Source organism: Arachis hypogaea, chromosome 8 (assembly GCF_003086295.3).
Source record: "Arachis hypogaea cultivar Tifrunner chromosome 8, arahy.Tifrunner.gnm2.J5K5, whole genome shotgun sequence".
In the NCBI taxonomy this organism is placed as follows: domain Eukaryota; kingdom Viridiplantae; phylum Streptophyta; class Magnoliopsida; order Fabales; family Fabaceae; genus Arachis; species Arachis hypogaea.
Window position 1 is genome coordinate 31,634,502 of NC_092043.1, and position 72,089 is coordinate 31,706,590.

Sequence of the window (72,089 nt, forward strand, 5' to 3'; positions counted from 1 at the left end):
ATAATAACATATAATTTAAAATTTAATTTTTTATATTTCATATTTTGAAACCTTGATAATATAATTAAAATGTCTTTTTTTTGTATATGTCGTCAAACAATTATTTAAAACTCAACTTTCATACAATTAGCTCTTGATGATATTCATAGTTAAAAAAGTTCATTCAATTAGAGTAGTTATTATGAAAAAAAACTAAAGCTAATTTTAAAAGAAGAGACACAGATGGATAGATAATATTCTTTCGAGTCGATTTCTAAAAAAGAACACCAATCTTATTTAAATTTAAAAATTGATCATTATAATGGACATCTAATATGAAGTTCTCAAATTGGCTATCAAGTATCGAAAGTTGAATAAAAAATTATTATGGGGTCAAATTTAATAATTTAGTGGGGACAAATAAATATTATTATTATATACTACTCAATAAAATTCCAAATTGCAGTGGGAACGTTTGCCCCCACACCCACATGAGTGGATCCGTCCCTTATCATACTAGGTATATATTAGAATCAACTATTAAAATTAGTTATTAGTATAAAATACAAATTAAAATATAAAATATATATTAAAAATAAGTTAAATAATATATATTTATATACAAATACGTAATAGTTAATTTAGTGACTAATTTTATTTTTATTTTTAAATGATGTCTTAAACTAAAAATGTAGTATTGATCATACAAAATTTTCAGATTTTTATATATTTAATACATATAAAATATAAAATATTCTTTTTAACAATTTTTTGCAATATTTTTTATATTATCTTTAAAATGTGGTCGTAGGACTCATTTTAGCAAGACTTAAAGATAAAGATAAATTATTATATACTATTATAATTATTATGAGCTATTGCATTATTAATTAATTTTGACCACGATCATAATCGTCGATTATTGAACATTGTAAAGAAATATTAAATGTATTTGATTAGATTTTAAAATAGGTCGTGAATAAATATATTAAATTATGTTATCATTTCTAAAAGAAAAATATTATTTTTGCACTTCAAGTGATCATCATTATAGAAAGTTGAGAATTTTATTATATGAATTTACTTGTGAGTACACATTTTTATACATACTTCTACACATGCACATAATAATAATAATAATAATAATAATAATAATGACCGAAATCTGTCTCTTTCTGCTAGGGCTTGTGGTGCCACCGTCATTGGGGTTCTGTCTCACTGTCGTTGTTGGGTTTCAGCCGTTTCGTCGCTAATGGGCCAGTCCTTTGTTGCTCTTCCATCATCTTTGTGCATCTACGGGTTTTCTCTCTGTCGTCGCAAGGCCTGAGCTCTAGTTCCTCTAATCTCCCGTCATCTTCAGAAAAGGATTTCATTGCTCCCCTATCATTGTTGTACACTTGCTCTGTCGCTGTTGTCGCAGGTCCAAGGCGCTGGTGTCTCTCCCACCATGCTGTGCCCTGCTGCACCATCATCGTTGGAGGTTCAGCCACCTCTGGCACTTGCTCTGCCTTCCTTCTGCTATTATGGGTCCTAGGCTTGGTTCTCTCCTCATGCTTCTTCTTTGTTTTCTATTTAGAAAGAAAGAATGGGAAGCAATCCGGCAACTACATCGGAGAAGCACTCACCCCAGGAAAATCTGCTACTGCAAAACATCAAGAAAGCCAAATCGAATGGAGATGAATCTTTGCCAGATGTAGAAATTGAATTTATAGAGGCTGGGGATAAGGTGAACATGCAAGTGGAGAAAATAACCTCTAAGAAAGTTATGATGGATATGGTCACTGAAAAGAATACGCCAACTACAATTGTGAACGAAACAGGTGCCCGTACTGGGGCATACTCGTATAAGGATATCTTACTGTAGGATGGTATTGGAATGGTGCTATCATAGGAAGATATCTATCAACTAGTGGCTGAAGACTATAACCAATGTGAGACTAAGGATATGCCCTATGAGGCTCAGGCTCCCTTCGATCCAAAACCTATAGTGAGGTGTCATTAGAAGAGTAAGAGGATTGGTGTAAACCATGGAAGTGTTCATTAATTGTTAAATTACTCAGACAAAGCTTTAGTTATCAGAAAATGGAGTCATGGATGAAGCAAGTTTGGTCTCGGAATGGGGAGGCGAAGATCATTGATCTCACATGGAATTTCTTTCTGGTTTGGTTTATGGATGGAGGAAATTATCAACTTGCACCTTTTGAAGGACTTTGGCAACTAATAGATCAATATCTTTTAGTGCAGTGTCAGAGACCCCTATTTCAACCGTCTGGGGAAGCAATGCAAAAATTAGCAGTATGGGTAAGAATCTCAGAACTTCTGGTAGAATTATATACTGAAAAATTTCTCTGGAGAGTAGGATAAAAATTTGGTACAATGTTAAAAGTAGACCAAAACACTTTCATCCATTCTAGGGTAAAGTTTGCGCGCTTGTGCGTCAAAATTGATCTCGGGTAAAAGTTGGTGCTAGCAATTTAGGTGTTGGGACAAGATTTTAGAGTTGAATATGAAGGATTGCACTTGATATGCTTTGGCTGTGGCAAGTATGGCCATATATTAGAAGCTTGTTAGGAAGGAAATCAGGGGAAGGATATTGAGTTGTCACCGGAGTTGACTGAGAAAGCCCCAATTGTTTCTCCTCAATTGGAGGGAGTGGATAATTCTGGTTTGGTTCTAAACTCCTCAAACTCAGATGCCCTATCAGCAAAGACTGCGGATGCAAACTCCAAAAAATCAGGAGCATGAGATAATAAAAAGACAGAGAAAACTTCTAGTATGTTTGAGCCGTGGATGTTAGTGAAAAAATTTCAACGAAGTCCGACTCATAATAAGGATGCTATTGACCTAGAGAAAAAAAGACGCATAGCTCTGGATTGCACTTTCAGATTTTAGAGAATGAGGAGGCTCATGTCTCAGATTATGTTCAAGCACAAAAAATGGACGGAGGGGTCAAACAACTTCAAGTCAATGTCCCAAATAGATAAAAAAATAGTCCACCCAAAAAATAGGCCCATTTAGTAAAAGCCAACCTCAGGTCGGTTAGAAGGAGAGTAAGACTGTAATGAATGATAGCGTAGGTATGAGGAAAGGAAGCACTCAAATTTTAGAGACCGCAAGAAAGAAAGGCAAGGAAGTAATCACATCCAATCAAATAGAGGAATTGATGAAAAAATAAGAAGACTATTGGGCGACGCTGAAAATGCTTAAACATGTAAGAAATTTGGTGGGAGACGATGCGTTAGCTTTGGGAGGTATCCTATATGTTCGAACACATTTTGTCATCCTAGGAAGATCTCATAGCGGTTGAAGCAATTTGCTATAGGAATGGGTCGAAGCTCACGACGGCAAACCTACCAGACCCAAGTGCACATGGGGTAGGGATAACTGCATCGTCAATGAGCATTCCAACCCCTGTTTGGGATAATTCGTCGAGTATAGTGGTAGAGCAACCCACCAAAGCTCTCAGTCTTGGTCAAAATTGATTATGTCTCATATTTCTTTCTCTCTAAGTGAGTTTTTATTAATATTATAGCATAGGACTGCAGAGGGGTTGGAAGCAAGGGTTTTTCCAATTCGGTGCGAGAGGTGTGTTGTAGATACCATACTAACCTCGTTCGCTTGCTTGAAACGCATGTCTCTAGTGCGAAAGGAGGTAATATTACTAGAAAGTTTGGGTTTTCAACCTGGCATCTTGAAGAAGGAGTTGGTTTTTCTGGAGGCATCTGGATACTGTGGAACTCTAATAGCTTGTTGATGTTATTGAGTCTCATAGATAGTTTGTACACTTGAAGGTAGCGTATGGTACAGATCAGGTTTGGCACTTGATGGTGGTTTATGGTTTCTCTCATTTTAGGCTTAGGTCTGCTCTGTGGGAAGGCTTATTGAGAATTGATGATTCCTTACAAGGTGAGTGGTGTGTGTCTGGTGACTTTAATAGTGTGTTATCAATGGCAGACACAAGGGGTAACTCTCAACTATCAAGAGACCAATAGCACTTTGTGGATTGTCTCTTAGGATGTCAGTTGCAAGATATGCGGTTTCAAGGCCAACCTTTCACTTGACAAAGATGATTAATTAGAAGAAGACTAGATAGATATATTACTAATGATGCATGGTCCCAAAGATTTAATCAAGAGTTGTGAAACATCTTCCGAAATTAAAGTCTGATCATGCTCCTATTCTTCTTCATCTTGGTGAGTTAAGTGGCGGATCTTCTTCTCGGCTTTTTAGATTTATTGCAGCTTGAAAAACGTGGAATTTAAGAAATTCCTAGAGAGTAACTGGCAGAAAAATGGGCTCTTAAATGAAAATATTTCAAAGTTTATGGAGGCACCAAGCATTGGAACAGTGACGTATTTGGGAACTTGTTCAAAAGGAAAGCCCAACTGTTTGCAAGATTGGATGGCATTTCTGTTGCTCTTCGGTTTGAAGTAAACTCTTTCTTAGATAATTTGCAATTCTCTCTATGGAAGTAGCTAGAGGCAGTGCTGATTCAGGAAGAGATTTACTGGAAGCGGTGCTCAAGATGTAAGTGGATTAACTTTGGAGACAAAATAACTCCGACTTTCATAACATTGCCACTTCTAGAAGGAAGAGGAATAAAGTGACCATGTTAAAGAATAATGAAGGAGTTTGGATAGATGATTCCCAATAACTTAAAGATCTTGGGATACAACACTTTTGTAATTTATACATAGAGGAAATGCCTTATGAGAAGTTGGAGGCACCTGATTTGTTTCCTCCACTGACTAACGAGGAGAGAAGTCGACTAGACAATATGGTAACCAATGAAGAGATTTCTTTTTCCTCTTTGCTATGGGTGCTTGGAAAGTTCTAGGACCTGATGGCCTACCTCCGATATTTTACCAGAGTAACTGGGATCGGTTAAATGGCCTTTGGCAGAGTGGGTGAAGAAAGTATTCGTAGATCATGAGGAAATCAAGGAAGTCAATAACACCTTCATCTCCCTTGTTCCAAAAAAAGACAACCCAGAATCTTGTAGTCAGTTCAAGCCGATTGGATTATGCAACATCACATATAACCTGATCACTAAAATTATTTTTCACAAGCTTAAAGTAATTATGCCGAAACTTATTAGTCTATCTCAGTGCAATTTTGTTCTAGGGAGGCAGAGCGTGGATAATATTCTAATTACTTAGGAAGTTATTCATACAATAAGGACAAAAAAAGGATAGGTTGGATATATGGAGATCAAGATCGACTTAGAGAAAACAGATGATAGATTAAACTGGCAATTTATCCAAGATACTCTCATCGAAGCTGGTCTACCAGAGAGTTTGATTAATTTGATTGTGCAATGCTACACGTCAGCAGATATGAAAGTCCTTTAGAATAGTGTCCCATCTAGTTCCTTCTTTCCAACCAGAGGTATTAAATAGGGAGATCCCATGTCGTTCTACCTATTTATATTATGTGTGGAGATATTATCTCATATCATCTCGGTGGCAGTAAAGTACAAACCTTAGAAATCAATTGTCCTCAATAGAAGTGGTCCAGATCTATCCCACCTTTGCATTGCAGATGATGTATTATTGTTTGGAAAAGTATTCCTAGATCAGGTTAAGATAGTGAGGGGCATTTTGGACTTATTCTGTCGAAGTTCAGGTCAAAAGGTAAATTATGAGAAATCAAGTGTCTTTTTCTCTGACAATGTGTGTTTAGTTTGGCAAGGAAGCTAGAATTAAGTAGATCTTTAGGGATGAGGCTAACATCCAATTTGGATAAATATTTGGGAGTCCCCTTGCCTCATGAATGTACTAAAAAGTAAGATTTTCAGTTCATCCTTGATAGAATGACATATCGGCTTAGCACTTAGAAGGCACAAAATTTCTTTCTTGCGGGCAGGGTTACTTTGGCCCAATCAACATTAATAACTATCCATTTCTATCTCATGCAAACAATGAGACTGCCACTGAATTTGTGTGATAAGATTGATCAAGTTTGCAGGAAATTTGTGTGGGGAAGCAGTAGTGCTGGTAGGAAGGTCCATTTAGTTAGTTGGGAGAAAGTGTGTTTTTCAAAAAAATTTGGCGGCTTGGGTTTTAAACCAGCCAGAGTAGTAAACGATGCTAATATCATGAAATTAGCATGGAATTTGGTGTAAAACAGGAATGCTCTTTAGGTCAAGGTAATTAGAAGAAAATATAAATGTGGGGAGAATACCATGCCCATTGTCAAGAAGTTCCAATCTTGTTCAAATGCTTGGAAGGGTATTGCTCAAGTATGGCCTAAATTTGAAAGGAAATTGGTATGGTGGATCGGTGATGGTGATAGCACTCGATTTTGGAGAGATCATTGGATTCCAGGCGTGAATAAACTTAAAACTTTGCTCAACCAGATATATTAGAGGAAATGTTGAACAACATAGTCAGTGAATATACAACAAATGACAAATGAGATTTAGGTAAAATTGAGAAGGTTTTAGGAGAGGACTAGATCACTGTTTTCTCTTCCTTGAAAGCTCCAGAAGTAAACTTGGGGGATGATTAGGTAGCGTGACTTCTTAATTCCAACGGTAAATTTAGCATTAAGTCAGTCTGCTCTATCTACTTGAATGCCCTTGAGGATTCTAGGGCTGATTTATTTTTTAGAATTTGGAAAATTGAATCCCCAAAGGATGCACACCTTTCTTTGGCTAGTTGTTAATGAAGTCCTTTTGACCTAGTGTTATGGTAAATTATCTCTCAACAAATCTCCCTTCGGCAAGTGTACCGAATTTGTTGTCAAGTAAAAACTCACAATAGAGTGAGGTCGAATCCCACAGGGATTGATTGATCAAGCAATGTTAATTAGAGGAATGTTCTAGTTGAGCGAATCCATGAATAGAGTTGATACTTGCAGAAAATAAAATGGCAGGAAAGTAAATGACTGAAAGTAAATTGCAGAATTGTAATTGGGAATGGGAGAATTGCTCATAAAAGTAAATTGCAGAAATTAAAGAGAATGGTAAAGATCAGAAATGGGGAATTTATTGGGCTCAGAAGATGTTGCATTCTCCGGATCAATTTTATTCTCATCTTTCCTCAATCAATGCACTCATTGATCTCCTTGGCAATCTTAAGTGATTGAACAACAATTTCTTGTGGTTCAATCTCTCAAATCTTGATCAATAGCCAATTCCTTGGTCAATTGCTCATGAGAAGAGATGAAGTATGGTCACTGATTATACCACATGCATTTCCCAAATCAAGTGTTGAGAGGGTTATAGCCACATACCCATCCACACCCAATTTGGTCCAGCATGAGAAAGCATTTCTAGCTGATCTCTTCATTCCTCTTTCAAGGTTCCGAAGAGATCCAAGTTTGAATAGCTTCTTTTCCAAGATAACTATCCAATTGGATGAAGATCGAAAGCTTTCAAGTAAAATCAAGAGGAAAGAGAGAAGAAGAATAATGAAAACTAGTATTGATCCATCAAATTACAACAGAGCTCCCTAACCCAATGAAATGGGTTTAGTTGTTCATAGCTCTAGAAATCAAAATCAAAGATGGAGAATACATGATAAAGCTAGAAGTGCAGAGAAAAAAATAAAATACAAAGAGTAGTTCTATTTCCTCGCTCTCCTTCCGTCCCCTCCGTCCCCTCAACAATTCAAAGCTACTCCTATATATACTACTCTTCTCAGCTTCTAGTTGGCTCTTCAAGTCTTGGGCCTTTGAATCTTGAGTTTGAAGCAGTTCCTTTCTTCATTTGGGCTTGGCTTTACTTGCAGAGAGAAAATGTGAAGTGGGTAGAGACTTTAGCTCAAGATGTTAGGGGTGTTTAACATTTAGTGAAAGTATAAGTTTGAGAACGTTAGTGACACTTAACATTGTCACTAACGTTCCAATGCACCCCTTAGCCTCATGTTAAAGCCCATGTTAACTAGGTTAACGTGGCTTCTAACGTGGCTTTTACCAACCTTCGAGAACGTTAGTGACACTCAACATTGTCACTAACGTTCCAATGTGCCCATAGGTCACACGTTAGAGTCCACGTTAACTAGGTTAACGTGGCTTCTAACGTGGCCACTCTTAGCCATCCCAACGTTAGTGACAATGTTGAGTGTCACTAACGTTGGTCATCCTTCATTCCTCATCGTTAACTTCCACGTTAACCAAGTTAACAGGGAAGTTAACGTGGCTCTTGGGGTTTGTGTGGTTGCTTCAACGTTAGTGACAATGTTGAGTGTCACTAATGTTGTCGAACACTCTTCATCTCTTACGTTAGCTCCTACGTTAACCAAGTTAACGTGGGAGTTAACGTGGTACTTTGCTCCTTAGGCCAACGTTAGTGACAATGTTGAGTGTCACTAACGTTGGCTTCTCTTCCCCTTTAACGTTAGAGGCCACGTTAACTAGGTTAACGTGGCTCCTAACATGGCCATTTGTGAGCAATTGCCAACGTTAGTGACAATGTTAAGTGTCACTAACGTTAGCTCAACTTCTCTTCTCCACGTTAGAGTTCACGTTAACTTAGTTAACGTGACTCCTTAACGTGGCATTGATGGCTTTTGAGTGTTATTGGCAATCACTTTTCTCCTTAGCCTTGCAAGTTACTCCCATTCTTTGCTTCCTTTGTTCCTGAAATCAAGCAATAAAGTGCATCAAAGTTCTAATCCAAGTCATGGGGGATGCAATATCAATTTTGTCATTAAAATCATGCAAAATCCTCATGAAATCATGTAAAATGCACAATGCATGCTTGAATCAGGATGTAAATGATTTTCTACCCAAAACTAGCTTATTTCCTAAGAAAATGCAAAGAAACTACCTAAAAATAGTAAAGAAAAGGTCAGTGAAACTGGCCAAAATGCCCTGGCATCACAACACCAAACTTAAAGCTTGCTTGTCCCTAAGCAAGTACTGGAACAAGAGAATGATGAATGTAATCTCCAGAGAAACGAGTCATTCTTGTGGAAGTCATATTACTGATTTTATGGTGGTTTCATGCATAGCAACTTAGGTTCATTCCGCTGCTGGCTTTCAGACCTTTATCATCTCCTAAAATATTCACTTTGTTATATCCCATGAGACCTTTATTTATTGATCCTTTTATTGTTATTTCAAGGGTTGTTTGCGTTCTTCAGGCTAAGTGCTCTGTAAGGGGGCAACTCTTTAAGATAAGCTTTCAGCCAACACTCTCGAACCAATTGGTTCAAGGTGCTAGGTATTGAAACACCCCTTAGGACTTACTCCCTCAAGTCTCTCCCCCATACATACACACCACAGGCATCTGGTTCATTTATTTTCTTCCTTGAGACCTTGGTGTCCAGCACCTCTTTGGGTTACTAAGTGTTCTGTAGTGAGGCTTACTCTTGATAGTGGATTTTCAGCTGATAATCCCGGGTTAGTTAACCCAAGTTACCAAGTGATAAAGCACCCCTAAGAGCTTATTCATCCAAGTAGATCCCCCACACAGGAGCACCACAGACACATGTCTTAAGGTAAACCATTGGTGCCTAGCCTTATTGCTTATTCTTTGTCTTTTGTTTTTCACTTCCATTGTTCTTTCCCTTTTCTCTTATTAGGATCTTGCTGTTATCTTAGTCTCATGGGTATATCAAAAGTAAAGTGTTCAGGATAGATAGTTGTCATCCTAACCTTGTGGTTGAACCAACTTAGCTAACTTATGATTACCCCCCAAAGATTCATGAATACACTTCCACATTATGGGCTCCACTCTGGTCTTTTGTAAACACTCATTCTCTTTTTCATTTGATTCTAAGGGAACAAACATACAAATAAGTAAATGAAAGAGGCAGTGACACTCCAACCAGAATCATAAACCATTTTCAATCAAAAGCTTAAAAGACAAAATTGAAAAGTGCTTAAGCTAATATGGAAGCATGTTCTATTTCATACAAGATCTTCCTTATTCAAGCATAGAGAAAAGATGGAGTAAAGAAGGAACTCCACCACCTTTTACTTTTGTGGCTGTCCATGCTCTTTTTCTTGTTCTCCTTGCGTGCTCGAACTTCCATTTCCTTTGCTTCTTCCAATCAATTTCTTCCAAAACCCACCATCTTCCATCTTCTTCTTGAGTGTTTCCTTTTGCTGTTTCACCTTCCTTTCTTCTTGATCTACAAAATCTTTTTGGACTTCATCATATGTGGGGATGGCATAGTGTAGATGATGCAAATTACTAGACATGTAGTTCAACCTGGCTTGAGTATTTACGTTGAACTCATCCCTATGCAATTGCCTCCCTTCATTAAGCACATTGAACTCATTGAATGCTTTCATCTAAGCCACTGTTCTTTGATTGAGTTCTTGCAAGTGCTTCTCTTGACGTCCTTGCCTCTCAGTGACTTGGTGGATGGCTTGAGTGAGCTGTGAGTACTGCTCCTGTTGTTGCTCCATGTGCTGTTTCTGCCATTGTTCTTGTTGTCTCATCCAGTTGGACTGAATGTTCAGTATTTGCTCTTGTCCCTCCATCTGTCTCATCCCCAGATCTTCAATGGCTCTTAGAAGATGATTCATATTCAAGTTGGTTGGATCATGCTGTTCTTCTTGTTGATCTTCTTCCTGATGAGCTTCTTCTTGAGGAGTTCTTTCTCTTGGTCTTCGTCCTCCTATGTGAGGTCTTCTCTGTTGTTGAGCTGCCGTGGTATATACCAGTCGCTGAACTGTCATTGGCCTCCCAGGGTTTACCCAATCCGGATTACCATCCTCGAAAACTACCTTGGCCTTTTTGCACAATCGGAGAATGGTGCTAGGATACCACAGTCTGGCCCCTGATTCAAGCTTCTCAGCTGAATCTAAAATCCCCTCAGCGATGAGTTCATGCACATTGATTTCTCCACCTTGCACTAGGCAATGTACCATAGTTGCTCTGTTAATATTTACTTCTGAATTATTCGCAGCTGGGAGAATGGACCTTCTCACAAGTTCAAACCACCCTTTTGCTTCTGGGCTAAGATCTCCCCTCTTGATGAACCGTGGTCTCCCATCTCCATACCTTTCCCAATCAGCTGCTATAACACAGATGTCAGTAGCGATCTCAGTGAGCTCATCATTGTCTTGGCTTCTACTTATCCTTGCATGATAGTTGGGCTCATCAAAGTGTGGTGATTTCAGCTTGAGAGCCCTTGTTATGGCTCTGGGGCTGAAGTCCACCTCCTTTCCTCGTACATAGCTCGTGAAGGTGGAGGCCTTAGTTTTATCCTCTCGGACCACATTTGCATAAAATTCTTTGATGAGGTTAGCATTGATCTTTCCCTTTGGATTAGTGAGCCTTTCCCATCCTCTTTGTTCGATCTTTTCCCGAATCTGTGGGCATTCGTCTTCATTGAATTGGAAGGTTAATTCGGGCAGTATCTTTTTGAGTTTTATCCGCTCAAATTCTAGTTCATGAAAGGCAGAATTGAATCTCCTCTCATCGAAGGGAACACTCTCCATTGGTTCCTTCCTCTTTTGCCTTTTAGAACTTAAGGCCGCCATCAGTGAATTTAAATGTGAAGAGGGTGTGGCGAAAAGAAAAATGTAGGATTTAGAGAATGGGAAGTTGGAGACTGATTTTCGGACAGGGAAGTGGAAGGGTAGCAACTTTGAGTGTGGAAGTGGTGTGGACTAAATCTACTTATATAGAGAATTGGTGAGTGGATGGAAGGTGTGGATTGTTGGAGTTGTTGCTTGATGGACGGCTGGGGTAGTGCATGGATAAGGGACAAGGATCACCACTTTATGATGGAGATTGCTCGGTCTTCAATGGTCTTCTCTCTTCAATGTTGCATGGCAACATTTTCCAATGCATTCCTCCTTGAGTCACGTGTGTGTGTCTCTCTTCATAAAGTGCTGAACCGTTTCTATTCACTTGTCCTATCAATCCCCTCAATGCTCCTTTCTTTTCCCTATAAAATAAGAAAAGTAAGAAGGAATATCTGAACCAAATTGAATTCTACGGCTAGCATAATAAAAGCAAGAAAAGAAAAAAAATTTGTTTATTCATGAACTCCGACTAACTAACTAACTGTGTATCCTTATATGCACATTGGTGGCACCATAAGGTGACACCAAACTTAGTTTGGAGCACTGTGATGAAAGTTGTGTTCAAAGCCTTAAGAATAATGCTTTGAACACCAAACTTGTTCTTCACTATATTCTGCATATTAAGAATTTCACATGTGTTTGTCAAGTTTCGGTTGGAATTCATGAATATTGATTTATTCACTATTTTCTCAAAGCATATAAAACATGGGTTGCCTCCCATGAAGCGCTTCTTTAGCGTCACTAGCTTGACGTTTTGCTTTCATCAAGAAGGTTGGTAGTGCTTGAAGTCTTCTCCTCTGGCAGTGGACTTATATCCATTGGTTGGATCAATTATCTCAACATGCTCCAATGAGAGAACTCTGTTGATGGTGAAAACCTTAGGTAATTGAGATGGCATAGTAGGGAGATTGGGGTGGATGTCTATGAAGTAGGCTGAGATTACTTTATCCCCTAGAGAGAAATCTTCTGTAGGGATCTTCTTGTTCCGCCACCCCCTTGGTACTTTCTTCTTTGCCCCTGGTGCTGTTTTCTTATTCTTGGTGACCTCCTTTTTTGATGAGCTTTTGTTGATGTCCTCACAAGCCTCTGGTGGCTTAGGTTCTTCCAATTTTTCCTTGACCTGTGGCACTTGCTGTTTGCCTTGTCCATCAACCCAGTGAATCTCAGGATGAGCTGGCTGTGCTTCAGTGCTTGCTTCTTCCTTTAACAGCTCATCATGATGTTTGCTTGATTCCTTGTACTCTTGGTCTTCTTCTTTGAAGACATTAAAGCTAAGCTGCTCATCATGGATTCTCAGTATTAGCTCCCCTTTCTCCACATCTATGAGTGCTCTAGCAGTAGCGAGAAATGGTCTCCCCAGTATGATTGGGTGCAGGTGACTCTCTTCCATGTCCAGGATGACAAAGTCTGTTGGGAGAAAGTATTTTCCAACTTTGAGCAACACATTTTCCACCACTCCTATTGCTTGCTTTTGAGTCTTGTCAGCCAACCTTATGACTACATCTGTGGGTAGTATCTCATTGATCTGCATCCTTTTCACCAGGGATAGGGGCATTAAGTTGATGCTTGCTCCTAAATCACAAAGTGCTCTATCAAAAAGTGTTTCCCCTATGGCACAAGGGATGTGAAAACTCCCTGGGTCTCTTCTTTTTGTAGGTAGCTCAGGTTGAATTAGAGCACTACATTCTTTGTTCATCACTATAGTCTGACCCCCCTTGAGTGAACTCTTCCTGGGAAGAAGTTCCTTCATATATTTGATGAATGCTGGCATTTGCTGAATGGCCTTGATGAATGGTATGTTCACATTCAAGGATGCAAACAAGTTCAAGAACCTTGAGTATATTCTCTTTCCCACAGCACCCTTAAGCAGTTGGGAAAATGGTGCATATAGTCTCAGTAGCTCCTGTTGTGAGATTTCTGGTCCTTGATGGTCTTTCTTCTCCTTCTCTACTAAGGTATCTTCAGGTTGTTCTGACAGATTGCTTGGCTTGTCTTCAGTCTCCTTATCATTTGTAGTGACCATGTTGCAATCCTCCCATCTTACTTTCTTCGTTTCACCTCTCGGATTCTTCTCCATATCACTTGGGAAGCTATCCGTGGGTCTGGGAATCTTCTCAGATAAATATCCCACTTGGAATTCCAGCTTCTTGATTGCTTCTCCCCGATTCTTCATACTGGCTCGCACCTCCTCTTTGAACACCTTATTGTCTTGAATGTCTTTGCATATACTTTCAAGGAGGGTTTCTATCTTTGAGATTCTGTCATCAAATGATGGTAGGTTGGGATTAGGGGTAGATGGATGAGATGTGTTGATGTGGAGGTGTTGATATGTCCTCTGTGTGAATTGTTGATGAGCTGCATTGTTGTTGGAGTTGTAACGTCTCTGGTCTTGGCTTTGCTCTTGCTGATTCCCCCACCCAAAGTTTGGGTGGTTCCTCCATCCAGAGTTGTATGTCTTGGAGTATGGATCATGGTTCTGTCTAGGTGAATTTCCAATGTAGTTGGCTTGCTCAAGGTCCTTTTCTTCAACTTCTTCTTGGGTTGTTGATGAGGTGGTGATTTTTGCCCTTTGGTTCCTCTCCATCTTCTTGGTGAGGTCAGCTAACTGCTTGATAATGAGCTTGTTCTGAGCTAGCAGAGCATCTACATTGTTTAGCTCCATTACCCCTCTAGTGTTCCCTCTTTTGGAAGCATAGAAGTAGTCATTCTCAGCTACAGTTTCAATGACATCTATGGCTTCCTCAGTGGTCTTCTTCTTGTTCAAAGAACCTCCAGATGAATGGTCTACGGCCTTCTTTGATTCATATGACAGTCCTTCATAGAAGATGTGCAGCTGCACCCATTCATTAAACATATTTGGTGGACATCTTCTTGTTAGGTCTTTGAACCTTTCCCAAGCTTCATAAAGTGTCTTCCCATCTTGCTGTCTGAACGTCTGTACTTTAGTTCTCAGCCTATTGATCCTTTGCGAGGGGTAAAACCTTGCCAAAAACTTATTCACTACCTCCTCCTAATTTGTCAGGCTTTCTTTTGGGAAGGATTCGAGCCATTTGGATGCCTTGTCCCTGAGTGAGAAAGGGAACAAGAGTAGCCTATAGACATCCTGGTGGACTCCATTGGACTTCACTGTGTCACAAATCCTCAAGAAGACGGTCAAGTGTTGATTCGGATCTTCTTGAGCACCTCCTCTAAATGAGCAATTATTCTGCACAAGAGTGATGAGCTGAGGTTTTAGCTCGAAATTGTTGGCATGGATGGTTGGCTTTTGGATGCTACTTCCGCAGTTCCCTGGGTTTGGGTTGATATAAGAGCCCAAGACTCTTCTATCCTCCCCACCAGGATTTGCTCTACCTCCTCCACCATGGTTGTGAACCTCTTCCTCACGATGGTCTTCCATGGTTGTTTCAAAGTATTCTTCAAAGTGTTTTTCCTCTTCTTCAGCACCAACCACACGTTTTTCTTTTGCCTCCCTTCTTAATCTCAAGAAGGTTCTCTCAGGTTCAGAATCAAAGGAAGTTGAAGCCCCGCCTCTTCTCCCTGTCATACAACCAACAGAGTACAAGCAAAGAAAAGAAATGCAGAGAGTATTTCGTTAGTATTACTGTTAGTGTCAGTGATGCATTATATCAAACAGTTAGTGGGGTTAGTGAACTGAATTGTAAATAACAAAGAAAAACTAAGAAACAGGGGAGGGACGAAATTAACTAAGACAGAAAGCAAATTACTCAAACAGAAAATTAAATAAAAAAATGCTCAATCTAGTGATCCTCTAATGTAATCATTGTCGATGCACAATCAATCCCCGGCAATGGCGCCATAAACTTGATGCACGTGGAAATTGTCTCTCAACAAATCTCCCTTCGGCAAGTGTACCGAATTTGTCGTCAAGTAAAAACTCACAATAGAGTGAGGTCGAATCCCACAGGGATTGATTGATCAAGCAACGTTAATTAGAGGAATGTTCTAGTTGAGCGAATCCATGAATAGAGTTGATACTTGCAGAAAATAAAACGGCAGGAAAGTAAATGACTGAAAGTAAATTGCAGAATTGTAATTGGGAATGGGGGAATTGCTCATAAAGGTAAATTGCAGAAATTAAAGAGAATGGTAAAGATCAGAAATGGGGAATTCATTGGGCTCAGGAGATGTTGCATTCTCCGGATCAATTTCATTCTCATCTCTTCCTCAATCAATGCACTCATTGATCTCCTTGGCAATCTTAAGTGATTGAACAACAATTTCTTGTGGTTCAATCTCTCAAATCTTGATCAATAGCCAATTCCTTGGTCAATTGCTCATGAGAAGAGATGAAGTATGGTCACTGATTATACCACATGCATTTCCCAAATCAAGTGTTGAGAGGGTTATAGCCACATACCCATCCACACCCAATTTGGTCCAGCATGAGAAAGCATTTCTAGCTGATCTCTTCATTCCTCTTTCAAGGTTCCGAAGAGATCCAAGTTTGAATAGCTTCTTTTCCAAGATAACTATCCAATTGGATGAAGATCGAAAGCTTTCAAGTAAAATCAAGAGGAAAGAGAGAAGAAGAATAATGAAAACTAGTATTGATCCATCAAATTACAACAGAGCTCCCTAACCCAATGAAATGGGTTTAGTTGTTCATAGCTCTAGAAATCAAAATCAAAGATGGAGAATACATGATAAAGCTAGAAGTGCAGAGAAAAAAATAAAATACAAAGAGTAGTTCTATTTCCTCGCTCTCCTTCCGTCCCCTCCGTCCCCTCAACAATTCAAAGCTACTCCTATATATACTACTCTTCTCAGCTTCTAGTTGGCTCTTCAAGTCTTGGGCCTTTGGATCTTGAGTTTGAAACAGTTCCTTTCTTCATTTGGGCTTGGCTTTACTTGCAGAGAGAAAATGTGAAGTGGGTAGAGACTTTAGCTCAAGACGTTAGGGGTGTTTAACATTTAGTGAAAGTATAAGTTTGAGAACGTTAGTGACACTTAACATTGTCACTAACGTTCCAATGCACCCCTTAGCCTCACGTTAAAGCCCACGTTAACTAGGTTAACGTGGCTTCTAACGTGGCTTTTGCCAACCTTCGAGAACGTTAGTGACACTCAACATTGTCACTAACGTTCCAATGTGCCCATAGGTCACACGTTAAAGTCCACGTTAACTAGGTTAACGTGGCTTCTAACGTGGCCACTCTTAGCCATCCCAACGTTAGTGACAATGTTGAGTGTCACTAACGTTGGTCATCCTTCATTCCTCATCGTTAACTTCCACGTTAACCAAGTTAACGTGGCTCTTGGGGTTTGTGTGGTTGCTTCAACGTTAGTGACAATGTTGAGTGTCACTAACGTTGTTGACAACTCTTCATCTCTTACGTTAGCTCCTACGTTAACCAAGTTAACGTGGGAGTTAACGTAGTACTTTGCTCCTTAGGCCAATGTTACTGACAATGTTGAGTGTCACTAACGTTGGCTTCTCTTCCCCTTTAACGTTAGAGGCCACGTTAACTAGGTTAACGTGGCTCCTAACGTGGCCATTTGTGAGCAATTGCCAACGTTAGTGACAATGTTAAGTGTCACTAATGTTGGCTCAACTTCTCTTCTCCACGTTAGAGTTCACGTTAACTTAGTTAACGTGACTCCTTAACGTGGCATTAATGGCTTTTGAGTGTTATTGGCAATCACTTTTCTCCTTAGACTTGCAAGTTACTCCCATTCTTTGCTTCCTTTGTTCCTGAAATTAAGTAATAAAGTGCATCAAAGTTCTAATCCAAGTCATGGGGGATGCAATATCAATTTTGTCATTAAAATCATGCAAAATTCTCATAAAATCATGTAAAATGCACGATGCATGCTTGAATCAGGATGTAAATTATTTTTTACCCAAAACTAGCTTATTTCCTAAGAAAATGCAAAGAAACTAACTAAAAACAATAAAAAGATGCATATTTCATACCATGACATTAATGGATACGTAAAGCATTAATTTCAAACTTTATCATTAATGAAGAAAGAGATAATATATGTTCAAATTCAAGATACTGGCGACCATAAGAATCAAAAATAATTTTATTATTAATTTTTACCCAAAATTAGCTTATTTCCTAAGAAAATGCAAAGAAACTAACTAAAAACAATAAAAAGATGCATATTTCATACCATGTCATTAATGGATACGTAAAGCATTAATTTCAAACTTTATCATTAATGAAGAAAGAGATAATATATGTTCAAATTCAAGATACTGGCGACCATAAGAATCAAAAATAATTTTATTATTAAAATAATAATTTAAGTTGCATATCTTAGTATTGCAAAAATAAAAAGTAGATTAAAGACTTGTTTAAATAAGTTTATAAGTAATTTTTTTAATTTTTAATTTATAAAAAGATATAATATTAATGGTTGATATAATTTTTAAAATTAATTATAATTTTAAAAAAATATTTAAGTATTTATAAAAAGATTAAAAAAATAATTTTTTATAATAATTTTTTATTATATTTTTTAAATAAATATTTTTAAAATAAAAAAATTAAATATAAAATAATTTATTTATAAATTATTTTAATATAAATATTTATTATTTAATTTATTTTTTAAAATAATTAATTAAATTATTTATCCAAATTAAAATATTAGAACTTTGCTTAATATAGATGGGTATCAAAGTGGCGGTGAGTGTTGGCTATTCTATCAAAAAGTCTGTTAAGATCGATTTGAAGTTATAGCTCCAATTTATTAAAATAAAATAAATTTAAAATATTAATTTATCTTCTTTTATAGTCTGTTGGTAGTTTTATGGGATTGTCACACGTTAGTCTAACCTTTTTTTCGTAAGAATTATAAAATTAATTAAAATTATTTTAATAGAAAATAATAAATTAAAATATAATTATTATTTAAATATAAATAAAAAATAATTAAATTACAACATAAATTTTTGTTATTTTTTAAATTATTATAAAGAATAAAATAAAATAGAATTTTGATTTAGTTTATAAATAAATAAAAAAAATTGAAAGGAGTGCATTTAGATATTTAATTTTCAAAATTTGTGTATATATTCTTATCACCGAAAAAAATCTTCTAGACAAATTAGTGAGTTGTACTCTACCAAAATTCGTGAATTAGACCAATTTTTTAGGTTAACATATTTAAAATTTCACTTTATTCCACCGTTTAGTAATTCAATCTGACATTTTATTGTTTTGATAATCTTATTACTTATTTAGTTTCAATTTACATGTATATTTCAATGATTTAATTACAAATATTTTATATTATTATTTAATCAATTTTTTCTATACAATTATTTAAATGGCGGCATATAAAGCAAATGATATTAATGACTAATTTTACATTATTAGTATATTTTTTTCTAATAAACAAAAGTGGTAGATGTGTGGTTTATTTAAAAAAAAATTATTAAATAAAGAGTGCTGTATTCTTTAATTAATTTAAATTTAATTCTTTTATTTATTATATTTTATATTAAGAACTCAAATTTAAATTTTAAAATTTAAAATGTACGATATATAATTTAAAATCTAAAATATAGAATTTAACGTATACTATTTAAAATTTAGATTTTAAAATTCAAATATGTGACTATACAATATTATATATATACTACTTAGGATTTAGATTTTAAAATTCAAATATATTGCTATACAGTATTTTATATATATATATAATGAAAAAAATAAATTTTGTATAATGAGATGTTACCAAATTAAATAAGTATAATTTTAGAGAATTATATTATTAATTGTGTATTAAATAATTTTAATTTATGTAATATTAAATTTTATATATGAATTAAATTATTATTATTATTATTATTATTATTATTATTATTATTATTATTATTATTATTATTATTATTATTATTATTATTATTATTATTATTATTATTATGCAATTTTCAATGTAAACAATTAATTAAGTACTGCAAGTGTTCAATCATGCAGTGTATTACATTAGCAAAAGTATTACATTCATCTTAGTGTTATCTTACTTAAAAGTTTTCCCAAAAAATAGTACTTGATTCATTTATATTATCAACACATTACAATTAAATTTTTAATAATAGTGTGTATAATAATTAAGTTGGAGAATATATAAAAATTATAAATATATAAACACGCCTGTAAGACCATACATCAATATAAAAAAATTATGTAGGCAGTTCTCTCTTAATATTGTCATCATCATGTTTGTTTTTAATTATTACAACCTCAAACATAAGAGTTTAAATTTTGTTTCTTTTTCTTTTACTGAGGCATTATGAAATTAAAAGATTAAGATAGCTTAAAATTATAATAAGATTAAGAGTTTACATGAGTGTTATTAAGTTATTAAAAAAAATAAAAAAAATTTATTTTTTAATATATTTGATAAATTTTTAATAATAAAAATAAAAATACTAAAAAATAATTTTTTTTAAAATTATAATGTATATTGTTTTTAAAAAGATTTTTTTATTTAAAAAATATTTTTTACATAATAAATAAATAAAAAATATTTTTATATTATTATATTAAATATAATTGATAAATAAATTTTTTTAAAAATATTTTTAAAAACACACCCAAATAATGTAAGACATAGGTCATCCATTTATTCCAACCTTTCTTGTGTGGAACTTAATTTTTTTCTTCTTTGATCACATAAATTAACCTCTATTTATATGTGTTTTTCCCTTGTTACACCAAAAAAATTATGAAATTAATCTCTATTTATATGTTTTTCTCTTGTTACACCAAAAATATATTTGATTAATAGGCCAATTTCTAAAAGAAATTTTTAATAATAAATTATTCTCTAAAATATTTTTATTAATACTAAGTAAATAATTAGAAATTATTAAAAGAAAACTAAAAATAAGTGTAACTAATAAAATATTTTTAATTTTGTGGACATATTTATAAATACTTTATAGTTTTTAAAAAAATTAATTTTATGCACGTTATTTATTTTGTCAATGAAAAATAATTTTACACGTATATCTAATATGTAATTAAATTCGGATGTAGTTAGACGACTGTGTAAAATATTTTGTACCATTAATTAATGTATCAAAATTAAACTTTTTTAAAAAATATAAATTACAAAAAAATAAATTATAAAAAAAATTAAATTAATAAAATTATTTTTTTAAGTCCCTGAATTCGTGCCGGTGCTGCTATATATAACTCGGAAGTATTATGAAGTGTTAGCTCTCATACCTCACTTTTCTTCTGTCTCTCTAAAACACTAAACACCGAAACAAAACAAAACAAAACCCCACATCTTTCTCTAACTTCATTTCTTTCTTGTTTCATCGATCAAATTCTTAGTCCTTACATACCCATATCAAAACAAATATAGATTGGTGCAATTAAGAAGCAGCAGCAGCCATATATATATAAGGTCAAAATGATCTCCAATAATAACAAGAACAATGAGGATGGTGAGGAGTCTTGGAGAGATGATTTGAGAAAGGGGCCTTGGACGCCGAGAGAGGACGCCATACTTATCGAGCAGGTAGAGAAGTGTGGCAAAGGTAATTGGAGTTTAATTCGAAAGAATTCTGAGTTGAGGAGAAGTGGCAAAAGTTGTAGGCTTAGATGGTCGCCATCTAAATCCTGACTTGAAGAAGGGTCCTTTCTCTGAAGAAGAGGAGAAAACCATTTATGATCTTCATGCTAAGTATGGAAACAAATGGGCTCTAATGGCTACCAAGGTATCGCTTAGCTATATATATAGAGTTTATATTGCGATATATACTAAAAATTTTATTTGTTTATTTATTTATTCTAAATGCATGTTTGGGGTCTATATTCATGTGACCGACTCTTTTCGTGCGTCTATTGTCTTTTGGTGCAATAATCATCTTGTTCCATAAGTCACTTTTGTTGATGTATATATATACACAATTTTTTTAATATATAAAATCGACATTTGTATTACGTCTACATTTTCCATAATAAATATCATTTTGACATTAATATTTTTTAATAATCAAACATGTATTCTTTTTATTTTATTAATTAAAATATAATTTAAATACATAATTAATTCGTAATAATGTATTTTATGCAAATATTAAAAGTGTTTGATGCAAATATTTTTCTAAAATTGAAGCATTTTTTTTGTAATGATTTATAATCACTATTTTAACTAAGGATGTACATGGATCGAGTGAATCTAAGTTCGTCTTAGCTCAAATCCAACTCTAAATATATATACTGGTCTATTTTTTAGACCATAATCCGATCTTAAATCCGATGAAACTTATACATATTCAATCCACATTTATATTGGATAAAAATTGGGTGATCTATCAAAACTAATTAATTTTTTTAGCAAAATTTTTTTTTTTCAGATTCAGCAATAATCAACAATAGATATTTTCAGATTCTAATTTAGATTAGAATCAGCAATACATTAGATTCAACTAAAAAAAAAATAAAAGGAATCAAAACTAATTAATTTTTTCAGATTCAGTAATAATTAGCAATATTTAATTTACTGGTAATCAGAACAAGAATCAGAACACCAAAATACAATTACTAATTAATTTTTTCCAAAAAAAAGAAACTACCGTCGCTGATAATAAAAAATCAGAACAATAATCAACACTTCTGATCAGAAATTCCAATAATCAAAATTCTTAGTCAGAGAACAAATGTTAGCAAAGAGAAGAAGACGACTAGAGAAGAGAGCAGAGCAGAAATGGTGACTTCTAGTAGCTGATTGATGGTGGCAGAGAAGAAGAAGACAACTGGAGGCAGTAGAGAAACGCCATCGCACTTCGCTGAGAGTCATCGTTAGTTGTTGTCGAGAAGCACTCAAACAGAGGAGCTTTTTCATGGGGCAATGTGACTTTGAGGCTGGTGAGTGGTGTCGGTGGCTGGTGAGAGAAAGAGAGGGCTGAGAGGGAAAGGGTAGCGTCGTCGCCGCCATGCGTGAGGGGACGAGGGGGCGTGGTTCAGTGGTTGCGTGCTGAGGAGAGAAGACAAAGTTCAGGCTTCAGGGTTGTGCCTCAGCCTCGCTGGATGCCTTCAATCTTTATTGTGCGCTACATGAATTCGTGCCCTAATTTTGAGAAGTGTATATTCACCGGGTCGGGTCCGGGTGACCCAAGCTATGACCCGGTATCATTTTAAGTATCTTTCCAAGTTTCATTCTTTTTTTTTTTGGATTAGACCCAGGCCACTTTGGATTCGGGCCAACATATCCTAAAATGCTTTAGGCATGGGCCGGATCTTTAGATCGGGTCAAACTATATATACACCCCTAATTTTAACTAATAGAGTTAGACTCAATTTTGACTAAGAAAAAAGGTTTGATTACAGATCTTGTGAAATTGAATTTGTAATCTATTGCTATTAAATTTGTTACTGATTTGCTTGTTAAATCTGAATTTGCATTGACTCTACCTCTTGTTTTTTTTGAATTTTTGCTGATGCTGCTGCGATTTCATGTTCTGTTGATTCTTCTTGTTACTGTTGTGATTGAAATTTAAACTTGAAATTTGACGATGATTCTTTTTCTTCTGTGATGATGTATTGTGGTTGTTGTGTTTGATAGTTTTTCAAATATGCTCCAAGTTCTTCCAAAATTACATCTAAATCTAAGACTTCATTCCAAGAGATTTTTGATAGGATTAGACGAGAATTTGGCTGATATCTATACAAAAAGCAATATCAAATACCATTCTGGGTGCAGTTGGATTGTATTGTTTCCATCATCGAAACCAGGCAAGAGCCTTTTCCATTTACAATGTTATTATATATATGTGTTCCATTTTCAGGTTCCTGGAAGATCAGACAATGACATCAAAAATTTTTGGAACTCAAGAATGAAGAAGCGCCTAAGAGAATATCCTCCACAAATAACGGTTCAACAAGCACAACACTTTTCTTCATCACCATTTTATTCGGTCTTAGCTTCATGTTACCCTAAAAATAATCTCAGTGTTGAACTACCTTTAAACATTTCTGCTGCCAATCCTCCACCACATCATAATCAGAAACAACCTAATAGAAATAATTCTTCTTCATTCTCTTGCACCAATAATAATGCAAGTTTTGTATTGCCATTAACCCCTGTGTTTCCTTATTGTAAGAGTAGTGGTTTATTGAATGATGTGGTGATGGAGGGTATTGCTCTTTGTCGCAAGGGAAAGTCAAAGATGGATGCAATCATTGTTATTGGTAAGGAGGAAGAAGAATTAGCTGATAAGAGAAAAATTATTGAAGAGCCACCATTGCCACCAGTTGGAACCAGTAAAGAGGAAGAAACAGCCACCATTATTGCAACTCAAAGCTCTTCTCATCAATTGATTTCAACAGGTAAAATTAAACTAACCTATTTATGATTTACGAGTTTGATTATTATGATTGATAATTCATGATTGTGTGTTATATTGTATACAGAGAAGAATGATAATGGAGGTTGTAACAATAATAAAGAGGCATTTAATAATTCTATGCCACAAATGGACGATGAATTGCTTAGCATACTTAAAAATTGTCCAATATATTCGCCAGTGCGAAAGTGGTACAAAGTTGATAATGATGAGGACTCCCTATGATGATGATGGAGATTTGAATCTTGGTAACTTACGGAATATTGATGGATGATAATAACTAAAGAAATCGTATATGTGTTCATTCATATATTTAGAACAATTAAAAATCCAATATGCTATGTTAGGGTTTTAAGTTAGGTAAGCAGAAGAACACACTGCAACTTCAAAGTGTGCAGATTAGGGCAATCGAATTTATTGAGTTTTTTTTAGATGTCCTTAACAAATGTCATGACTTAGCTTGTTAATAATGTTTTCTTTTTTGTTTTCATACATGCAGTTGAATGAAATTACATTTAGGCAATGATTGATATATTGAATAAATATGTTTTAAAATAAATTCCTCAACACAATATTTATTATAAAACTAATTTTAGGATTAGCCATATATCTTGTACCCTAATAAAAATATTTTTTAAAAATATAATAATATAATTTTTTTTATCTTTTATGTACTCAATAATACATTAAAAAATTAAAATATTTTACATTTTTAATAATTTTTAGTAAAATATTTTTTATAATATTTTAAAAATGTGTTCTTAAGTTACATGTTAGCAATACCCAAAATTTTAATTAATAACACATGTATGTTGAGAAAATTTTTTTGTAGCAATTCCTTACGTCACAAGTAAAAATCATGTTATGTCAGTAATATTTTTGCTGTAATACCAAATTTTTTGCCAACAACTTCGATTCCTGGCATAACTCAGCATCGCTTGCAACTTTGATTGCTAGTATAACCAGTCTTTGCCAACAATTTCATTCGCTGACATAAACTATGTAATTTTTTCAGTCATGACTTAACTCGCATTTGCCAACAATTTGAATTGTTGGTATATATCGCCTTTGCTATAAACTTTTGTTGTTATCATAACTCGCATTTGTCAACTATTTAGATTGATGACTCAACTATTTTTTCACGACAATCTTTGTGTTGTAAAAACCGCACTTATTATGCGACAACTTTGATTGTTGCTAAAATTAATATTTGTGCCTACTATTCTTAAATGACATTATACTATTTAATAAATAATTTTATAGAATCAATATAACAAATAATTTTTCTATGGTTATTAAATATATAAAAATTATTATTATAAGAGAAAAATAGAGAAATAAAATAATAATATCTATAAAAAGTTGGATTAAAAATTAGTAAAATACTATCCGTCGTTCCTATCTCATTATCGTTATGGGTCTCCATTTATTTTTTCTTACAGAAAAGGCACCATGAATAATTGAATATTATTAAGTTTTAATTTTTTTTAAAAAAATTAACATAACTATAATAAAATCCTATACAATTCAACTAAATATATCAAATAAAACACAAATTTAACAAAAGAACATACACATAATTTTTTTAACATATAAATTAAAATAATGTGAATTAGGATTACTTACACAACATATATATAAGAGATTTTTTTTAATAAATAAATAAATTTTTTATTTACTGAAATATGTAATTTGTAGCGTTTTTACCCAAATTCATCTTTTTACTTATCTCGTTTACACGGTAGATAATTTCACTTTGAGCATATCTCGTTTACAGTAAGACACAACACAGTTTGTACGTATCACGTTTATACACGTGATACGTAGAATAAAGTGGGATCTAAGTATCTTGTTTACACTGTAAATAAGATATACTCAAAGTGAAATCGTTTACAGTATAAACAAGATACATGCTGAATTAAAAGGTTTTCACTGTAAATGAGATATAGTACGACAAAATTCAATCAGTCGCAAAATCGTTGATATTCTCCACAAATATCTCAATCATTCTTCTCATTCATTTCTTCGATAAATTTAGTATGAATGTCTAGTATTAGTGGTTATTTTGTTGTGATGGTGTATCGCAACTATCACATAAAGAACAGTGACACTGTGCTGGTTGTATTCGAGTGTGAAAATTCTATTCTGTTGCGCACTCAGAGAGTATTTTTTGTCTGAGTTAACAAATCTGATATTGACACATGTCGGTGGTCATGGAAGAAAAGAGGTTAGGAAGTGTGGGTCTTCGGACGCCACCACTCCACGAATGTTGTAATTAGGAAGTTGTCAAAGACAAAGTCCCTGAGTTACACCGTGTCGCTGATGCTAGCCTCCCTCAAGTAAGGGGACAATGGCGTCTGGGGGTGCAAGAGTGTGGCTCACTCGTCTAGGGAGTAGTTGGTGTGGCCTTTGTTAAAAGCAAGGTTGCGAGAACTGAATCGATTATCAAATCGGTCAAGTGATTGGTTCATTGGTTTAATGGTCCAACCAGAATCGAACCATAGTTGAACCGATTTAATTAAATATATAATAAAACTATTAAAAATTAAATATATAATTTCAAATATTCAAATTTAATATTTTTTAAACTAATACAATTCAAAATGTTAAGATTTTACATAATAACTTGTTCATATTTAATTATTAAAAATTCTAATTAATTTCTAAATTCTAATAAAATAATCAGTAACAACACTTATCACATTAGTAACGAAAATTTTAAATTTAAAAATTTTAACAATAACTTCTAATAATCAAATAATCATCAACAAAATAAATAAAAACTCATAAAAATAGAAAAAATAGCAACTCCAAATTAGAATCAGATTCTAACAACTGAGAATCAGTAAAAATAACAAAATAAACAATAAAGTAATATGAAAGAGAAAAAGCTAACTTGCAACACATGATATTCTATGATAGTTGTTTACAAAGTCAAGATGCTGAGCCTTAAAATGCAGATTTATTGTGCTTTAGAAAAAGAAGGAACACAAGTTCAAAAAGTTAAGAAGCAACAATTTCAATTGTTATGTATCACTCAAGAGTATCAAGAAAGGTTTATTATAACACCATTAAAATGCTCACAAAATGTAAATTCCGGTTAAATTAGTAGATAATTAGTCAATACATTAGTGATTATCAATGGCGCCATCAACATGGTACGCACAATTGTAATCTCAACTCTTTATCACAACTTCGCACAACTAACCAGCAAGTGCACTGGGTCGTCCAAGTAATAAACCTTACGCGAGTAAGGGTCGATCCCACGGAGATTGTTGGTATGAAGCAAGCTATGGTCATCTTGTAAATCTCAGTCAAGCAGACTCAAATGGTTATGGAGGATAACATAAAACATAAAATAAGGATAGAGATACTTATGCAATTCATTGGTGAGAATTTCAGATAAGCGTATGGAGATGCTTTGTCCCTTCCGACTCTCTGCTTTCCTACTGTCTTCATCTAATCCTTCTTACTCCTTTCCATGGCAAGCTGTATGAAGGGTTTCACCGTTGTCAGTGGCTACCTCCCATCCTCTCAGTGAAAATGTTCAACACGCTCTGTCACAGCACGGCTATTCAGCTGTCGGTTCTCGATCATGTCGGAATAGAATCCAGTGATTCTTTTGCGTCTGTCACTAACGCCCCACAATCGCGAGTTTGAAGCTCGTCACAGTCATTCAATACTTGAATCCTACTCAGAATACCACAGACAAGGTTTAGACCTTCCGGATTCTCTTGAATGCCGCCATCAATTCTAGCTTATACCACGAAGATTCCGATTAAGGAATCCAAGAGATAAACATTCAAGCCTTGTTTGCTTGTAGAACGGGAGTGGTAGTCAGGCACGCGTTCATAAGTGAGAATGATGATGAGCGTCACATAATCATCACATTCATCATGTTCTTGGGTGCGAATGAATATCTTAGAACAAGAATAAGCTGAATTGAAGGTCTAGGCATGGCCGAGAGGCCAGCCCCCATGATCTAAGAACTAGACATCCAAAGATGATCTAGAGATCTAAAGTGATCAAAAGATGAAAATACAATGCAAAAGGTCCTATTTGTAGAGAACTAGTAGCCTAGGGTTTACAGAAATGAGTAAATGACATAAAAATCCACTTCCGGGCCCACTTGGTGTGTGCTTGGGCTGAGCATTGAAGCATTTTCGTGTAGAGACTCTTCTTGGAGTTAAACGCCAGCTTTTGTGCCAGTTTGGGCGTTTAACTCCCATTGTTGTGCCAGTTCCGGCGTTTAACGCTGGGCAGTTTTGAGCTGATTTGGAACGCCAGTTTGGCCCATCAAATCTCGGGCAAAGTATGGACTATTATATATTGCTGGAAAGCCCAGGATATCTACTTTCCAACGCAGTTGAGAGTGCGCCAATTGGGCTTTTGTAGCTCCAAAAAATCCACTTCGAGTGTAGGGAGGTCAGAATCCAACAGCATCTGCAGTCCTTTTCAGCCTCTGAATCAGATTTTTGCTCAGGTCCCTCAATTTCAGCCAGAAAATACCTGAAATCACAGAAAAACACACAAACTCATAGTAAAGTCCAGAAAAGTGAATTTTAACTAAAAACTAATAAAAATATAATAAAAACTAACTAAAACATACTAAAAACATACTAAAAATAATGCCAAAAAGCGTACAAATTATCCGCTCATCAATTAGTTTTTAATAAGGAAGATTAGAAATGTGAAAATTATATTAAATTAAGATAGAGCTCGTCGAAACGAGAATTTTGACACCAATTTCGAAGAAAACGGTCCAAAATTGGATCGAACGGGCCAAACCGGTTGAACTGGACCCAAACCGGGCTATCGGTCCAACCGGACCAGCCCTTTTAAGTGAACCCAACAGTGCCTTCTCCCTCATTTTCTGCAGCACGAAGCTGAATGCTTCTCCAGGGAGGAGAGAAACGAAACACCCCGTAACTTTACGATAAATTTCTAACTCCCGTAATTTCTCCGTCCGAGCTCCAATTGCTGCACCGTTTGCGGCCACGCGTTCACCGCATTGAGCTCTATGTTTCTACCGGAACAATTTCATAGGTAACTCATTATTTCACACCCAGCCTTCATTTCCACCAATTTTCAAGTTTTGAGAAGGAACGTTGAATTTCTTTGATTTTTGATGTTTTAGGATCCAATTAGCTTGAGGAAAACGTTCACTCTTGCTTATGTGAAGCTTGAGTAAGGTGAGAATATGATAATTCTATTTTAATTTCATTGGATTTGAGCTTTGAGTATTAAATTGGGTATATATGTGTTATAAATGTGTATTAGGTTGTGAATAAATAATTGGAGCTTGAAATTATGAATACTGAAACTTGGAGGAAGCAGATTAGTTGAGTTTTGAGGGGCTGCCTTGGTTTTGAATAAATAGCTTTGGTTGTTACGTGGAAATCGGCCAAGGTATGGTTTAAGTTTCTTGCATTTAATATATAATGTTCTGTAAAAACTTAGACTAGATGACCATAGGATAAGTTTGAATGCAGGTGTATGTTTAATGTTTAGTAATTTATCGATGAATATATTTGGTTGAAGTTTATTGGATAATTAGTTATTAATTTTGGATGGTGAATGTTGTTATGTTAATTTGGAGAGAATTATGGTTGAATGTTATTGTTGATGAACATAGTTGGTTTGGTGCTTGTTGATTAATTAATGATTTGGTAAATTATTGATTTGAGGTATAACTATTGTGGAGGTTGTTGTGATAATGAGGTACTTTGTGTTAGAAGCCTAGGATTAGTAAACTATGATCCTTAGTTGAATTTTGGTTGTTGGATTTGAATATTGTATGAGTATAATTGTTGATCTAAGGTAGATTTATTGTGGTGACTGTTATGATGATGAGGAAGGGTATGTTGAATTGAAAAGAAAGCAGGTTTGGACCCGAAAAGGGTGGCAAAGTCCGAGTTTTAGAGGAGGTGCTGCCAAAATTTTATAAAAATTAGATATTTTGTTTATATGATTATCTAAAAAGATTTAGATTCAAAGGTTATATGGTTTGATTTATAGTTATTAAGAAAATGAGCATGTTTTAAGTTTGATTCATTTAGAAAAAAATGAATTATATTTTGAATTGGAATTATTGATGGACGGAATGGGAGGTGCGATAATGAAGGATAAGGATTGAATATGATTGACGTATAATGATGAATGAGATGCGATTGAGAATGATGTGGATGTTGATGAATTATAATTGAATTATTTATATGCCTTATGAATTTGAATAATCTGAGATACGAGATTCCCTAGATCAAGTGCCGTGGCTTGCCACCACGTGTACTAGGTTGAAAACTTGATACTCTGTTGATCCTACGACGTAAGTGTGCCTGGGCACTATATAAATTCCCAAAAATGTTACCCCCATTGAGCAATATTGATTATTTGAGAAAAAGCTGTGCATAGTCTCTTGGGGATGCACGTCGGGGGACAGTCTAAGGACAATTCAGAATTGTCGAGTTGGCTGAATAACCGACAGATGAGCCTCATCAGCCATAGGACAGGCATGCATCATATGCATATTACTTGAATTACTTGTTGGTGCTTTAATTAGGTGTGCCTATATGTACTTGCCATGCTAAATGTGTATTTGTTACCTGTAATAACTGTAACCTTTTTGTGTTTGCCTTATCTGTCTATTTGTCTGTAAAAATGCATGAATGAGTTGGAGATGGAGGAATGGTAGTATGAGACTTAGATTTAAGATTAAGTTAAGTTAGGATTAAACATTTTTAGAAAACCACATTTTATAGCTCCTGTTTAATACTTTAAGCTCTATTTGTCTATTTGCCTTATACTCTATAATCTGAGTGTCGGTGTTCTAGGATTGCCTCTGGCATTCCCAGGACCTTATATATTATGTGTGTGGCACCTTTATCATACTAAGAACCTCCGGTTCTCATTCCATACTATGTTGTTGTTTTTCAGATGCAGGTTGAGAGGCATCTCATTAGGCGTCTGGACCCTTGAAGTGGAGTGGTTATAAGGTTATTTTGTTATGCTATGATGTGTATATATGTACTTGGTTTTCTCTCTGCATAACTTGTTCTTTTGATCCTCCTAGAGGTTTATGGAGAGGCAGGATTGTGTATATGTACTTTCGGGTTTTGGGATATGTATGTATATATGTGTAAATATTCTCCGGCCAGTCTTGATTTCGCAGGCTGAGTTGGAAACTTGTTATTTTGTTTCTTTGGCACTCTATTCCTACTTCTGTTATCTTATGTTTACTAATTATGATTTTATTAGCACGTAAGTTAACTCATACCTTGAGCATTGCGCTTTTATTTCGCGATTTTTGTTTCCTTTTTTTTTCAAGGCTCCTAGCATATTATAATTCTTCTGCTATTATATGTACTCATTTTATTTTAGAGGTCGTAATACCACACCACATATGTTTTACAGCTTAAGCGTAAAGCTTAGTGTGGTAGGGTGTTACACAAAATCCCTAATAGATGATAATATCTAAAAAACTTGTAAAAATTAACTCAAAATCAGAAATTTAGAACAATAGTACAAAATTAACTCCGAAATTTGACAAAATTCAATAATAATTAACTCAATATAAATAACAATCAATAATTCTTCTTGTTAACAACAATTAACAATAAAAGAAATTAACTCAAAAAAATAAGAATAACCAAGGAAATTAACTCAAGCAAGAGGGCTGTAGCGCGGCAGAATAGGAAATGTGTGCGACAGAAGAATGAGACGGAAAAGACGAGATGCGACACCACATAAGTTGAGACGCAAGACGCATTGCGATGGAGGAGCCGAGATTGAGCAGTGGGACGGCAAAACAGGGGCCATGCAGCGAAGGAGGAATGAGACAGAGACATGTTGCGAAGCAAGACACGTTGCGACGGAGGAAAGGAGATTAAACAGTGGGGACAACAGCTGGAGGAGATGCGACAACAATGCTGATAGTGGTGAGGATGGCTAGCTGCTACTCTGCTCTGATAGGGTTTTTACTTTTTAGGGTTGGGTTTGGTCCGCTTGTGGAGAAAGAAGGCGAGGGGCTATTATGTTGTGTTTGTTTTTCTTTCTTAATGAATCAAACGGTGCCGTTTGATGGATAGAGAAACAAACCAGGGTGCATAAATACCGGGCCGGTTCACTGGTTAACCATCAGTTTATCTTATTTACTAACTATTTTTTTGCACAACGATCCTATACATCAACCAAATTGACTAAAAAATCAGTTTTTGATTAATCCGGTCGAACCGACGGGTCCTATTCGATTTTCAAAACACTGATTAAAAGATGAATGTATTTCAATAATAAATATAATTTTATTTCAAGATATAAAGATAAAAATTAACAATAAATAACTATTTCACATTTCAAAATAATTAATTATAAAAAATCTAATTAATAATTAATTTATCAAATATCAATACAACATATTGAAAATTAAAATTGAGAATATGATGTTTTATTTAAATACATGTAAAAATACAATAAACATTTAAAAAATAAATTAAAACTAATCATTACAATTAAATTAATTAAGAATTTCAATTAAATTAATTAATTAACATTTACTAATTCAGTAATTTGTACATTCATTCCGCACAACCGAACAAATTCTAATAACATGACAATCTAATCTACATATATAACAACACTAAGTTTATAAAAATACCCAAACTATAATTACATGTTCAATCTCTTAAAAGAGAAAAAGGATTAAAACTAACTTCGAAGTCAATCGCTCCCGCAATGTACCAAATAGTGTTCAGGCAGTTGATGTCTCCGTTCTGTGTGTCTAGTCCGAGTATCTCACAAATACCAAGAGAAACATCCGAGAAAGAGAAAAATGAAGGAAATGGGGGAGGAAAGGGATCAGAAGGGTGTTGTGAACGAGTTCCTTATATAAGTGCATCTATGCCTTATCTCGTTTACAGTATAAACGAGATAACCTGTAAACGAGATAAGCCACCTTACACAGCATGTTTATAAACATGATACGTCCAAGTCGTGTTGTGTCTCTCGTTTGCACTGTAAACAAGATATGCTCAGAGTGAAATCGTTTACAGAGTAAACATGATAAGTAAAAAGATGGATTTTGGTAAAAATTATATAATTTACATATTTCAATAAATAAAATATTTATTTTATTTATTTAAAAAAATCCTATATATAAGAACATTTAAAGACTAAATCCTCATAGTGGTCCTTGAGATTCACGGATTATACCATTTTAGTCATTTAGATTCACAATTCACTATAATGGTCTCCGAAATTTAGTTCCAAGCACCATATTGGTCCCTAAACCCTTTTTGGCATTGAATCAACGAATGGAATGTTGAGTTAACTTTGATTTTTCATGCTAGACACATGGTTAAATGACATCTTTTCGTTTTGACGCTTAAACAACGCAAAAACAAGGTCGTTTTGGAGAATGAGGGAAAATAAACGGTTTGCACATCATATAAACTCTTATTTATCTTCTCGTTTTTGTCTTATTTAAATGCCAAAATAAAATGTCATCGTTTAGTCCTGTATTTAGCATGATAATTTAGAGCCAGCTTAGCACTACTTCGTTCATTAATTCAGTGCTAGAAAGAGTTTAAGGACTAATATAATGCCCAAAAACTCCGAGACCAATATAGTAAATTTTGAATTTGAATGACTGAACTGATAAAAGTTGTGAATTTAAAGAATTGTTTTAGAGATTTAATCAACATTTAAGTAAATTTCCTTTTGTAGAGATTTTATGGGTCTCCATAAGACGAGTACCTCATCTCCACCCCGTTTTCATTTATTTGCGGAACGAGTCTCCATCTTTATAAAAATTTTGCGAGTCTCATTAACTTTTTCGTTGCAGGTAATTTTTATGATTTTTTTGGACATTCTTAGGTAAAACATTCATATTTAAAACTTTAATTTGTCATTAATAAAGCAAGAGGAATAAATGTTTAAATTCAAAAACTGAATACACGACGAATTTAAAAATAATTTTATAATCAAAATAATAATTTGCGTGGCATATTTTAATATTGCAAAAATAAGAAGTTAAATACTTTGCTTATTATGGATATCAAAGTAGGCGATAATTTAGTTTATTTCAGTCAAAAAAAAAAAAAAATAGGCTGCCTCCTGTGTGGTCTAACCAAAGGCCCGTTGAAATTAGTTTGAATATAAAGTCAATAAATTTATCAACGAATTATAATTCAAATGAACTTTTTTACTTAAAAAATGTGAGTTCAAATTTTATTTATTATTATATTGTGATATCTAAAATTAGAGATTATCCAATGTATCTGACAAAAAAAGAGTGAATAAATTTAATTTATTAAACTAAAAAGGATGTGTGGATTAGTCAATCTAACTTTTTCCTAAATCATAAAATTAATTAAAATAAATTTAATAAAAATAATAAGTAAAAAGTTAATTATTACTCAGGCACAAATAAAAAATAATTAAATTATAATATAATTTTTTAAATTCTCAATATTAATAAAATTGTCTATTAGAATATCGTTTTAAATTAGTGTAAAGAATAAAATAAATTATGTAAAATGTGTCTCATAATTAGGAGCATATATATATAAATAAATAAAATAACAAGTCACCAAAAATAAATAAAATAACAAAAAAATAAAATGGAAAAAAGGAAGTATGTTTAGATATTTAATTTTCAAATGTTGTATATAGTGGCGGAGTTTGAAATAAAATTTTGTGGGACAAAAATTTAACACAAATTTTAGCCTTTCGTTTCAAAAATACATCAAAATTTTTATTTTTCATGATTATTTTATATAAAAATTTAAATATATATCCTATAAAATATGTAAAAAAGAAGTTAGAAGGATAAATATTAAAAATTATAATACTTATTAAATTTTTTTATCAATTTATACAAATACAATAATATCAATACTTATTGAATATTCTAATATTTTTTATCATATAAAAATTAAATTAAATAAACAGCGAAATATAAAATAATATTAAATTAAATAAATAAAAAATACCTAATTTTTTTATATTTGAACTCAAAGGTAGATGGAGTGTTGCTTGTTGAATAGAGAGCCATAAAATACGAATACAAAGCTGCTAGCAAAGCAACGTTTTTATAATGATGATTTTTATCTTTTATTTTTTTAGATAATCTTTTTTTATTTTTTATTTTTTTTGTTAGATAACTTTTTTATTTGATTTGATTGTTAGATGATCTTTTTTTATAATGAAGATTTTTACCTTTTATTTTATTAGATAATTTTTTTTGTTAGATAACTTTTTTTATTTAATTTGATTGTTAGATGATCTTTTTTATTCTTATCTTTTTTTGTTAGATAATTTTTTTATTTAATTTGATTTTATTTTTTAATTTTGATGTGTTGTGAAAGCCAATAAAGACCCACTCAGTGCAATAAAAGCAAGAGATGAAGATTGAATATGAGTACTTTAAATCATAGTAAAGTATTTAAAGCCAACTGAACTATTTTTTATTTTTTGAAGAAGTACTATTAATTTTTTTATAAAAAATCTGGGTCCCTTGTCTCAACTAAGCTTCGTCCCTGGTTGTATATATATATTTTTTAAAAGTTTAATTTTAATCACATCTGTTCTTTTAGATGATCATTCACACAGTCAATATTAAAGGTAGTTATTTTTGCTGATGTGACGTTAAGTAATTAAATAAAAAAAATATTGAGTACCATTAGATTTACCATCAGAATTATCGTCAAAATAAATCTGACGGTATAAACCTCGTTGGTAATTGTTTACCGACAGATTTTTTTTGTCTGTCCGCTAATTATCGGTGGATTTAGCAGTGGATATTAACTCTTAATTTGGCAAAATTCTGGAGCTTGTTACCGTCGAATTTATTCCCCAGTAAATCAGCGGTAATCTTAAATTTTATTTTTTTAATTTGTTTAAAAATTCAATATATAATTTTAAATGTTTAAACTCAATAATTTTTAAACTAACAAAATTTAAAATTTTATAATTTTCTATAATAATTTGTCTATAATTTTCATTAAAAGTTCACAAATAAGTTGACACATCAAAATTTAAGAATAAAGAAGAAAAATAATAATTACTCAAGTATGAAAAAAAGTAGCACCATAAACATATACTCTAAATCTAGAAAAGATAAACTTACGTAAGGTTGATATGAAAAATAAGATATCTCATGGTGGCTAAGTAAATTGCATAGTTAAAACTATCTAGACAATAAAATATTGAAAAAAAAATTAAGTATACAAATGGTATATCTATTTAAGATTCAAAGTAATCCACTAACATGCATATGTATGTCTCTCAAATGGTATATCTATTTAAGGTTATACAATTTCAGCAACTTACAAACCTAATTAGAGGTTTTGCATCATAAACTTACTATCTATAGGCGCATTTCCTAAATTACACGCAACCTAACCTAACATTATTTAATTTCTAATTACATTAAATTAATATAACAAACCCTAATCACACACTTCATTAAAAAATTTAACATATAATTTAATAAAATACCTAACAAAATTTTAAACAAACAAAAAAATTGAAAAAATACAAAAACTATAAAAAAAATTTACCTCTGATGGTGGCTGCAGAATGGTAGAAGTGTGGTGGTGACAGGAGGCAGCAATGAAACCTATAATGGGGAAGTTAGGGTTTAGAAACAACCTTACCTTAGCATGGTGGACCCCAGCCACAGTGATAGCGACAAGGCGACGGCCACCAATCGACGGTAAGGGACACCAATAGCGGAGGCACAGCGGAGGATTTCCTTAGAGATTCCAGCAGCAGTGATAATGATGTGCTGATCTGCGACGACAATATGACTTATCGGCAACGACAGCAGCTCCAGGCGGTGGCAGCACAACCTTCTTCAATGGAGATCAGAGGGAGAAAGATGAAAGAGAAGAAGAACAAGAAGAAGAAGAAGAAGAAGAGAAGAGAGAGAGTTTGCAAATATGAGGGAGAATGATTTCACGTTTGAATTTTATTCTAAATTTATCGTCGGATTTACCGGCAGAAAAATCCGAAGGTAAAATGTTCGTCGTTGCCTAAACGACGCATTTTACTAAATTCTGTTACTATCGGAATTTTTTTACAGAAAATCTGACGATAAATTCGGTAATAGGATTAATTTTCGTGTCTCTATTTATCGTCGGAGTTAGTGGCGGAATTTTAAATCTGACAGTAACTTACTGAGTGACGAATTTTTACTCGTAACTGTCAAAAAATTTTTGCAAAATCTATTGGTAACGTCCGTTGCTAAATCCGACAATATTCAGCATATTTCTTATAGTGAATGTAAATTTTAAGATTTAGGTATAACTTTTAGAGAATTATATTGTTAATTGTATATTGAATTTTTTTTTAATTTATGCAATGTTAAATTCTATATATGAATCAAATTATTATTATTATTATTATTATTATTATTATTATTATTATTATGCAATTTTCAATGTAAAATTAAGTATCGCAACTGTTCAATCATGAATGATATTACATCGGCAAAAATATTACACTCATCTTAATGTTATCTTAATTAAGAGTTTTCCCAAAAAAATGCTGTTCATTTATATTATCTTTTTTTTTTTGAACAAAAGTAGCTCAACACAATAAAGTGGAGTAGAGGAACAAGGGCAACTAAAATAAACACAGACATAAGTGTAGAGCTGGTAACTGTTGTCATCTCCGGCACTGCCATTAACAACCAAACGGATTGACTCCACACCATTCCTTGTAACTCAAGAAGGACATGATCTTTACTCCTTCAACACTTGTCTCTACCTGTTGAAAAACTCCACTATTCCGCTCCAACCAGATGTTCCAAATAACCGCACAGAATTCTATCAGCCATTTTCTTTGCTCAAACTTTCCACCTGTTGATTTGATCCAGCTCTCATAAAACTCTTTAGTGGTTCCCGGGATGGCCCAAGCTCTATCAGAAAACGTCAGCCATAATAATTTGTAATAATATAAAAATAGTGTATATAATAATTAATGATTTAATGTCCAAAATGGTCTTTAAAATTTCCAACTCATTTTAGATTAGTCCCACAATAGCCTTTGAAATTTCTAACTCATTTTAGATTAGTCCCCCACTTTTTAAAATAACTAAATAAGTTCTTCATTTTTAAAATCGAGAATCTCCATTAGTCTAAAAGTTAATTACTAGATATTTTAACGTCGTTGATATGTATAATTAAGTGTCAAGTTGGCACTTAACTACATGCTGATGTGAACACACAATAAATTCAATTTAAATTGGTATCCCAAATTTAGTTAAAACACGCAAATTAATATATTCACACTATAAAATTCTAATCCTCAAATATTTATGTTCGTCATTTGTTCTAATACGTTCTTTCTCTCCTCCTTTTTGGTGTTCTTCTCCATCTCATTTTCTATTGTTTTTTTCCTCTTTTCTATGTGAAGCATGACGAGCTGTAGTGATAAAAGTCAAGCAAATTTAAACATGAACATCTCTAGATATGTGAGAATAAAAGAAAGGCAGAGAAAAAATAAAAGAAGGCAGACAAAAGATAGAAGAGAGAAAATAGTAGATAGTTAAGGATCGGAGTTTTTATAGGAAACCATTTTATAGTATGCTCTCTAAGTTAGGAAACTATATAAATGAGTGAAATCAAAATGTATTCAATTTAATTAAAATCAAAGGAATTCACATCCATAACAATTATTCATTTTCTTTCTTTTTCCTCTTTAATAATTATATAGCGAGTATATTATTGTGAGTAATGTTCAATTTTATATTACTTTTTATCTATTAGAAATCAAAATTTCACTGTAGACTTAACAAGATATTTTAAATCAAAGTGTTGGAACAGAAAGATTGTTCACATCCATCCTGACAAAATCAGGGAGATCTTTAAGCTTCCTCAATTGAAAGATGACCCAGACTCCTTTAATAGGAGAATGATGAGGGTAAACAAAGGCCTGGACAAGATTCTAGAGGATATATGCATCCCTGGAGCCAGGTGGGCCACCAGCACCACTGGCATCCCAAATCAACTCAAGAGAGAAGATCTCAAACCAGTTGCCAGAGGCTGGCTGGACTTTATTGGGTGTTCTATATTGCCCACCAGCAACCGTTCTGAAGTTACTGTTAAAAGAGCAGTAATGATTCACTGCATCATGTTGGGAAGAGAAGTAGAAGTTCATCAACTAATCTCGTGTGAACTCTACAAAATAGCAAACAAGAACTCCAAGGATGCCAAATTGGCCTATCCAAGCTTAATTTCTATGCTCTGCCGAGATGCCAGAGTGAAGATGGGAATAACTGAGTATATCTCAGTTGAGCGGCCAATCACTAAAATATCAATGGAAAGACAACAACTGCAGGATGATCCAATCAAGAGAAGAGCACAAGAATTTCTCCCAGAACTTCCTCAATTCGAATACTGGAAACATCTTGAGGCATCTGTTTCCAAGTTGCAAGAAGTTATGAACCAAATAAAGGAAGAACAGAACAATCAAAGTAGCATGCTTTGCAAATTGCTTAGGGAACAAGAAGAGCAAGGGCGTGACTTAAGGGAGCTGAAGCGCCAGAAATTAATCATTGAAGGACCAAGCACCTCACAGATCAGAGGAACATCCACTTCTCAAAATACAGGTTGTTGAGTTCTAATTTTAGCTTTAACTCTGTGATAGTGTTATTATAGGAATTTACCTTAGAAGTTATACAGTAGTAGTAGTAATTAGCATATCTATTCTGGTTTTATTTCCAATTAAGTTATAATTTATTTTTCTCATCATCATCAAACATGAATAAAATAGTAGATAATTAGAATAAAGAAGTAATTTATATTTTTTGAGTTCTTAATAATAAAAATTATAATTAATTATATGTGGTGGCAATACCTTTTGTTCTCTGAATGAATGCTTGAACAGTGCATAATTTGTATCTTAAATTTTACGAATGTTGGCTCCTGAAAGAATGGGGAACACGAAAAATATTATTGATGATCTGAAAAATCATGAATTTGATTCTTGAAACAAGAAAAAGCAGTGAAAAAAAAATTTTACAAGGAATCATTGGATCAAGAAAAAGAAAAAAGCCAATAGCCCTTAAAACCAAAAGGCAAGGGTGAAAAGGATCCAAGGCTTTGAGCATCAGTGGATAGGAGGGCCCAAGGAAGTAATTCCAGGCCTAAGCGGCTAAATCAAGCTGTCCCTAACCATGTGCTTGTGGCATGCAGGTCCAAGTGAAAAGCTTGAGACTGAGTGGTTAAAGTCGTGATCCAAGGCAAAAGAGTGTGCTTAAGAGCTCTGGACACCTCCAATTGGGGACTTTAGCAAAGCTAAGTCACAATCTGAACAGGTTCACCCAATTATGTGTTTGTGGCATTTATGTATCCGGTGGTAATACTGGAAAACAAAGTGCTTAGGGCCACGGCCAAGACTCATAAAGTAACTGTGTTCAAGAATCAACATACTACACTAGGAAAATCAATAATACTATCGGAATCTTGAGTTCCTACGGATGCCAATCATTCTGAATTTCAAAGGATAAAGTGAGATGCCAAAACTGTTCAGAAACAAAAAGCTACTAGCCCCGCTCATCTAACTAAAACCTGAGTCTCACTTGAAACTCTGAGATATTATTGCTTCTTAACTTCTTTTTATCCTATTTTATTCTTCTAGTTGCTTGGGGACAAGCAACAGTTTAAGTTTGGTGTTGTGATAAGCGGATATTTTATACACTTTTTGCATTGGGGGTAATTTCATGTAGATTTTAGTATGCTTTAATTAGTTTTTAATAGAATTTTATTAGTTTTTAGGCAAAAATCATATTTCTGGACTTTACTATGAGTTTGTGTATTTTTCTGTGATTTCAGGTATTTTCTGGCTGAAATTGAGGGAGCTGAGCAAAAATCTGAGTTAGGCTGAAAAAGGACTGCTGATGCTGTTGGATCCTGACCTCCCTACACTCGGAATGGATTTTTTGGAGCTACAGGAGTCCAATTGATGCGCTCTCAATTGGGTTGAAAAGTAGACATCCAGGTCTTTCCAGCAATATATAATAGTTCATACTTTGCGCAAAGATAGATGACATAAACTGGCGTTCAACGCCAGTTCCATGTTGCAGTCTGGCGTCCAGCACCAGAAACATGTTACAAGTTGGAGTTCAACACCCAAAACATGTTACAAACTGGCGTTCAACTCCAGAAACAGCCCAAGCACGTGAGAGTCTTAAGTCTCAGCCCTAGCACACACCAAGTGGGCCCCAGAAGTGGATTTCTGCACCAATTATCTTAGTTTACTCATTTTCTGTAAACCTAGGTTACTAGTTTACTATTTAAACAACTTTTAGAGACTTATTTTGTACCTGATGACATTTTCAGATCTGAACTACATACTCTTTGACGGCATGAGTCTCTAAACTCCATTGTTGGGGGTGAGGAGCTCTGCAGCGTCTCGATGAATTAATGCAATTACTTATATTTTTCCATTCACATATGCGTGGTCCTATCTAAGATGTTCATTCGCGCTTAATTATGGAGAAGGTGATGATCCGTGACACTCATCACCTTCCTCAACCCATGAACGTGTGTCTGACAATCACCTCCGTTCTACATCAGATTGAAGGAATATCTCTTAGATTCCTTAATCAGAATCTTCGTGGTATAAGCCGGAGTGATGGCAGCATTCATGAGAATCCGAAAAGTCTAACCTTGTCTGTGGTATTCCGAGTAGGATTCCGGGATTGAATGACTGTGACGAGCTTCAAACTCCTGAAGGCTGGGCATTAGTGACAGACACAAAAGAATCATTGGATTCTATTCCAACCTGATTGAGAACTGACAGATGATTAGCCGTGCTGTGACAGAGCATCTGGACCATTTTCTCTGAGAGGATGGGAAGTAGCCATTGACAACGATGACACCCTACATAGAGCTTGCCATGGAAAGAACTTTGCAATTATGTTATTGAGTTGAATATTATATTGCAGGGATTCAGAGGACAAAGCATCTCCAAAACCCCAACATATTCTCCACTACTGCATTACAAGTAATTAATTCACGCTCTTTTATTTTTCTAATAATTCAACTGATAATTTTAATTGAAATCCTGACTAAGAATGATAAAATAAACATAGCTTGCTTCAAACCAATAATCTCCGTGGGATCGACCCTTACTCACGTAAGGTATTACTTGGACAACCCAGTGCACTTGCTGGTTAGTTGTGCGGATTGCAAAAGTGTGATTGCAATTTCGTGCACCAAAGGCTTATTGAGAATTGATGATTCCTTACAAGGTGAGTGGTGTGTGGCCGATGACTTTAATAGTGTGTTATCAATGGCAGACACAAGGGGTAACTCTCAGCTATCAAGAGACCAATAGCACTTTGCAGATTGTCTCTTAGGATATCGGTTGCAAGATATGGGATTTCAAGGCCAACCTTTCACTTTACAAAGATGATTAATTAGAAGAAGACTAGATAGATATATTACTAACGATGCATGGTCCCAAAGATTTAATCAAGAGTAGTGAAACATCTTCCGAAATTAAAGTCTGATCATGCTCCTATTCTTCATCTTGGTGAGTTAAGTGGCGGATCTTTTTCTCGACTTTTTAGATTTATTGCAGCTTGAAAAACATGTGAAATTTAAGAAATTCCTAGAGAGTAACTGGCAGAAAAATGGGCTCTTGAATGAAAATATTTCAAAGTTTATGGAGGCACCAAGCATTGGAACAGTGACGTATTTGGGAACTTGTTCAAAAGGAAAGCCCGACTATTTGCAAGATTGAATGGCATTTCTGTTGCTCTTCGGTTTGAAGTAAACCCTTTCTTAGATAATTTGCAATTCTCTCTATGGAAGTAGCTAGAGGCAGTGCTGATTCAGAAAGAGATTCACTGGAAGCGGTGCTCAAGATGTAAGTGGATTAACTTTGGAGACAAAATAACTCCTACTTCCATAACATTGCCACTTCTAGAAGGAAGAGGAATAAAGTGACTATGTTAAAGAATAATGAAGGAGTTTGGATAGATGATTCCCAATAACTTAAAGATCTTGGGATACAACACTTTTGCAATTTATACATAGAGGAAATGCCTTATGAGAAGTTGGAGGCACCTGACTTGTTTCCTCCACTGACTGACGAGGAGAGAAGTTGACTAGACAATATGGTAACCAATGAAGAGATTTCTTCTCCCTCTTTGCTATGGGTGCTTGGAAAGCTCCAGGACCTGATGGCCTACCTCCGATATTTTACCAGAGTAACTGGGATCGGTTAAATGGCCTTTGGCAGAGTGGGTGAAGAAAGTATTTGTAGATCATGAGGAAATCAAGGCAGTCAATAACACCTTCATCTCCCTTATTCCGGAAAAAGACAACCCAGAATCTTGTAGTCAGTTCAGGCCGATTGGATTATGCAATGTCACGTATAACCTGATCACTAAAATCATTTTTCACAAGCTTAAAGTAATTATGCCGAAACTTATTAGTCTATCTCAGTGCAGTTTTGTTCTGGGGAGGCAGAGCGTGGATAATATTCTAATTGCTTAGGAAGTTATTCATACAATAAGAACAAAAAAAAGGATAGGTTGGATATATGGAGATCAAGATCGACTTAGAGAAGGCAGATGATAGATTAAACTGGCAATTTATCCAAGAGACTCTCATCGAAGCTGGTCTACCAGAGAGTTTAATTAATTTGATTGTGCAATGCTACACATCAGCAGATATGAAAGTTCTTTAGAATAGTGTCCTATCTAGTTCCTTCTTTCCAACCAGAGGTATTAAATAGGGAGATCCCATGTCGTCCTACCTATTTATATTATGTGTGGAGATATTATCTCATATCATCTCGGTGGCAGTAAAGTACAAATTTTAGAAATCAATTGTCCTCAATAGAAGTGGTCCAGATCTATCCCACCTTTGCATTGCAGATGATGTATTATTGTTTGGAAAAGTATTCCTAGATCAGGTTAAGATAGTGAGGGGCATTTTGGACTTATTCTGTCGAAGTTCAGGGCAAAAGATAAATTATGAGAAATCAAGTGTCTTTTTCTCTGACAATGTGTATTTGATTTGGCAAGGAAGCTAGAATTAAGTAGATCTTTAGAGATGAGGCTAACGTCCAATTTGGATAAATAGTTGGGAGGCCCCTTGCCTCATGAATGTACTAAAAAGTAAGATTTTCAGTTCATCCTTGATAGAATGACATATCGGCTTAGCACTTGGAAGGCACAAAATCTCTCTCTTGCGGGCAGGGTCACTTTGGCCCAATCAATGTTAATAACTATTCATTTCTATCTCATGCAAACAATGAGACTGCCACTGAGTTTGTGTGATAAGATTGATCAAGTTTGCAGGAACTTCGTGTGGGAAAGCAGTAGTGCTGGTAGGAAGGTCCATTTAGTTAGTTGGGAGAAACTGTGTTTTTCAAAAAAATTTGGCGGCTTGGGTTTTAGACCAGCCAGAGTAGTAAACGATGCTAATATCATGAAATTAGCATGGAATTTGGTGCAAAACAGGAATGCTCTTTAGGTCGAGGTAATCAGAAGAAAATATAAATGTGGGGAGAATACCATGCCCATTGTCAAGAAGTTCCAATCTTGTTCAAATACTTGGAAGTGTATTGCTCAAGTGTGGCCTAAATTTGAAAGGAAATTGGTATGGTGGATCGATGATGGTGATAGCACTCGATTTTGGAGAGATCATTGGATTCTAGGCGTGAATAAACTTAAAACTTTGCTCAACCAGATATATTAGAGGATATGTTGAACAACATAGTCAGTGAATATACAACAAATGACAAATGAGATTTAGGTAAAATTGAGGAGGTTTTAGGAGAGGACTGGATCACTGTTTTCTCTTCCTTGAAAGCTCCAAAAGCAAACTTGGGGGATGATTAGGTAGCGTCACTTCTTAATTCCAACGGTAAATTTAGCATTAATTCAGTCTGCTCTATCTACTTGAATGCCCTTGAGGATTCTAGGGCTGATTTATTTTTTAGAATTTGGAAAATTGAATCCCCAAAGGATGCACACCTTTCTTTGGCTACTTGTTATTGAAGTCCTTTTGACCTAGTGTTATGGTAAATCAATTGCATATTTTGATTCGTGACACTGTATTTTGTTTTCTAGAAAATGAGCTGCATTTGGCTTGAGCTAGGTTGAATGGGCTATGATGTGCTCAATGCCGGCTGAAATTAGCACTAGTTATTTTGTTTTGGTGGGGCCTAACTTCTCCAGTTAATGATTTCTTAGTTAGTAAACTAGCTAATTAGGATTTAGCTTGTTGCTTGGACTAACATTGTGTAATCTATACATTTGTTGACTATGACTGAAATGTTTCAGTTAGAGGTTGGGAAAGGATCTTTTAAGCTGGTTTGATGGAGAATTTTACGTTATAATTTTTCCATTTGTTTGGTTAATGCTTGACTTACTTGATTGGAAAAAATGTCAAGGGGTGCTTTGGTGCCTCATCCCTTAAAGCTTTTAAATGTTCCAATACAGAGAAGGATATGTTGTGATGCTGGTTTCCCCTCTTGTCTCTTTCATCCTCTTCTAGCAATTGCATATGGTCCTTATTAATGTGCAACAGTTTCTATTACAGTTTTTTTCTTGAACCTATTGTTTTTGTTATTGATTCTTATAATCTCCAAATAGATCCTTCTACTATTGGTGCAAGTCAGAGTAATAGAGAGGAAGTAGATGTTTGGTCAGTCTTTGTAGGCAATGTGAACAGTCTCTTCTCCTATTTACATTAAAAGCTTTCTTTCCTGCTTAATTATCTCATTCTTGGGATAAATAATATGGTTAATTATGTTAAAGAAATTAAATGTTTTGTGAATGTAAAATGTATGTAAAAAGCCAAACAAATATATGTCAACTAGGAACTTATGATATTAGCATTGGCATAATGTTCTTGTTGCACTGCACTGTTATCTTTATGGCCAAGGCCAAGGCCAAATAACTTGGAATTTAATTTGGAGGGCAAGTGAAAATTTATGGTAAAGTCTTATGTGTATTAGGTTGGAATAATATATTATGTTACTCTGACTATTGGTCTATTACATTAAGCATTATGTGCTCTTATTTATATAAATATATTGTTTATGTGTAATAGCATGGTAACAAGTTGAAATATGTCATAATAATCTGGTGCACTATTTATATTAACCTTGATGTTTCTTTCTTAATTTTTATGTTATTTTATATAGTTGATTGTTTATGTCTATCGGACTGTTTTGATATATATATATATATATATATATATATATATATATATATATATATATACACACACACGTTTGTATTGTAGTATGCTTGACCTGTTGCCTATGGTATGACGGTAAAGTTATTAGTGATACATCTATTAAAATGAAGAAACTTAAGTTATTAGTGATACATCTATTAAAATGAAAAAACTTTGTTTTAATTAGTGTAGTTTTCAATTCTAGACTGAAGTAGCACTCATATATATTGCATATATGGCTTGAAGATGAAACTGAATTGTAAGATCTATATTATGTATTGCATATTTGAACTGATTTACAAAGTTTGAATGTTTTCTAGCTAAATATTTTAATGTTTTTTCTTTTTTTGACAGAATAAATCCCAAACATAAGATGAGAGTTATTGCCTGTTTGATTTTACGTTTCGAATTAATGAATAACCTTATGATTAAGTTGTTGATGATTTGCTATGTTTTGACTATATTGCTATTGAGATAAAAGAAAAGAAAATTGAATGATAGTTATAGCAGGCAAGTAGTAAGGGATGTTAGTGTTGATAGGATTATTTATTTTAGTGATCTAGCATGTATAGAAAACACAAGAATAGATAGACGTACCTTTCATGCATTGTGTAATATGCTTAAAGGGCTTGGAAGGTTAGAACCAAGTAAGAATATGGGTGTAGAAGAAATGGTTGCCATATTTTTACATATTATAACACATGGCATCAAAATTAGAGTAATAAAGAGACAATTTGTGAGATCTGAAAAAATAATTAGTAGGCAGTTTAATGATGTATTACTTGCTATTTTAAGATGTCATAATCTCTTACTGAAGAAACCTCAACCATTTAGCCAGGATAGAATGGATGAACGATGGAAATGATTCCAAGTAATTTATCTTGTTAATGCTATTAAACCTAATATGCTTGGTTTGCTTTAGGATTGAGTTAATTGATCTTTTTTTTTGGATTTTAGAATTGCCTAGGAGCCTTAGATGGTATCCATATCAAGGTCAATGTCATTGAGTTTGATAAGCCTAGATATCGAAATAGAATAGGTGACATAACAACTAATTTGCTTGGAGTGGTTGCCCTCGATATGAAATTTATCTATGTACTGGCAGGTTGGGAGGGTTCAGTTGCGAATTCTAGCAGTATTGCGAGATGCACTATTTTGCAATGGGTTTAGTGTTCCCTAAGGTATTTTATTGAGACTTTAGTATGTTATCAAAGTAACCATTTGATCTTTCATTAATTTTGTTCAATTTTATATGTCACACTAGGTCATTACTACTTATGTGATGTTGGATACGTGAATTATGAAGGATTTTTGGCACCTTATAGAGGACAAAAATATCATTTGAGTGAGTTTAGTCCACATAATCAACCCAGTACAGTCCAAGAGCTTTAAAATATGAAACACTCACAAGTTAGAAATATCATTGAAAGGGCATTCGGAGTATTGAAAGCAAGATGAAAATTTTTAAGGGGAATTTTATTTTATCCTATTAAGACTCAAGGAAGAGTTATAACCGCATGTTGCCTTTTGCATAATCACATTAGAAGAGTGATGGTTATTGATCCTATTGATGAGATAGTAAATCAAAATATGCTTGGAGTAGATGGTGGGACGATCCACCAAATTGAGATGAGCGATGCTTGGGGTAGATGGAGGGATCAACTTACACAAGAAATGTGGAACCAATGGAGGAGAAGACATCATACTCGATAATTGTGATAATTGTTTTATGTGTGAGGCTGTTTATCATAACATTGATTTCATTTTGTTGATGTGTTTTGTAACACCTTACCACACAAAGCTTTACGCTTAAGCCGTAAAACAGCAGTGGTGTGGTATTACGACCTCTAAAACAAAATATATACATAATAGTATCTGAACGAGAGTAATATACAAGGAGCCTTGGAAAACAGGTAAAACAAAATCGCAAAATAAAAAAGCGCAACGCGCAGAAAACGAGATTACTTGTGTGCTAAGAAATCAAAGATTATAAGTGTAAATAGACAGAAAGAGAGTATAGAGAGTCAAGGATACAGAGTAACTAGCTCCTATCTCAGCTTGCGAAGCCAAGGCTGGCCGGAGAATATTTACGTACATATATACAACTCCCATCAACCCAAAATACAAAGATAAAACCTTAACTCTCCTTAAACCTCTAAAAGGAACAAAATAGACAAGTTATTCGGAGAAAGCTAAGTACATATATACATAAACTAAATAACAAAAGAACCCAGAAACTGCTCCGCTTTAGTAGTCCAGACACCTAGCGAAGTGCCTTTTGACCTGTATCTGAAAACAACAACACAGTATGGGGTGAGAACCAGAGGTTCTCAGCATGGTAAAGGTGCCACACACATAATATATAAGGTCCTGAGAATGTCAGAGGCAATCCTAGAACGCCGACACTCAGATTATAAAGCTTAAGTTATTAAACAGAAACCATAAAAAAGGTAGGTGTCTAGAGAATTCTAAACTCAGCTTAAACTTAATTTTAACACCAAACATGTCCACCTTTCCTCCGCTCCTCCATCACTAATGATTTAGCAGAGACAGACAAACAAACAATTTCAAGCACAAGTAGAAGGCAGGTAGTGCAAGTAGCAAATATAACAATTAGCATAATATATATTCAGTTAGGCATTTCCAAGTATGCATAGCAAATAAGCAAACAGAATACACATGATGTATGCCTATCCTATGGCTGATGAGGCTCATCTGTCGGTTATCAAGCCAACTCGACAAGTTCGAAAGCCTTAGACTGTCCCTCGTTGCGCATCCCCATGAGTCTATGCATAGCTTTTTCTCATTTCATTCATACATTCATATATAACTTACTCAATGGGAGATATCCATTCCCGGGAATTTATACGTGCCCGATCACCCTTACGACGTAGGGTCAACAGAGTATCGAGTCTCAACCTGAAACACGTGGTGGCAAGCCACGATTCTGTACCCAGGAAAACTCATATCTCAGATAACATTAAATTCATAATCATTCATATTCATTACATAATTGTTTATCATAGCCATGGCATCATATATCCTTCATGCATACCCATTCTTCTTGAATACTCATCACTTTTAACCTTTACTTCATCCCCAAGTTACCTCTATTTCCTAGCTTCAACTTACTACTAGAGTTATTGCTTGATCTGGGCTAAAAGAGTGAAGATAAAGGTTTAAAAGTTTAAAATTTGACTTAAAAACACAAAATCCATTTTTGTTAAAACAAGGGCCACGCGTACGCGTGGACGTGCGAAAACCCTCGCTCGCGTATGCAAGCTCTCTGCTCACGTACGCGTGAATCCTAACCCGAAAGTGTTGGTCGCGTCGCGAGCAGCTGAACACGTACGCAAATGCCGGGTCACACGTACGTGTGGACCACGCGTATGCGAGAGCGTATGTTTTTCCAAAAATTTGCATAAGTTTGAAAAGCTGTAGAATTCCAACTTTTTAACCCCAACTTCCAACACGCATAACTTTTTCGTTTTAAATTATTTTTCCTCCATTCTTTGAACGGCGTAAACTTCACGAACCCAATTTTCATATAAAACAAATTTGAAACAATTTAGGAGTTCGGAAGCCGAGTTATGCCTCACCGAAGTTTGGCCAAAAATCAGTTTTTAGCAAATCTCAAAAACCTCTATTCTCATTAAAACTCAAGTTACCACCTTTATATCCATCAACACAACACACCTACATCAATACCACAACAATATCCTCATCCTTATCATTTCTCAATTCACCCATATCATGCATCAACATCTCAAATAATCAACAAGATGAACATATCCCTATTCATTATATATATACAAACACATATCAATATCAACTCATCACTAAACTCTTATCCTACCAGCATTAAACTCACAATATATCAATTAACACTTATCCATCAAGCACCAAATCCATATCACAATTCTTATCAAAATCACTAAGCATTAAATATACTCATACGTTTCAACCTATCCTATGGTCACATAGCCTAAATTTTCACAGAATATTATATATTAAATACGCAAAACCTAAATCATATCTTGACCGATCTCCACGTTTGGTCCAAGGCAACCCACAAGGCAAGAAGCAAGTCCTCTCACCACAATTCTAACTCTAGCACCAACCCAAGCTTCCACCAATCACCAATGTCCACAATTCAAGCTCCAATTACATATACACAATCCTAATTCATATATACATGATACAAATATACCCAAATTCAATACCTAATATACTCAATTAAGGAATTAGCTAAGATTCTAGAATTTTTACCTTACACAAACACCAAAGAAGCAAGATTGAATGTTCTCCTCAAGCTAATTCAAGCCTAAACACCAAAATTGAATAATTTTCAACATCATGGCTCATGAATTTTGAAACTGAGAATGAGGAAATTGAGGAATAAAATATGACTTCCTCACCTTACAATGTTCTGGGCCTTGTAGAGCTTGACAACGTGAGCGCACGGCCGCAAACGTTGCGGCAATCGGAGCTCCGGATCAAAAGTTACATGGATTTGAATGAAATCAAGGGTTTTGGAACTTAAGGTGTTCTTCCCCTTGTTTGCTTGCTTCCAACGAGTTTTGCATGCAGAAATGGGAAGATAATGAGCTGAAGCTCATTAAGTATGATGGGTTGGTTGGGCCCACATGCCCGGTTTGGGTCCGGTTCGACCCGTTTGGCCCAATCTTGGGCCAAATTCTTTGAAATTAGTATTAAAATTCTTGTTTTAATGAGCTCTATCCTAATTTATTATAATATTCATATTTATAATCTCCTTTATTACAACTTAATTTATTGACTAATTATTCGCTAATTTTATGGGATTTACATCCTATTCACCTAAATAAGAATTTTGCCCTCAGAATTCAGATTTCGTTATTTGAAAAGAGGTGTGGGTAGTCCTTCCGCATACTCAAAATTTCTTAAAGCTGACCTCTACTCGAAATGTCCATCTCCTTTCATTTAAACTAACTTAGGTTGTAAGGCATGAATTTGTTTTAGAAGCATGTTTCAGAAGTTATGAAATGTGGAGTACGTTAAATAAGTTCAAAAGGTACGGCAGAAAAATAATTCGGTATGCCACTGACCATTGATCCCCTCCAAAAATTGAGATGGACCAACTTAGCGGCGTTTAACTTCTTAGTTTTTTATTGCTCATCTGATTCTAGTTTGTTGAAGTAATCTTTAGAAATACGTATCTTCCTCCTTCAAGCTTGAGAAGTCTTTTTCTTAGATTCGCATAACTCTTTTGTCGGCCTTTCGTAGTGAGAATCTTAACTCGGCTTTTTCATTGCCTTAGCTATCAAATTCAGGAACTAAGATGTTTGAGTCTCCAGTTTCAGATGAGTATAAAGGCTTTTAGGGCATCGTGAAGCTTTACCTACTTTCTGATGTACAATCTCGTTTAATATCTTTGATAAACAGTTTGCTCCGATGGGCAGAAAGGATTTGGGTTAACTGACCCACGATCACCTAACAGTATTACTTCCTATTTTAGTCCTCGATAACCCCTTTCATAATCAGTAGCAGTCCCTTTGTACTTTCATTGTGAACCCTTCCATGGTTATTACATCTCGGATGACTCTTGGTACTCGCTCCTTATCTTAGTACGTGTTAGATATTTAGTCATACGCGTCGCTACATTATCCATCGCTTCAGGCCTTTCCACCATATCTTATCAAAATTGTGGTATATTTTAGCAGTCCTCGGTTGAATCGAAATCTGTTTCTTTGAACAAGCAATTCAAGCAATATGCTTATGATGCATACTCTGAGTCGTGTTTATGTGCTATTAGGATATCAGACTGATATATATAGCATAAAGTTCATGAGCATGCATTTGGGACTCTGAATCACTAGACTTGTGATATTGAGACTGATCACCTTGATATCACTTGTTTGGTGTGTATAGGAATCAGGTTGAGACCGAAGGACACATTTAGAGAACTAGGGTTTATGTATGTGCATTTTAGGGACTTGGGGATATATATATATATACACGTAAATATTCTCCGGCCAGCCTTAGCTTCACAACCTGAGTTAAGAGCTTGTTATTTTGTACTCTTGATCTTCTACTTTTATCTTTTGTATAATTATGTTAGTGTACTTTAGATTTCTTCATACGCAAGTAACCACATTTTATGAACATTGCACTTTTATATTTTGCGAGTTTTGCTTTACATTTTTATCAAGACTTCTCGTATATTAAATCCTTTCAATTATTATACTATATATATTTTATTTTAGAGGTCGTAGCGCCTTGCCACCTTTGTTTTACATTTTAGGTGTAAAGGTCTGTGTGGTAGGATGTTACATGTTTGTGTTCTTGTACAAGAGTTGTGTATGTATGCTTATTAGTGCTAGTAATTTTTTACTTTTGAGATTTCTTTGTAACTTTGATTTGAATAATAGTGAAGCTTTTTAATATATGTGGTTAAAATTTTTTAGATTTGTTTAATATAAATTCAACTATGGATTATGAGGCGTATTCTGAATTATGGTTTAGGTAAGTATTTTGTACTACTTTAATTGTGATAATGTTAATTTGAATTAAAAATATTTAATATTAGAGGTATTTTAGTAAATTTAAAAAAAATTAAAATCAATAATAACTTTAATTAAATATATTTGTTATTAAGAGTATTTTAATAAATTTATTATTAGAGATATTTTATAAATTCAAAATGTAAAAAAAATATTTGATTAGATTTATATTTAATTTTTTAAGAAAAAGTCAATAATAATTTTGGTTGAAAATATTTGATAGAGGGGTATTTTTGGAAATAAAAATATTTTTTGTCCAAAAATAATAATATTAACCTTTTAATTGAAAATATATTTATATGTAATTTTTTTATGTGTTTATTAAGTTTAATCATTAATCTTTTAATTTGAATGATTAAGGATAATTTTGACATATTACATAATGTTACCAAAAAACTTAAAATATCCAACCAAACAAAAAATTATTCATTTTTCCAAACCATTAAATTTTATAACCAAACATAGGAATTTTATATACCAAGTAATTTCATCCCTAGGCATTATATTCCTAAAAATGATATTCTTTGTAATAAAAACTAATCCTTGAAGCACACCCTCAGTTTCGTTCAATTCGACTTATTTTCTTTCTTCTTCTAAATTCTTTTTAGTTTAACCATGTACCATTATATAAATACTATTAGTGTATTATTTTTGGGAGATCTCCGCCTTTTATTATGAGATCTTATTTTGGAATATCTTTGTATTTTATTTTTTATTAATTAATAAAATATAGAACTATTTTCCACATCCAAACAATTTTAACATCCAAATTCATTCAAGTGATTTAGAGTCACGCGCTTCTTCTTCTTCTTTCGTTATCTTTCTCTTTCGTTATCATCATCACCAACAACACCACCACCTCATCCTCCTTTAATTCTTTTCTCATTTGAATTTCTTCTTGTTTCTTTTTCTTCACCTCCTCCTCCGCCACCACACCACCACCACCACCACCATCATCATCTTCTTCTTCTTATACATATTGTAGTTATTGTTGAATTTTTGCCATGTTGATGATGTTGTCTGATCCAAAATTTATTTTCGATGTATTTTTATTCTTGATTTAGTCTTGTTTGTGTGATTGTTTTCGAACTGAGTTAATTGTGTCACAATTGTTATGTAATTTCAGTTCATTTCTGAGTTAATTGTGTCGCAATCTATTATGTAGTTTCAGTTCATTTCTGAGTTAATCGTGTCGTAATCATTATATAATTCGGTTCATTTCTGAGTGAATTAAGGTGTATTTGGACTCGTTGTCCTGCACAATTCAAAACTCTTTCTCTTCTTTCTCCTCATCTTCTATTGCTTCTTCTTCTTCTTCTTTTTCATCTTTTTCTTCATCTTCTTATTTCATTTCTCAAAATTATTTTTGATTTACTCTCTTCAGAGGAATAAGACCAAGAAAAAGAGAAGAAAATATCAAAAAAAAAAGAAAAAAAACATATTAATGACGTTGTTTGATTCAAAATTGATTTTGAATGTGTTTTTGTTCATAATTCAGTCTTGTTTGTGTGCTTGTTTTCGAACTGAGTTTATGTGTCGCAATCATTATGGTAAATTTCAGTTCATTTCTGAATTAATTGTGTCACAATTGTTGTGTAATTTCGATTCATTTCTGAGTTAATTGTGTCGTAATTATTATATAATTTCAGTTCATTTCTGAGTGAATTAAGGTGCTTTTAGATTCGTTGTCCTGTACAATTCAAAACTCTTTCTCCTCTTTCTCCTCGTCTTCTACTGCTTTTTTTTTTATCTTTTTCTTCTTTATCTTCTCCTTCTTACTTTATTTTCTCAAAATTCTTCTTAATTTACTCAAATTTAACACAATTTCTAAATTTGTGTTAAATTTGGGTTTAGCTCTTGGACAAGGCCTTAAATCAGTAAAATTAAATAGAAAAAATATAACAAGAAATAATGATGAATTTAATATAAGATATTATGAATATACTCCTTTCTTTAAAAGGCATTTTTTTAAATCTTTTTTTTTGTTGTAGCTAAATTCTCCTCAATTGAACTTGAAATCTACATGCAAAAATATCTAAGTTCATGTTAAAAATATTTTATTATTAACATCTATTGCTTCTCAAACCTATAGATTCTTTACCATTGTTTTCTGCTTCTCTTTCTTTCTGAGTTAATTGTGTCAAAATCATTATGTAATTTCGCTTCATTTCCGAGTTAATTGCATCGCAATTATTATGTAATTTCAGTTTATTTTGAGCGAATTAAGGTGCATTTGGACTCGTTGTTTTGCACAATTCAAAATTCTTGTTTCTCATCTTCTGCTGCAATAACAGTCGTAACAGTAGCAGTAGCAACAAAAGAATGACGATGAGAAGAAAACACGCGAAGAGGAAGGAGAAGGAAAAGGAGGAGAAGGAGGAGGAGGAACATGAAGAAAAGGAAAACGACGACGATAACGTAAAACCCACGTGTGAATATAAATGACTTGGTTGAAAAAAATGATGTATACATATGTAATCCTGTTTTTTTTAATGAGAATAATTTTTGTTAGTGTTAAATCTACTTAATTGGACTTGGATAACAATATTATTTTAATATGTAATAGATCTATAAAATATAATATAGTACCCTTAAAAAAATAATACTATAAAAAAAATACATATTTCATACCATGTCATTAATGGATACGTAAAGCATTAATTTCAAACTTTATCATTAAGGAAGAAAGAGATAATATATGTTCAAATTCAAGATACTGATGACAAAAAGAATAAAAAATAATTTTATTATTAAAATAATAATTTAAGTTGCATATCTTAGTATTGCAACAAAAATAGATTAAATGCTTGTTTGAATAAGTTTATAAGTAATTTTTTTTATTTTTAATTTATAAAAAGATATAATATTAATGTTTGATATAATTTTTAAAATTAATTATAATTTTTTAAGAAGATATTAAAAATTTAAAAAAACAACTTCTTTTATAATAATTTTTTTATTATATTTTTTAAATAAATATTTTTAAAATTAAAAAATTAAATATAAAATAATTTATTTATAAATTACTTTTAATATAAATATTTATTATTTAAATTATTTTTAAAAAAATAATTAAATTATTTATCCAAATTAAAATTTTAGAACTTTGCTTAATATAGATGGGTATCAAAGTGGCGGTGAGTCGTTGGCTATTTTATCAGAAAGTCTGCTAAGATCGATTTAAAGTTATAGCTCCAATTTATTAAAATAAAATAATTTAAAATATTAATTTTTCTTCTCTTATAGTCTGTTGGTAGTTTTATGGGATTGTCACACGTTAGTCTAACCTTTTTTTCGTAAGAATTATAAAATTAATTAAAATTATTTTAATAGAAAATAATAAATTAAAATATAATTATTATTTAAATATAAATAAAAAATAATTAAATTATAACATAAAATTTTGTTATTTTTTAAAGTATTATAAAGAATAAAATAAAATAGAATTTTGATTTAATTTATAAATAAATGAAAAAAATTGAAAGGCGTGTATTTAGATATTTAATTTTCAAAATTTGTGTATATATTCTTATCACCGGAAAAAATCTTCTAGACAAACTAATGAGTTGTACTCTACAAAATTCGTGAATTAGACCAATTTTTTAGGTTAACATATTTAAAATTTCAATTTATTCCACCGTTTAGCAATTCAATCTGACATTTTATTGTTTTGATAATCTTATTACTTATTTAGTTCCAATTTACATGTATATTTCAATGATTTAATTACAAATATTTTATATTATTGTTTAATCAATTTTTTTATACAATTATTTAAATGACGGCATATAAAGCAAATGATATTAATGACTAATTTTATATTATTAGTATATTTTTTTCTAATAAAAAAAGTGGTAAATGTGTGATTTATTTAAAAAAATTATTAAATAAAGAGTATTGTACTTTTTAATTAATTTAAATTTAATTCTTTTATTTATTATATTTTATATTAAGGACTCAAATTTAAATTTTAAAATTTAAGATTTACGATATATAATTTAAAATCTAAAATATAGAATTTAACGTATACTATTTAAAATTTAGATTTTAAAATTCAAATATGCGACTATACAATATTATATATATACTACTTAGGATTTATATTTTAAAATTCAAATATATTACTATATAGTATTTTATATATATATATATATATATATATATATATATATATATATATATATATATAATGAAAAAAATAAATTTTGTATAATGAGATGTTACCAAATTAAATAAGTATAATTTTAGAGAATTATATTATTAATTGTGTATTAAATAATTTTAATTTATGAAATATTAAATTTTATATATGAATTAAATTATTATTATTATTATTATTATTATTATTATTATTATTATTATTATTATTATTATTATTATTATACAATTTTCAATGTAAAAAATTAATTAAGTACCGCAAGTGTTCAATCATGCAGTGTATTACATTAGCAAAAGTATTACATTCATCTTAGTGTTATCTTACTTAAAAGTTTTCCCAAAGAATAGTACTTGATTCATTTATATTATCAACACATTACAATTAAATTTTTAATATATAATAATTTGTAATAATGTAAAAACAGTGTGTATAATAATTAAGTTGGAGAATATATAAAAATTATAAATATATAAACACGCTTATAAGACCATACATCAATATAAAAAAATTATGTAGGCAGTTCTCTCTTAATATCGTCATTATCATGTTTGTTTTTAATTATTACAACCTCAACCATGAGAGTTTAACTTTTGTTTCTTTTTCTTTTACTGAGGCATTATGAAATTAAAAGATTAAGATAGCTTGAAATTATAATAAAATTAAGAGTTACATGAGTGTTATTAAGTTATTAAAAAAACTTATTTTTTAATATATTTGATAAATTTTTAATAATAAAAATAAAAATACTAAAAAAATTTTTTTAATTATAATTTATATTGTTTTTAAAAAGATTTTTTATTTAAAAAATATTTTTTACATAATAAATAAATAAAAAATATTTTTATATTATTATATTAAATATAGTTGATAAATAAAATTTTTTTATAAAATTAATTTTATTTTTTTAAAATATTTTTAAAAACACACCGTAAGACATAGGTCATCCATTTATTCCAACATTTCTTGTGTGGAACTTAATTTTTTTCTTCTTTGATCATAGAAATTAACCTCTATTTATATGTGTTTTTCCCTTGTTGCATCAAAAAAAAATTATGAAATTAATTAGAAATTATTAAAAGAAAATTAAAAATACGTGTAACTAATAAAATATTTTTAATTTTGTGGATATATTTATAAATACTTTATAGTTTGTAAAAAAATTAATTTTCATGCACGTTATTTATTTTGTAAATAAAAAATAATTTTACACGTACATCTAATTACGTAATTAAATTAATCATGTAAATAATGATACAAAAAAATGAATGTAATTAGACAACTATATAAAATATTTTGTACCATTAATCAATGTATCAAAATTAAACTCTTTAAAAAAATATAAATTACAAAAAAAAATAGATTATAAAAAAAATTAAATTAATAAAATTATTTTTTTAAATGCCTGAATTCGTGCCGGTGCTGCTGTATATAACTCGAAAGTATTATGAAGTGTTAGCTCTCATACCTCACTTTTCTTCCGTCTCTCTAAAACACTAAACACCGAAACAAAACAAAACAAAAAAATTATTCATTTCAAAGATTATTACATAATATTTTAAAGTATTGAATTTTATAAACAAATATAGAAATTTTACATATCAAGTAATCTCATTTTTAAACATTATATTCCTAAAAATGATATTTTTGGTAATAAAAACTGATTTTTGAACCTCACACACCCTTAATTTCATTCAATTCGACTTATTTTCTTTCTTCTTCTAAATTCTTTCTAGTTTAACCATGTACCATTAGATTAATACTATTAGTATATATTTTTGGAAGATCCCGCCTTTTATTATGAAATATTATTTTTTATTAATTAATAAAATATAGAATTATACTCTACATCCAAACAATTTTAGCATTCAAATTCATTTAAGTGATTTAGAGTCACACGCTTCTTCTTTCATTATCTTTTTCTTTTGTTATATATCATCATCACCAACAACACCACCACCTCATCCTCCTTCTTTTCTCGTTTGAATTTCTTCTTCTTGTTTCTTTTTCTTCTCCTCCTCCATCATCATCATCATCATCATCATCATCATCATCATCCTTCTTCTTCTTTTTCTTTTTCTTCTTCTTTATGTGATTGTTTTCGAACTGAGTTAATTTTGTTGCAATTATTATGTAACTTCAATTCATTTCTAAGTTAATTGTGTCGCAATTCATTATGTAATTTTGGTTCATTTCTGAGTTAATCATGTCACAATCATTATATAATTTTCGTTCATTTCTGAGTGAATTAAGGTGTATTTGGACTCGTTGTCCTACATAATTCGAAACTCTTTCTCTTCTTTCTCCTCATCTTCTTCTGCTTCTTCTTCTTCTTTTTCATATTTTTCTTCATCTTCTTATTTTGTTTTCTCAAAATTCTTTTTTATTTACTCTCTTGAGAGGAGTAAAACCAAGAAAAAAAGAAGAAAATATCAAACAAAAAGAAGAAAAACATATTAATGACGTTGTTTGATCCAAAATTGATTTTGAATGTGTTTTTGTTCATGATTCAGTCTTGTTTGTATACTTGTTTTTGAACTGAGTTTATGTGTCGCAATCATTATGGTAAATTTCGGTTCATTTCTGAATTAATTATATCACAATTATTATGTAATTTCGATTCATTTCTGAGTTAATTGTGAGTTAATTGTGTCGCAATCATTATATAATTTCGATTCATTTATGAGTAAATTAAGATGCATTTAGACTCGGTTGTCCTGCACAATTCAAAATTCTTTCTCCTCTTTCTCCTCATCTTCTATTGTTTCTTCTTCTTTTTCACCTTTTTCTTCTTCATCTTCTCCTTCTTATTTTATTTTTTTAAAAATCTTTTTGATTTACTCAAATTTAATACAATTTCTAAGTTTATGTGTTAAATTTGAGTTTATCTCTTGGACAAGACCTTAGAAAATTAGTAAAATTAAATAAAAAAATATAACAAGAAATAATGAATTATGAATTTAATATAAAATACCATGAATATACTTATTTTCTTTAAAAGACATTTTTTTTAAAATCTTTTTCTCTATTGTAGCTAAATTCTTCTCAGTTAAACTTGAAATCTACATGCAAAAATCTCTTAGTTCATGTTGAAAATCTTTTATTATTAACATCCATTGCTTCTCAAACCTGTAGATTCTTTACCATTGTTCTCTGCTTCCCTTTCTTTCTGAGTTAAGTGTGTCAAAATCATATGTAATTTCGGTTCATTTCTGAGTTAATTGCGTCGTAATTGTTATGTGATTTCAGTTCATTTCTGAGTAAATTAAGGTGCATTTAGACTGTTCTGCACAATTCAAATTTCTTTTTTTTTTCACCTTCTACTGCAATAATAACAGTAACAGTAGCAATAAAAGAATGACGATGAGAAGAAAATACGCGAAAAAGAAGGAAAAAGAGGAGGAAGAACACAAAGAAAAAGAAGAAGACGACGACGATAACGTAAAGCTCCGCGCGTGAATGTAGATAACTTGACTGGAATCAAAGAATTATGTGTGCATATATAATCACACTCTTTTTAACAAAAATAATTTTTGTTAGCATTGAGTCTACTTAATTAAATTTGGATAACAATATTATTTAAATGTGTAACAGATCTGTAAAATATAAGTTATTACTCTTGAAAAAAATAATACTATAACAAAAAAAAATGCATATTCATACTAAGGCATTAATGGATACGTAAAGCATTTACTTTTCAAATTTTATCATTAATGAAGAAAGAGATAATATTTTTTTTTTTTTTTTGTTTCCCACGGTATCCCCCAACCCGGCAGGTCAAGGACTAATCCGTCGCGGTACTGAGCTCCATTTAAGGGTTTGCCGCTGGCCAATGGGTTGCTGCATGCACAAGGCGAGATTCGAACCCCCGACACTTGCTTAAGCGGACTAGTGAGCTAACCACTAGACCAACCCAACTTGGTTAGAAAGAGATAATATATGTTCAAATTCAAAATAATGATAACAAAAAGAATAAAAAATAATTTTATTATTAAAATAATAATTTAAGTTGCATATCTTAATATTGCAAAAATAAGTAGATTAAAGGCTTGTGTTTGATAGATTTATAAGTAATTTTTTATTTTTAATTTATAAAAAAGTATAATATTAATATTTGATATAATTTTTAAATTTAATTGTAATTTTTTTAAAAAATATTTAAGTATTTGTGAAAAAATTAAAAAATAATTTCTTTTATAATAATTTTTTTATCATATTTTTTATAAATATTTATTATTTAATTTTTTTAAATTTAATTAAATTATTTATCTAAATTGGAGCCTTAGCAATTTACTTATTATGGGTATGAAAGTGGCGGTAAGTAGCGTGCTATTCAATCAAAAGTCTGTTAAGATTTATTTGAAGTTACCGTGAATAAGTTTAATTTATTAAAATAAAATAAATTAAAATATTAATTTATCTTATTTTATAGTCCGTTGGTAGTTTTATAAGATGGTCAGTCTAATTTTTTTAAATTATAAAATTAATTAAAATTAATTTAATAAAAATAATAAATTAAAATATAATTATTATTCAAACATAAATAAAAAATAATTAATTATAACATAAAATTTTTGTCATTTTTTAAATTCTTAATGTTAATAAAATTGCCTATCAGAATATTTATTTTTAAATTATTAGGAAGAATAAAATAAAATATAATTTTGATTAAATTTATAAATAAATAAACAAATTGAAAGAAGTATATTTAGATATTTAATTTTTAAATTTTATGTATATATTCTTGTAATACTAGAAAAAAACTTCTGGACAAATTAGTTAGTTGTACTCTACAAAAATTCGTGAATTAGACCAATTTTTTAAGTTAACAGATTTAAAATTTCAATTTATTCCACCTTCTAACAATTCAATCCAACATATTCCACTGTTTTGATAATCTTATTACTAATTTAGTTCCAATTTACATGTATATTTTAATGATTTAATTACAAATATTTTATACTATTATTTAATTAATTTTTCCTATAAAATTATTCAAATGGCGGCATATAAAGCAAATGATATTAATAACTAATTTTACGTTATTAGTATATCTTTTTTTTAATTAAAAAAGTGATAAATGTGCAGTTCATTTTAAAAAAAAATTATTAAATAAAAAGTATTGTACTCTTTAGTTAATATAAATTTATTTATTTATTTATTATATTTTATATTAATGACTTAAATTTAAATTTTAAAATTTACGATATATAATTTAAAATGTAAAATATAGAGTTTTCTTTGTAATTGTAAAATATAGAGTTTAAAGTATACTATTTAGGATTTAGATTTTAAAATTCAAATATGCAACAATACAGTATTATATACATACTATCTAGGATTTAGATTTTAAAATTTAAATATGCAATTATACAATATTATATATATAATGAAATAAAATTTTTGTCTAATGAAATGTTACCAAATTAAATAAGTATAATTTTACAGAATTATATTATTAATTGTGTTTTGAATCATTTTAATTTATGCAATATTAAATTCTATATATGAATCATATCATTATTATTATTATTATTATTATTATTATTATTATTATTATTATTATTATTATTTTCAACGTAAAAAAATTAATTAAGTACAGCAAGTGTTCAATCATGCACTATATTACATCAGCAAAAGTATTACATTCATCTTAGTGTTATCTTAATTAAAAGTTTTCCAAAAAATAGTACTTGATTTATTTATATTATTAACATATTACAATTAAATTTTTAATATATAATAATTTATAATAATGTAATAAAAATAGCTTGTATAATAATTAAGTTGAAGAATACATGAAAATTATAAATATATAGACGCGCCTATAAGACCATACATCAATATAAAAAAACTACCTAAGTAGCTCCTTCTTAATATCGTCATCGTCATGTTTGTTTTTAATTAAGACGAAGATAGCATGAAATTATAATAAGATTAAGAGTTTACATGAGTGTTCTTAAGTTATTAAAAAAAATAAAAAATAATTTTTTTTATATTTGATAAATTTTTAATAATAAAAATAAAAATATTTAAAAATTTAATTTTTTTAAATTTATAATTTATATTATTTTTAAAAAGATTTTTTATTTAAAAAATATTTTTTATATAATAAATAAAAAATATTTTTATATTATTATATTTAAATATAATTGTTAAATAATTTTTTTATATAAAATATTTAAATATATAATTAATTTTATTTTTTAAAAATATTTTTTAAAACTCACTCAAACAATACGTTAAGACATATGTCACTAATTTATTCCAACCTTTCTTGTGTGGCTCCTATTTTTTTTTTCTTTTTTGATCACAGAAATTAACCTCTATTTATATGTATATTTTCTTCTTGTTACACCAAAAATATATTTGATTAATAGGCCAATTTCTAAAAAAAGTTTTTATTAATAAATTAGTCTCTAAAATATTTTTATTAATACTAAGTAAATAATTAAAAATTATTAAAAAACTAAAAATACGTGTAACTAATAAAATATCTTTAATTTTGTGGACATATTTATAAATACTTTATAATTTTAAAAAAAATAATTTTCATGCACATTATTTATTTTGTCAATGTAAAATAATTTTATACATACATCTAATTACGTAATTAAATTGGCCATGTAAATGATAATACAAAAAAATTAGATGTGATTAGATGATTGTATAAAACATTTTGTACTATTAATCAAGGTATCAAAATTAAACTCTTTAAAAAATATAAATCATAAAAAAATAGATTATAAAAAAAATTAAATTAATAAAATTATTTTTTTAAGTCCCTTAATTCGTGCAGGTGCCTATATATAACGCGAAAGTATTGTGAAGTGTTAGCTCTCATACCTCACTTTCTTCTGTCTCTCTAAAACGCTAAACACCAAAACAAAACAAAACCTCTTTAAAACACTAAACACCAAAACAAAACAAAACAAAACCCCACATCTTTCTCTAACTTCATTTCTTTCTTGTTTCATCGATCAAATTCTTAGTCCTTACATACCCATATCAAAACAAATATAGATTGGTGCAATTAAGAAGCAGCAGCAGCCATATATATATAAGGTCAAAATGATCTCCAATAATAACAAGAACAATGAGGATGGTGAGTCTTGGAGAGATGATTTGAGAAAGGGGCCTTGGACGCCGAGAGAGGACGCCATACTTATCGAGCAGGTAAAGAAGTGTGGCAAAGGTAATTGGAGTTTAATTCGAAAGAATTCTGAGCTGAGGAGAAGTCGCAAAAGTTGTAGGCTTAGATGGTCGAACCATCTAAATCCTGACTTGAAGAAGGGTCCTTTCTCTGAAAAAGAGGAGAAAACCATTGATGATCTTCATGCTAAGTTTGGAAACAAATGGGCTCTAATGGCTACCAAGGTATCGCTTAGCTATATATATATAGAGTTTATATTGCGATATATACTAAAAATTTTATTTGTTTATTTATTTATTCTAAATGCATGTTTGGGGTCTATATTCATGTGACCGACTCTTTTCCGTGCGTCTATTGTCTTTTGGTGCAATAATCATCTTGTTCCATAAGTCACTTTTGTTGATGTATATATATACACAATTTTTTTAATATATAAAATCGACATTTGTACCACGTCTACATTTTCCATAATAAATATCATTTTGACATTAATATTTTTTAATAATCAAACATGTATTTTTTTATTTTATTAATTAAAATATAATTTAAATACATAATTAATTCGTAATAATGTATTTTATGCGGATGTTAAAAGTGTTTGATGTAAATATTTTTTTAAAATTGAAGTATTTTTTTTATAATGATTTATAATCATCATTTTAACTAGGGGTGTATATGGATTGAGTGAATCCAAGTTCGTCTTAACCCATATCTAACTCTAGATATATATATATCGGTTTATTTTTTAGACTATAATTCGACTCTATATCCCATGAAACTTATACATATTCAATCCACAATTTTACCAGATGAAAATCCGGTGATCCATCAAAACTAATTAATGTTTTTAGCAAAAAATTAATTTTTTTTCAGATTCAGCAATAACCAACAATAGATATTTTCAGATTCTAATTTAGATTATAATCAGCAATACATTAGATTTAACTAAAAAAAGAAACAAGGAATCAAAACTAATTAATTTTTTTTCAGATTCAGTAATAATCAGCAATATTTAATTTACTGGTAATCAGAACAAGAATCAAAACACCAAAATACAATTACTAATTAATTTTTTCCAGAAAAAAAAACTACCATCACTGATAATAAAAAATTAAAACAATAATCAACACCTTTGATCAGAAGTTCCAATAATCAAAATTCTTAGTCAAAGAACAGATGTTAGAAAAGAGAAGAAGACGATTAGAAAAGAGAGCAGAGTAGAAATGGTGACTTCTAGTGGCTGATTGATGGTGGCAGAAAAGAAGAAGACGACTGGGGCAGTAGAGAAATGCCATCGCACTTCGCTGAGAGTCGTCGTTGAGAAGCAATCGAATAGAGGAGCTTTTTCATGGGGCAAGGTGACTTTGAGGTTGGTGAGTGGTGTCGGTGGCTGGTGAGAGAGAGAGGGTTGAGAGGGAAAGGGTGGCGTCGTCGCCGCCATGCGTGAGGGGACGAGGGGGCGTGGTTCAGTGGTTGCGTGCTGAGGAGAGAAGACAGAGTTCAGGCTTCAGGGTTGTGCCTCAGCCTCACTGGATGCCTTCAATCTTCATCGTGCACTACATGAATGCGTGCCCTAATTTTGAGAAGTGTATGTTCGTCGGGCTGGGTCCGGGTGACTCAAGCTATGACCCGGTCTCAGTTTGATTATCCTTCCAAGTTTCATTCTCTTTTTTCGGATTAGACCCAGGCCACTTTGGGTCCGGGCCAACATGTCCTAAAATGCTTTAGGCATGGGCCGGATTTTTAGATCGGGTCGAACTATATGTACACCCCTAATTTCAACTAATAGAGTTAGACTCAATTTTGACTAAAAAAAAGGTTTGATTACAGATCTTGTGAAATTGAATTTGTAATCTATTGTTATTAAATTTGTTATTGATTTGCTTGTTAAATCTAAATTTACATAGACTTCTACCTCTTGTTTTTCTTGAATTTTTGCTGATGCTGCTGCGATTTCATGTTTTGTTGATTCTTCTTGTTGCTGTTGTGATTGAAATTTAAACTTGAAATTTGATGATGATTCTTTCTCTTCTGTGATGATGTATTGTGGTTGTTGTGTTTGATAGCTTTCCAAATATGCTCCAAGTTCTTCCAAAATTACATCTAAATCTAAAACTTCATTCCAAGAGATTTTCGATAGGATTAGACGAGAATTTGGCTGATATCTATACAAAAAAGCAATATCAAATACCATTCTGGCTGTAGTTGGATTGCATTGTTTCCATCATCGGAACCAGGCAAGAGCCTTTTCCATTTACAATGTTATTATATATATGTTTTCCATTTTCAGGTTTCTGGAAGATCAGACAATGACATCAAAAACTTTTGGAACTCAAGAATGAAGAAGCGCCTAAGAGAATATCCTCCACAAATAACGGTTCAACAAGCACAACACTTTTCTTCATCACCATTTTATTCGGTCTTAGCTTCATGTTACCCTAAAAATAATCTCAGTGTTGAACTACCTTTAAACATTTCTGCTGCCAATCCTCCACCAAATCATAATCAGAAACAACCTAATCAAAATGATTCTTCTTCTTCTTCTTCTTCTTCTTTCTCTTGCACCAATAATAATGCAAGTTTTGTATTGCCATTAACCCCTGTGTCTCCTTATTGTAAGAGTAATGGTTTATTGAATGATGTGGTGATGGAGTGTAATGCTCTTTGTCGCAAGGGAAAGTCAAAGATGGATGCAACCATTGTTATTGGTAGGGAGGAAGAAGAATTAGCTGATAAGAGAAAAATTATTGAAGAGCCACCATTGCCACCAGTTGGAACCAGTAAAGAGCAAGAAACAGCCACCATTATTGCAACTCAAAGCTCTTCTCATCAATTGATTTCAACAGGTGAAATTAAACTAACTTATTTATGATTTACGAATTTGATTATTATGATTGATAATTCATGATTGTGTGTTATATTGTATACAGAGAAGAATGATAATGGAGGTTGTAACAATAACAAGGAGGCATTGAATAATTCTATGCCACAAATGGACGATGAATTGCTTAGCATACTTAAAAATTGTCCAATATATTCGCCAATGCGAAAGTGGTACAAAGTTGATGATGATGATGATAGAGATTTGAATCTTGGTAACTTACGGAATATTGATGGATGGTAATAACTAAAGAAATCGTATATGCGTTCATTCATATATTTAGAACAATTAGAAATCCAATATGCTATGTTAGGATTTTAAATTAGGTAAGAGAAAAACACACTGCAACTTCAAAGTGTGCAGGTTAGGGCAATCAAATTTATTGAGTGTTTTTTAGATGTCCTTAACAAATGTCATGACTTAGCTTGTTAATAATGTTTTCTTTTTTGTTTTCATACATGCAGTTGAATGAAATTACATTTAGGCAATGATTGATATATTGTATAAATATGTTTTAAAATAAATTCCTCAACACAATATTTATTATAAAACTAATTTTAGGATTAGCCATATATCTTGTGCCCTAATAAAAATATTTCTTAAAAATATAATAATATAAATTTTTTTATCTTTTATGTACTCAATAATACATTAAAAAATTAAAATATTTTACATTTTTAATAATTTTTAGTAAAATATTTTTTATAATATTTTAAAAATGTGTTCTTAAGTTACATGTTAGCAATACCAAAAATTTTAATTAATAACACATGCATGTTGAGAAAAAAATTTTGCAGCAATTCCTTACGTCACAAGTAAAAATCATGTTATGTCAATAATATTTTTGCTATAATACCAAGTTTTTTGCCAACAACTTTGATTCCTGGCATAACTCAGCATCGCTTGCAACTTTGATCGCTAGTATAACTAGTCTTTGCCAACAATTTCATTTGCTGACATAAACTATGTAATTTTTTTAGTCACTGACTTAACTCGCATTTGTCAACAATTTGAATTGTTGGTATATAGCTATTAACTTTTGTTGTTATCATAACTCGCGTTTGTCAACTATTTGGATTGATGACTCAACTATTTTTTCACGACAATCTTTGTGTCGTAAAAACTACACTTATTATGCGACAACTTTAATTGCTGCTAAAATTAATATTTGTGTCTACTACCCTTAAATGACATTATACTATTTAATAAATAATTTTATGGAATCAATATAACAAATGTGAGTTACATGTTATAAAATGTGTTCTTAAGTTACATGTTAGCAATACCAAAAATTTTAATTAATAACACATGCATGTTGAGAAAAATTTTTTGCAACAATTCCTTACGTCACAAGTAAAAATCATGTTATGTCAGTAATATTTTTGCTGTAATACCAAGTTTTTTGCCAACAACTTCGATTCCTGGCATAACTCAGCATCGCTTGCAACTTTGATCGCTAGTATAACTAATCTTTGCCAACAATTTCATTTGCTGACATAAACTATGTAATTTTTTCAGTCACTGACTTAACTCGCATTTGTCAACAATTTGAATTGTTGGTATATAGCTATAAACTTTTGTTGTTATCATAACTCGCGTTTGTCAACTATTTGGATTGATGACTCAACTATTTTTTCACGACAATCTTTGTGTTGTAAAAACCGCATTTATTATGGGACAACTTTAATTGCTGCTAAAATTAATATTTGTGTCTACTACCCTTAAATGACATTATACTATTTAATAAATAATTTTATGGAATCAATATAACAAAAAAATTTTTTATGTTTATTAAATATATAAAAATTATTATTATAAGAGAAAATAGAGAAATAAAATAATAATCTCTATAGAAAGTTGGATTAAAAATTAGTAAAATACTCTCCGTCATTCTTATCTCATTATCGTTACGGGTTTCCGTTTATTTTTTCTTACAGAAAAGGCAAATACCCGTGTGTAGGGCTGGAAGTGAGTCAAGTCAGCTCATAAGCCAGCTCGAACTCGGCTCGTTAATAGCTCGATAAGCTAAGCTCGTGAGCTGGTGAGCCAAGCTTGAGCCTGCAATTGAGCTCATAAATTAAATGAGCCGAGCTTGAGCTTGGATAAACTCAGCTCATTAGCTCATGAGCTGGCTCGATTATATATATATATATATATATATATATATATATATATATGCATCTAGTCTATACTTTTAATATTATATATATACATATGAAATAGTAATATATAATTATATATATTAATGATATTAATTATTTAAAATTTTATATTTATTTATTACATATAATTTTGATGTAGGACATAAATAAAAAATTTATATTTATTGATAGATAAACAATATATAAAATTGTTCTTTTCAAATATTTTTTAAAATATATAAGTTACAATTTATTTATATAAAATTATAGATTATGTATTTATGTTTCTATTATTTGAGCCAGCTCATAAGCTTGAGCCAGCTCGTGAGCTTTTGGTGAGCCGAGCTTGAGCTTAAGAAATAGGCTCGATTGTTAATGAGTCGAGCCGTGAGCCAAGCTCAATTTTGGTGAGCCGAACTTGAGCTTGGTCTAGCTCGGCTCAGCTCGCCTCACTTCCAGCCCTACTCGTGTGTATCCATGAATAATTGAATATTATTAAGTTTTAAATTTTTTTAAAAAAATTAACATAACTATAATAAAATCCTATACAATTCAACTAAATATATCAAATCAAACACAAATTTAACAAAATAACATACACATAAAATTTTTAACATATAAATTAAAATAAAGTGAATTAGAATTACTTATACAACATATATATAAGAGATTTTTTAAATAAATAAAATAAACTTTTTATTTACTGAAATATGTAATTTGTAGTGTTTTTACCCAAATCCATCTTTTTACTTATCTCGTTTACACGGTAGATAATTTCACTTTGAGCATATCTCATTTACAGTAAGACACAACACAGCTTGCACGTATCACGTTTATACACATGATACGTATAATAAAGTGGGATCTAAGTATCTTATTTACACTGTAAACAAGATATACTCAAAGTGAAATCGTTTACATTATAAACAAGATACATGCTGAATTAAAAGGTTTTCACTGTAAATGAGATATAGTACGACAAAATTCATTCAGCTGCAAACTGTTGGTATTTTCCACAAATATCTCAATCATTCTTCTCATCCGTTTCTTCGATAAATTTAGTATGAATGTCTAGTATCAGTGGTTATTTTGTTGTGACAATGTATCCCAACTATCACATAAAGAACAGTGACACTATGCTAGTTGTCTTCAAGTGTGAAAATTATATTCTACTGCACACTCGGAGAGTATGTTTTTTGTCGGAGTTAACAAATCTAATATTGACACATGTCAATGGTCATGGGAGAAAAGAGGTTGGAAAGTGTGGGTCTTCGGATGCCACCACTCCACGAATGTAGTAATCAAGAAGCTGTCAAAGACAAAGTTCCTGAGTTGCAACGTGTCATTGATGCCGGCCTCCCTCAAGTAATGGACAATGGCATCTGGAGGTGCAAGAGTGTGGCTCACTCGCCTAGGGAATAGTAGGTATGGCCTCTGTAAAAAGCAAGGTTGCGAGAACTGAATTGATTACTGTAAACCCTGCTAAATTAGCAAATAATTAGCCAATAAATTAGATTTTTAATGAGAAAAACTAGAAATGTAAATCTAATATTAAAATAGCAGAGAGCTCTTCAAAACAAGAATTTTGACATTAATTTTAAAAAATTTGGCTCAAGATTTGGCCAAACGGGCTAAACCAATTAAACTGGGTCCAAAATGAGCCCAAGGCCCAACCAAGCCCATCCATTAAGTGAGAACCCAGCCTGCTCTTTCCCTTCTCTTCATCATTCACGCTGGGAAACATTCCATGAAGGGGGAAGAACAAGAGCAAACCTAACCCTCACTCATATAATCAAACCACTATAACTTCCTCATCCAAACTCCGATCGCCACACCGTTTGTGGCTACGCGTCCATCGCGTCGAGCTCTACAATTCTAACGGAACAATTTCTTTGGTAAGTCACTCTAACACTCCAGCCTCTCCTTCCCCTCAATTTTCGAAAATTATGTGTGCGCAAGTTGAAAATTTGTTAATTTTGATTCTCTAGGTTTAAATTAGCTTGTGGTACTTGTTGATTTTGGCTCTCTTGGTCTGTGAGTACGATGAGGTTTCCCGCCTTGGCCAATTCTTGGTTTTGAGTATGTAAATTCTAAATTTTGAATCATATATGTATGATAGGTGTGAACTAGGTGTATATATACAAGTATTGGAATTGAATTGTGGACATTTGAAGGCTTGGTAGAGAATTGGTGCCAAGGTCTTGGTGATTTTGTGAATTGTGGGGCTGTGTGTGTGTGTGGCTTAAGTGTCGCCCTAGACCACGTGGGGAAGCGGCCAAGGTATGGTTTAGGTTTCACGTATTTAATATATAATGTCGTGTGAATACTTAGGCTAGAGAATTATAGGATAAGTTGGAATGATTATGTAAACTGGAGGCTTAGCATTAATTATGTTGATTGATGATATAAGTATATTGTGTTGGTAACCATAATCCTTGGTATGTGAATATTGTTGGCAAGTTGATGAATAAGGTTAGCTATATGATTGAGACTCCTCCCATCTTTGATTTCTAAATCCTTAATGCAAACCCTCATTAAAGCTTCCATTTTCTACAACATAATTTGAACCAAACTCATAGCCAAAAGGGTGAGAATTTATAGTAAAAAGGGAAATAAAAAACAAGCTTCTAAACCAAAACTAGCAAGCAAGCAAAAAGAAACTATTCACAATATTCACATATGAACAATAACCAATAACAAGCACACATTGCAACTCCCGGGTAACGGTGCCAAAAACCTGATGTGAAGGTTATCGCCGGTCTAGAATTTCTTCTCAATAAAAGAAATCGTTTCGTTGCAAGTATAGTTCCAAACCAACAAACAACCTTCAATCAAAGTTTAATTCTGGTTGTCACAAGTTCAACTCAATAAAAATAATCGAGAGTATTGCTCTGGATCGTTCTCACTAGGAATTACATTCGAGTGCTCAATTATTGGTTATGAGGTTCAAATGGGGGTGGGTTGATAAAACAAGAAATTAGAAAGGCAAGAATTTAAATGACAAGAAAATAATTCAAGCAACTAAAGATAACAAATGCTAAAAAGAGGCATTCATGGCAAGGATTGAGAATCAAGATTTTCTATCCTAGTCACTAATCATAACACAATAATTAACAAGAGATAATCCTATTTCGTTATCTCCAACATCGGGAGAATATCAAATAAGCCTAGTTAATTCTAATCCATAAGTAATGTTAATAGAAATAAG

The 72,089-nt window shown here is 32.1% G+C and overlaps 1 long non-coding RNA gene across 1 annotated transcript; it reads left to right on the plus strand.

The window, feature by feature from the left end:
* Positions 1-28,674: 28,674 nt before the first annotated feature.
* LOC140174597 (uncharacterized) lies at positions 28,675-31,076 on the plus strand. Its single transcript, XR_011864333.1, has 4 exons — positions 28,675-28,852; positions 28,944-28,998; positions 29,087-29,215; positions 30,740-31,076. It is a non-coding gene; the product is annotated as an uncharacterized lncRNA (long non-coding RNA).
* Positions 31,077-72,089: the final 41,013 nt, after the last annotated feature.